Raw genomic sequence first — 60948 nt, 5'->3', positions numbered from 1 at the left:
CAGCTGTCAGGGCAGCTTGCTCAGTTGCCAGGGTAACGGAACAGGGTTAGCTGGCACGTGGTTTGAGGTCTTACCGGCAGCCATCGTTGTTCCGGGCACCCGGTTTTCTACCACAGCTATCGGTTTCCAGTTTTTCCTTACACGCTGATCTCACACTCGTAAAGCGCCTATAACCCACTCCCACTCTCTATCTACCCACAAAACAAGTACTTCGTGGCAGGAAAAAAAACTTCCCAAACAGTACCCGTTTCCCATTTTCAAAATGGCGATGGGCGCTTCCGTCGCTGACGTAGTCTGATGACGCACCCGGGAGAGCGCGGCGTGGATCAGTGACGCAGCTTGTTTTCAGACATGGAGGAGGAGAAGGAGGCTCTGTGGAGACAGATTCACATGTTACAGGGTAAGACGGAGCCCGATACCCTCAGAGGGGCCACATGGAGGCCGTACGCGGCTGCCGCCTAAGCCTGCTTTATTTCGGTTCCGTTAAACGTTGCTCCGTGCCCCTGGATGCGGGACAAATCGCCTCAAATACCGACATTATTCTGAGCCTGCAGTCAGTTAGGGACATTGGCAGCGGCCACAGGCGGCGTGTGGAGGGGCCCTTCAATAAACCCATAATACAAGCTTAAAACCATTGCCTCCTGAATAAACCAACTGCCAACCGCCTGACCGCAACAGTCTCCTTACTACTACTGATAAATAGAAAACCCGGAACCCGCCGGCAGATCGGCCCCATCCGGCCCCCGTACAGTCACCTGTTTATTAGGTTCAGGAGCCGTTTGTCTATCCCATGCGTGTTTAATACCCTCACAGTATTACCCTCTACCACCTCAGCTGGGAGGCGGCTCTACTTATCTATACCCCCTCAATGAAAATAAAAATTCCTTTCATTACATCTAAGCCTCAGACCCTGTCCTTTTAGATTTGAAGAAGTGACCTCTGAGGCCTTGCATCTTATTTCATGAATGTCAGTCCAATGAGACGTCCATCTTTTTACAGCGTTTTACCGTATATATTGGAGTATATTATAATCGTGTAATCTGCTGCGACAAAACGTGCGGGACGTGTATTTGGTTACGTGGGGTTTATTAAAAGCCGCCGGCTGGGCATTATGGGGGCCGATTACTCTGGACAGCCCCCTGACCCCCTGCCTGGACTTTAATAAACATTTTTCATTTAAAGGGGCCATACGGTTATCCTGTACGATAAATCATATGATGGCCGGAGGGTCCCTTTAAAGGAAGAGACCCCCCAAACATATAACAGGACGATGTCTTTAATGAACTGGCGGGTTAATGCTAAGCACCGTGAAGATGACGATCCCCCTTTAATGTAACTCTTATCAATCCGATCCGCAGATCTCATCAATAATCACAAGACTCTGCACGGCAACGCACCGGCCTCTTCGCGGTGGAGGAACCCAACGCAGCCCGAGCACAGAGCACAGGGGGTCTTCCGTGGTGGGTCTACCCAAAGAGGGGGCCGGTTTAATGCCCCCCAGCCACCTCAGCCCGGGAACACCTGGAGAAGGAAGTATTCTCTCGTGAATCGGACTTCCGAGGTAACAGAGCAGGCATGCTTGGATCCCGCAGCCACGTCTTCCGTGCCCCCGTGGGGCAGCAGTGAGACCCCAGCTCCGACGGGACCGGCGCGGACTTCTCAGGCGCCAACTAAGAACGCGGGGAGACAGAAGACCTCCAGGAATCCTTCGCTTCTGAGCACCGGCAGCGTTTCCGCCGTGTCTGCGACAAAAGCTCCGGCCGCCGGGTCCCAAAATAAAACGCAAACCGCGAAGGAGCCGGAAGATCGCGGGAGGACATGCGCAGAGCGGGCTGCCGGGCCGGTGACTGCTGCAAGTCCGCCATCGTCCTTGGAACCAAAGGTGTCATGGAAGCCGGCAGCTCAGGTACCGCGTTCTCTGTCCCTGAAAACCCCGACTCTTACAGCATCTGAGGCAGAGACCGCTTCACCGGACCCCCCCGCTGACCCCCCCACGGAATCCGCAAGCAGGCATCATGTGACATCCCGCACCGTGTTCAGTGCATCCAAAAGCACCTCAACTGCACAAGGACCCCCCAAAACCAGCAGAGCGGGAAAGGCAAAGTATACGTGGGTAGCAAATCCCGCTAAAACCCCCCCGGCTAGTAAGAAGAACGGCCCAAATACAAAGAGGGGACCGGAGCCGGAGCGAACCAAGTCCCCAGTGAAGGGGAAGAAGAGCAGCCCCCAAAAGCCCGCCGCTCCCAAAAACAGGTACAAGTGGAACGCAGAGCGGGCCGGCCAGGCAAACCCCAGCACCTTGTCGCTGGCCACTGACAAGCCTGCATCCGGCCCGGGGGCCGCACTGAAAAGCCCGGGGGCCGCGGGGCCAAAAACGCCATTCAGGGAGTCTCCACATTCCAGTTACAAAGTGAAAAGCAGGACCAAGATCATCAAGAGGAGAGGCAGCTCGAGGTACGGCGGGGGCCACGGGGGCCACTCGCTGCAGGGGGGTCATGTGGGTTGTGATGTCACTGTATACGATGAGTCTCGCTCCCCGGCACAGATGGGCCGAGGGGCAGAAATATGTATTTTAAGAATCGTTTTATTGATCATTTTAACTTTATTGTGTAACTTTTTTAAGAACTGCCCACTAAACGAATCCATCGAGTCCCCGAGGGCCACTTCACCCGCAATCAGATTTTTATTTGAATCCTTGTGGTTGGTGTTTCATCCTAATTCATGTGCGAGACCTTTCATCATACGTGTGCAGAGACGCAGGTCGCGTGTTACCCAACACGCCTGCTCAGTTACATGTATCCATCCCCCTCGGCGCTGCTTGATTGTTTTATGCTCGTCATTTTCTGTCTCTTGTGCTTTGAGCATTGTGCGCAGCGTTGCGCGGATTAGCTGCGTTCTGATTGGCTTCTCGTTTTGTGCCCTTTAGCAGTTTAGCGCAGAGGAGGTTCCGCCGTTCGGTTAAATGATTTCATGAACCCGGGATAGGCAGAATTATACGCTGTCGGGTGATTTGCCGGTGATGCTCATGCTGTCCACGTCTTCGCTTGCAGCTCTCCTACGGAGAAAAAGGCCTCCCCTTTGGCCCCTTTCACCATGAAGAGCCGCTACAGCCTAAGGAGGCGACACTCGCCGCGGATGAAATCCCCTCCGGCGCACAGGAGGAGCTCACCCAGGGCGCTGCTGCACATCTCCAAGCACAAGCTGACGAGGGTCCCCCCGTCCACGCAGCGGAGCCCCGCCAGAGAAGGTAGGGAGCTTAGGAAATGCCCCGTCTTATTGCCCAGGGTACTGGATCCGCATCCCTGCTCGTGTGGCACAGACTGGGCGACCCTGCAACATGCCCTCTCATGGTTAAAGGGGAGTCCTGCTGTTCTTTCCAATGTAGTTTGTTGTCGTATGTTGTAATGTGTATACAGACACACACGCTTTCAAAAGTTTGGGGTCACTCAGCTGTTTTCATGGAAAACCAGGAAATTTCTGGCTGTAACATAATTACAAAAGGGTTTTCTGACTGCCTTTTAAACTTAAACTTGGATCAGTGAACACAACGTGCCATTGAAACGCAGGAGTGATGGGAGTGATAAAGGGCCATTGGAACCAGGGAATGATAGGAGTGATAAAGGCATTTTCTCGTTTGCTCTCTCTCTCTCCTTTCTCTCTCCCTCTCCCCTTCTCTCTGTATTTCTACCTCCCCTTCGTGTCTGTATGTCTTCCTCTGTCTCTTCACCCTCTCTCTCTCTCTCTTTCTCCCGCCCCCCAGGTATATACATTTAGCTTTGGAATATTAAAGTATGTTGTGGCTCTCGGTGCTCGTGTTGATAAAGATACCTCCGTAAAGTAAATAATATATATAAAGGGTAAAGGTCGCGTTTAGTCGTTTCATGCGCAGACGTGACCGTCCGGTACTTGCACCTGTGTGAAGCTATTCGTCCAGCAGAGGGCAGCCTCGCTCCTCCATCGTCCGCCTCGCTCCTCCATCCCCGGCTCGTCGGCCGCCTCTCCTCAGTAATTGATTGCCTAATTTCCTCTTTATGGGAAAGAAAGCAGATATCAAGTAATTTGCAGCAATAACGCGCTAATGCAGCGCCCCGTATCAAAAAAAGAAAGCAGCGCACCCTGTGTTCGCTCCCCGCCGCAGATAAAACGCTAATATATAATTATCCGTGCAAATTGGATTGTTTTAAATAACCCAAGCGCTGTGCCGGGAGACGCCGGTCCCCCCCCCCCGAGTTACTATTACCGCGTAATTGCCGCGTTCAATCAATTTCCCCGGCATTAGGAATTCCATCACTATGAACATTAAACTTTATTCATCGCCGCGGCTAAAAGGCGGCCTATTTCTGTAGCTTTCTATTTATTTCATTATCCGAGCTCCCGTATAACGGGGGGGGGGGATTATTAATCAGCGGTGGGGGGGTTTAAAACATTTCCCTGCGCGGGGAGAGGTCAGGATGTCCGCTGCCGAGACGCGAGAATAAATGGACGGCTGATAAAAGAGAAAATGGGATTCCTGATGAAAGTGGCCTGAAGGGTTTATTAAGCCGGGCGCTTCTCTTGGCCAAATTAATGATCATATTGAGTGCTTGTGGCTGGGGCAGTTGGCGGGGTATCGGGGCAGTTGGCGGGGTATCGGAGCAGTTGGCGGGGTATCGGGGCAGTTGGCGGGGTATCGGGGCAGTTGGCGGGGTATCGGGGCAGTTGGCGGGGTATCGGGGCAGTTGGCGGGGTATCGGGGCAGTTGGCGGGGTATCGGGGCAGATGGCGGGGTATCGGGGCAGATGCCCGGGGAATGGGAAGGAACATCTGTATTTTATATCGCGTTTGTCCCAATTAGTGCCTATGGGCCGATCGCTGCTGTGAAGGGCCGCTCCACGGCCTGCTCTGTATGTCGGTTTTTAACCCCCCCCCGTCCTGCCTTATGTACCCTTATTTTGGCAACCGCAGCCAACCAGGGTTGGATCCGTGAAGGTTCTCTCCTCTCCTTTTCCTCTCCCTTCTCTCCTTTTCCTCTCCTTTTCCTCTCCCTTCTCTCCTTTTTCTCTCCCTTTTCTCCCTTTTTTCTCCCTTCTCTCCTCTCCTGTATCTCTTCTTTTCTCTCCCTTCTCTCCTCTTTTTTTCCCTCTTACCCCATAATGTTTGCAGTCGGCGTCTCTGCCTTTACTCTATCGCCATTCTATTTCAGAATGTTATGTCATCTTGTGCTATGCTTCGTTCATTCGTTTTTAGATCGGTCCCAGCTGAGATTTGGGGTCATTAAGCCCCTAAATTAGCGCCGGTTTTGTGGATGCGTTCTGGGACGGAAGGGGTGAAGGGGGTTATTTTGGGCCCCTGTCCTGTATGAGGTCAGAATTATAGAACAGTAAAAATAACCTCCAAGGGCAAAGCCGCGTGCGCGGGTTCATCTCGGGATACGGTAATTGACGGATTAGCGGCAGGAATCCGGGGGGGGGGGTCCTGCGATGCTCCGAGCCCCCCAATAAAACCGGGTCTTGTGAGATCAAATCAGGTTTCATTTCTTGGGAAGCGGTGATTAAAGTGCCAGGGCTTGTTATCCTGAGACACCCCCTGGGGGACCCTGGGTAGTTGCGTGTTAACCCTTTCATTCTCTCAGCATTGGGAAACGTGCCTCCCTGACGTGTGTGTGTGTGAATGTGTCTTTTGTGCGGTTTTGTATTAAGTAGTTGTGTAACACCTGGAACTCTGTGACCGTCTCATTGTACCGGGGGAAGCGGTTTCCCTTTGCGCTCTCGATTTCCTGCGACGTTGTTTCCTTGCAGAGTAAGCGCCCGAGGATGTGCAACGGAAAAAACAATCCCCCTCCCGGCGTTTTATGTCTCGGGATCGGAAGCTAGGCGTCTGAATGCTAACCCGCGCTCTGATAAAGACAACGTCATTTCGCGGCAACGCTCTCTCCAGATCTTAGTACGCCGTCCGGCTTTTATATGGCGAGAACGTCCGCTGACTCTGGTGCGGGCTCACTGAGGCCAACCAATCGCATGGAGGAATAAACCCGAGGGTACCGCTGCTCCGGCGTGGCCATGCCGCACTCCTGCCGGGTAGCGCATGTTCCGGTGGGGCTCCGTGGCCCTCTTCTTGCTCTCGTTTACGGGTTGCTATTCTGGCCCTTAAGGCTGTTGACAGGCCCGTTTCGGAGCAAACAGTTGTTGCCTTTCTCTTTTGCCTGTATTTGGCTCTCAGTCACCGATACCTCGGAGACCTCCCGGCTGCGGGGTGCGGATGGGAAGTCAGCGTGAGGCTGCCGCGGGGTTAATGGCATTACTAGCCAGGCTGTCTGGGGTGGGGGGGCAGCTCCTGACCCCGGCTATAAATCATTAAGTTCTCCGATCTCCTCTTCTCTCCGCACTCCCACCACCCGCTCCCAAGTGCAGAAGGAGCATCTCAGTAAGGAGCGGAGGCTTCGGTGAAAGTTCACATACTTGGCCCTGCGCCGGCCCCTGGCTTCGTCACTCTGTCAGTGTGACGGTGTTGGGTTTCCGTTGACATCTCCAGGGTTTACAGGTTTCTGGATCTTCTCTAGTGGCTTCTCCGAAAAAACAAGTCCGCTTTCCCACTTCCACTGGGTTTCCTGGGCTGGGGTTCATAGACTGGAACATGGACAAGCAATAAGGTGTTTTTTCACCCCAAAAAAAGAGGCCGGTGTCTCTTAAAACTCTTCTTCTGCCGAGGTGTCCTGCTTTGCTGAGCGGCTCCAGGGGGCCATTCTGTTCTTTCTCTCGCCCTTTTCTTTTAGGGTTCTGGCCGTTCTGTATTGACGTGGATGTTCTAAGTCCGTATCGTCTCCTTGCTCGCCGGGGTCCCTTCTGTGGGGGGGGGGGTAAACATGTATGCAGGAGGTGGGTGTCAGAAACAGGGCTTGCAGGGATGTTTAGGGGGCGTCCGTGCTCACCTGTAAGGTTCGCTACGGTGTACGTACCCCCAATCGATCCATTACCCGCGTCTCCTACCCCTCCGCTCATCTGCCCCCTGCCCTGACCTCTAAGCCCTGGCTTATCCGAGTCCCCGATCGCTGAGACACACTTGTACCGCGCTGCTGAATATGACGGCGCTCTGGGTTCTACCGATATTGGGTCAGCAGCGCTTTTCCGATGACATGGCGTCGTCCTATTGGACCTTTGCGCAGGGGAGGACACGCCGGCCGACGTTTATCCCACTTTTACAAATGCATCTGAATCGCCCGGGGCAACAGGGGAGCGGATGCCGGCAGGCAGCTGTCGGGAGGGGGGGGCATCTTCTGAAATGAGAGCCCGGGGTCAGAACATTAGGGCAATGAGCAGAAATTAACCCCGACTGTCACCCCTGCCCCGGACAACTGTGAGGAATCCGTCATTAGTATCGCGTTGCAGGAGGAGACAGGTGACGCTGCGGCTCCGAGGGGCCCGACGCGGAATTCAAACAAATGGATTTTTGGTTTAGAATTAAATAAATTGGCAAATCAGCTGCGTTCTCATTACATGCGGGATCGCCAATATGGCGGAGCGTACTAATGCGAGCATTGCAGTGCTATATGTGTAAGCCCCTCCCCATTGTATCTAAGCCCTCCCTTTTATGTCTAAGCCCCTCCCACACCCTGTCCTGTTGAGTCACCTGATGGCATTAATGGGGTTCCATTGGGTTCTATTGCAAGAGATGTGCTTCATACATGCGCAGACACCTGACGCCGCCGTGCCAGGAACATGTGAATGAGCAGCAGGCCTCCCAACTGTCCCGCTTTTTCCTCTCTGTCCTGCCGAGCGCTATCACTGTCCCGGTTTTCAGGACACGGAAGGAGACTGGCGGGGTTCGGGGCCGCAGCCCTGTGTCACGATTTCATCTCTCTTACTGACCGCGGCGTAGAAAGTGACCGACTGCCCCGTCTGGGAAATGCTTGTTACCCCCCCAGGCCAGACTTTTAACGCTTGGGAGGTAGTTGGGGCAGATTTACGTGGCTGCCAGCGGGAAGCGTGTCCAGCGCCGGTGCCGAATGGGCGCTCCCGTGTCTACTGGGAACATGGCTGTAAAATCCACACGCTTAGCAGGGCCTTATGCAGCGAGGGGGTTTATTATAAACCGTCTGTTATTCCACCCCAGGTCTTTATCATGCTGCCTCTTGACATGCAATGGGAGGACCCTCTGATTAATGAAAGGGTCATGTTTAATGAGCAGGTGTCTCCTGTCACATGACCCCCATATAGAATCATTACTGCATACAGCCCTGGAGTTAAAGGGACAGTCCTGCCATCGTATGTACTTTAATGCGTACGATAGCTGCGCGGTTCCTTTACATTTCCATGTTGTCTCTTTTGGGAATGTATCGGCCCCTCTCCCCACCCCCAGCTATTTTACCCTCATACTCGCCGGGGGGGGGGGGATCAGACCCCTGTGCAGACATGTGGGGGCCGCCCATTCATTTCAATCCTTTTCCTGCTCCTGCGGTGCCTGCCCCGCGCTTCAGCTTCAGTAATTCCCCGAGGTCAGTAGGGAAGCTGCATCCTGACCCGCTGTCACCACGGCCCCTTTACGAGCCGCCAGCGACAGCTCACCCTCCGGCCGCATGTCCATTTATCTTCCAGGGTAACATTCAGAACCGGGAGGCTGTTCCCCTTATCTACCATCAGAGATTACATTTGCTGTGGTAGATACATAGAACAGCCTCCTGGCAGCGGTGGTAGCAGGTAATACAGTGCGGGTATTAAACATGCATGGGATAGACATCCGGCTCCTGAATCTAAGACGAGTCCGACGAGTCAGCGGGTTGTAGGTTTCTATATAGTTTTAAAGATTGATTTGTTTTGCGGACGGTCAGCAAATCTCCAAACTTCTGTAATTTATTAAAAGGCCGGTAAATCCCAGGCGTAACTTCCTCTCGCAGGGCCGGCTCCCGGTTAGACTCTAACCTTAGGTGATGAACTAGATTATTATTTATATATCGCCGTCATACTCCGCAGCGCTGTACAATGTGTGTTATTATTATTTATATATCGCCGTCATACTCCGCAGCGCTGTACAATGTGTTATTATTATTATTTATATATCGCCGTCATACTCCGCAGCGCTGTACAATGTGTGTTATTATTATTTATATATCGCCGTCATACTCCGCAGCGCTGTACAATGTGTTATTATTATTATTTATATATCGCCGTCATACTCCGCAGCGCTGTACAATGTGTGTTATTATTATTTATATATCGCCGTCATACTCCGCAGCGCTGTACAATGTGTGTTATTATTATTATTTATATATCGCCGTCATACTCCGCAGCGCTGTACAATGTGTGTTATTATTATTTATATATCGCCGTCATACTCCGCAGCGCTGTACAATGTGTGTTATTATTATTTATATATCGCCGTCATACTCCGTAGCGCTGTACAATGTGTGTTATTATTATTTATATATCGCCGTCATACTCCACAGCGCTGTACAATGTGTGTTATTATTATTTATATATCGCCGTCATACTCCGCAGCGCTGTACAATGTGTGTTATTATTATTTATATATCGCCGTCATACTCCGCAGCGCTGTACAATGTGTGTTATTATTATTATTTATATATCGCCATCATACTCCGCAGCGCTGTACAATGTGTGTTATTATTATTTATATATCGCCGTCATACTCCGCAGCGCTGTACAATGTGTGTTATTATTATTATTTATATATCACCGTCATACTCCGCAGCGCTGTACAATGTGTGTTATTATTATTATTTATATATCGCTGTCATACTCCGCAGCGCTGTACAATGTGTGTTATTATTATTTATATATCGCCATCATACTCCGCAGCGCTGTACAATGTGTGTTATTATTTATATATCGCCGTCATACTCCGCAGTGCTGTACAATGTGTGTTATTATTATTTATATATCGCCGTCATACTCCGCAGCGCTGTACAATGTGTTATTATTATTTATATATCGCCGTCATATATAGCGGAATATAGCGACTCTCTCCATCGCCTGTAGTTGCAGGTTTTGGGAAATAAAACCTCCCAGCATCCCCTGCATTTTCATTAACCTGTTGTTGCCCGCTGGTGTTTTCGTTATAATGGTTTCTGGAATCGCCTGTTGGTTGCTAGGGCTGTCTTAACCCTTCATTGGGCGGTTTCCTTGTCGCTTTCCAGTTCAGGGCTGCTCTTACTGGTGTGGATGGCATAATCCCAGTTCGGTGCATTGAAGGGATGCTTGCTCTCTCTTTGCACAGTTGGTTGCTGGGGGGGTCCGGGCCCCCAGATCCCACTCATTCCTGGATGTTTTCCCGGGCCCCAGACTGTGACAGGTGGAACGTCTCGCCCAGGGAAGGGAACGACTCCAACCCAAATCATTCAGCACCTCCAGAGGGTACCGCATGCGCCCCATACCCCTGCCCATGGATAATGCATATATACATATCCACGAAAAGAACAGGGAGCCTGCGAGGGTCAAACTACTCGAGAACAACACTCCAGAAATATACTTAGAAATATAGTGCGCGCGTGTGTGTGTATATATATATATGTGTGTGTGTGTGTGTGTGTATATATATATATGTGTGTGTGTATATATATATATGTGTGTGTGCGTATAGATATATATATATGTGTGTATGTGTGTGTGTGTGTGTGTGTATATATATATGTGTATGTATATATATGTGTGTGTGTGTGTGTATAGATGTATATATATATGTGTATGTATATATATATATGTGTGTGTGTGTGTGTATATATATATGTGTATGTATATATATATGTGTGTGTGTGTGTATATATATATGTGTGTATGTATATGTGTGTGTGTGTGTGTGTGTATATATATATGTGTGTGTGTATATTATATATGTGTGTGTGTGTGTGTGTGTGTGTGTGTGTGTGTGTGTGTGTGTGTGTGTATATATATATATATATATATATATATATATATATATATATATATATATAATGTGTATATATATTGCGCGCGTGTGTGTATATATATACACATAATCTACGCACTACTGTTCAAACGTTTGGGGTCGCTGAGCTGTCTTAGAATATTAGAATTGCTAAGCGATCCGCGGCATCCGGTGCGTCTGCGATGTCTGAAATTATTTTACAATTTATTTTTATTTGAAAACTATTTTTTTCTATTAGGGAATGGATCATATATTTATACATGATTTTAAATATATTATATGACTATTATTATTATTATTATTATTATTATTATTATTATTATTTAAGAGAATTATTATATACTAGTATTATTACTATTACTATTATATATTGTATATAATTATATAGTAGTAGTATTAGTATTATTATGCATGTATTAGTATAATTATATGAGTATTATTATTATTATATAAGAGTATTATTTATTATTTATTATTTTTATTTGAGTATTAATATTATTATTGTTTTATATAGCGCCATCAAATTCCGTAGCGCTGTACAATGGGTAGACAGGACATAACAAGTAGTATATAACATAACAAATTGACTAACAGAGACAACAGGTGAGGAGGGCCCTGCGAGTATTAATATTTTCATATATTAGTAGTATTATTATAATATGAGTATTAAGATTTTTATTCGGTAAGATAAATTATCATCATTATTATTGAGTATTAGCGATATGGTTATTATATAATATTATATTATAGTATTATTAGTATATATAATAGTATTGTATTATTATTATTATTTATTATTATTATTAGATAAGATTTTTTTTCAGGAAGATATCATCATCGTTATTATTTTGAGTATTAGCGATGTGGTTATTATATAATATTGTATTATAGTATTATTAGTATATATAATAGTATTGTAGTATTATTATTATTATTATTATTTATTATTATTATTAATATTATTAGATAAGATTTTTTTTCGGGAAGATTTCATCATCATCATTATTATTTTTAGTATTATCGATCTGGTTATTATATAGATAGTGATGCCCTTCAGCATCCAAAACCTTGATAGGCATTACATTCCAAGACCACGGAGGTCCCTTCTTCAGCTGATAAATGTTTTATAATAAATCAGACGGGATGATGTGCGAAGCCTGTGAAGCTGATGTAACTTTACATCTCTGTCCCACCGACTGCCCCAGAAAGCGTCCCTCGAGCTTCTCCCGATGCCGCGCGTTATAAATGGAAGTGAATTTGATCCGTGGCTTATGTGTTACTGGATCAGGAGCCGCGGCCGCTCTAAGCCCGGGCTCTTCACCCAAGCCTGCTGAAAGTCCACATAGCAAAGGATCTTCGAGTGGGAGCTCGAGGCGGTCATAAATCCGCCAACCAGCCGCCGTATATCATGTCCCGCGCGGCCGCCGATGTGTACGGCTCTGCGCAGAGCACCCAGCTGGCAGCTCAGCCTTGGCCGGCGTTCAGCGCGGTAACCTTGTCGTCTTACGTTACGAGACGCTGAATCGAGAGAGAGGCCGAGGATTTCAGCAATGATCTGTCCGCGAGTGATCCACGGCCCTTATGGACTCAGGACTTAAATATATAGAGGCCCAGGCGGGTGCAGGCCGGCGCATGACCTGTCCGCGCTGAACCAAGAGTAACACCCCCTTCCCGCGGGAATACAGGAGCGCTGCAACGTACCGCTCGATGATGTCACTAAACACACAAATGATGTTTATTATTTAACGCTTTGTCTTCTAACGCACTTTTTGTCTATATGAAGGAAATACATAGTTATATAGTCACAGAGTTACAGAGTTACATAGGCTGATAAAAGACCGGCGTCCATCAAGTTCAGCCTTTCCTATATCGGTTCATTTGTTTGTTGATACAAAAGAAGGCAGAAAACCCCGGTTTCGCTCTTTCCAATTTTGCACTAACCAGGGAAAAAAATTCCTTCCTGACCCCAAAATGGCCGTCAGATTCCTCCTTGGATCAATAAACTGTTTCCCCCATAATTACAGATTATATCCCCGGATATTATATTTTTCCAGGTATCTTTTCCCCCTGATCCCCCCCCCTCCTCTGACCGCCCACTGCAGACCATGCTCTGGTGGTCCCCCCGTCCCACGTCAGCGCGGGCCCCGTTGCATGGAACGGGATGGACTGGGGGTTATAAAGCGTTAGTCCGCGAGTGGTGAAAAGGGTTAACCCCTGGGGCGAGCGATCGGTTTCTCTGTCCCCCGCCAGCCGCGATGACCGGTTTGTAACGTTCTAAGGGGTTAATCGCCCGGATCCTCTGTTAGGAGCCCCGGGGAAGGGATCTAAAGGTCTCTGGGTGTCCGCGGGGCCCTTTACACCCAACCAAAAGGGACTGAAGATCTCATAGGTGAGTTCCTGTCCTCCAGGGCGGAGCCTGTGGTATATAGCCCCGCCCCTACACAGATGGCTGTCCTGCTTTTCTATAGGTATGTATCTAGTGGCTCTGATGGTGGCCCCTGGAATCCAGGGGTAATTCACTCGCCCCTCCTCCGATGTGTTATTGGCGCGGGGACTCCTGTGGCTTCTGTTATCCTGGCCGGAATCCATGTATTAATCTGAGAATTGCCGGCCCGTCGGGAGCTTTATGTCACTTCATGCGAATAACATGTGACACGTCCCGCGTGCGTCATTCACAGCCACGTTATCTCTGCGCCACTTTCTCCTGTCTCTGGGACTTGTCAGTAGATTGAATGGCCGCCTGTCTTCACTCACATCTACTGGGAGACGGGGACGGCTGCGGACTACTGCGTAAGCACTTTCTGCATTGGGCAACAACTGCGTATTTGGTGTTGACTGAAATCATCTAATGTCCCGTTCATCCCTGGCGGGGTTAACCACCGCGCCGAGGGGCTTCGGTACAATCCGGGATGTGGTGGTCTGGGGGCTCGGTGGTTGGGGGGCGCTGTTGATTTCTGACCTTCGCCTGGATCACACCTAGATAGCCTCGAAAGCTTGCAATCTATTGTTATTATTATACGTCAGTCGGCCAATACAGGGATCCTCTTTACCAAACTCTCTCTATCCGGCGGGCGGTGCGACTCGGTAAAAGATTTACTCCGTGTCCTGCAGGGGGAGCTGTGTACTCACAGATTGCCACAGACCCGTGCGGTTATCAGCACAGCAGCGAACGAGGGGTTAATACGGAGGGGATTTAAACATACACGGCTCCTGAATCTAAAAAACCTCGAACCTGCCGGCAGGTCGGCCCTTGTCGGCCCCCGTCTAAACTTTAATCAGTCGTTGGTCTCGTCCCATGCATGTTTAATACCCTCACTGTATTACCCTCTACCGCTTCTGCTGGGAGGCTGTTCCACTTATCCACCACTCTCTCAGTAAAGTTACATCTAAGCCTCTGAGACAAGACCAAGGACAGAATAAGGCTTGAGCTGTTACAGCAGTTGGAAGAATCTGCGGATCGGCTGGGACCGGCGGCTCTCTCCTGCCGTCGCTTTATACAGAAAGCCCCCCATTGTGAACAGGTTAAGCCCCCACAGAAGGCATTTCTAGCCATAAACACTGGTGGCTTTAGTGAGTTTTGTCATCGTAACGCAGTGACTTGGCTGAGGGTGATGAGGATTAAGAGGCTTAGACCCCAGCCATGTGAATGAATCCGGACTGGCGGTATGGCCCCCGGTGTTACCGGCAGCCTGATCAGCGGTGGCCCCCGGGGTTTGGCATCGTCAAGGCATTCGTGGGTCATCGGTATTATTAGCTGCCCCCAATTAGGGGTATTTTTCCCCTCGTCCCGAGTTATCCGCTTCTCCTGTTTGTAGATGCACTTGGATTTCCGGGTAGTTGATACCCGGCCCCTTCCTGGAAAGCAGCGCATGCTGGAAAACAAGCAGGTTCTTGGCTCACCGAGTGGGAGCGTCTGATCAGCGTATGGACTGAGACCCCCCCCCTCGACTCTGTAACTAAAGGGACCACCAGTGCCCACTGGGGCTTCTAACAATGGGGAAGGGCACCCAAAATAAAGGGAGGGAATTTTATTTTAAAGGAGAAAAGTTACAGCTAGAGGGTCAGAGGCTGAAATGGAATGGAAGAAAGTTTTACTGAGAGGGTGGTAGATCCATGGATCAGCCTCCCAGCAGAAGTGGTAGAGGGTAATAGAGTGAGGGTATTAAACACGCATGGGATAGACATACGGCTCCTGAATCTAAGACGAGACCAACGACTGATTAAGGTTTGAGTCTTTACAGCAGGAGAAACGGGCGACTGGATGAATACCTCGCAAAAGTCCCAACTATCAGGTAACCATGGTTACCGTAGGGACCATGGGCCAGGGGGCGAGGAGGGCAGACTGCTCGGGGTATAGGAGGCGAGGAGGGCAGACTGCTTGGTGTGTAGGAAGCGAGGAGGGCAGGCTGCTTGGGGTATAGGAGGCGAGGAGGGCAGGCTGCTTGGGGTATAGGAGGCGAGGAGGGCAGACTGCTCGGGGTATAGGAGGGGTAAAGTCCTCTTGTGTGTCTCGCAGTGATGGGAGTGGGAAGCTGGGGGGGGGTCTGCTCTATAACAAGCTTCCTGTGAAAGTTGGTTCTCCGAATTGCGGCCGGCTGCTCTCGCGTCTCTGCAGCTGTGACTTCCCGGAAGGTCCTCTCACGGTCCTCCTGTCTGTCATGTCTTCAGTCTATTATTCCTCCTCGCCGGGACATCCTGGTCACCTCCAATCATTCATCGATGGCCACCTGCCACACACTGTCATGTTAATGCACGCCAGCCATGTGGCTTGTCTCAAGAGCTCACATTCAGGGGGTATTTGAAGCACTCTAGCTGTCTGGATATGATTCAACTTCAAAAGTTGTGAGAGGGCGTTGGTGGCTCCGTCGTCTCGCTCGTCCGCAGTTGTTGAATTTATTCTCAGGAAATGAGAACATGCGTGGGGAGATGGTTGGGGGGGTATCTGCTGTATGGGGAGATGGTTGGGGGGTATCTGCTGTATGGGGAGATGGTTGGGGGGTATCTGCTGTATGGGGAGATGGTTGGGGTATCTGCTGTATGGGGAGATGGTTGGGTGGGTATCTGCTGTATGGGGAGATGGTTGGGGGGTATCTGCTGTATGGGGATATGGTTGGGGGTATCTGCTGTATGGGGAGATGGTTGGGGGGGTATCTGCTGTATGGGGAGATGGTTGGGGGGGTATCTGCTGTATGGGGAGATGGTTGGGGGGGTATCTGCTGTATGGGCAGATGGTTGGGGGGGTATCTGCTGTATGGGGAGATGGTTGGGGGGTATCTGCTGTATGGGCAGATGGTTGGGGGGGTATCTGCTGTATGGGGAGATGGTTGGGGGGTATCTGCTGTATGGAGAGATGGTTGGGGGGGTATCTGCTCTATGGGGAGATGGTTGGGGGTATCTGCTGTATGGGGAGATGGTTGGGGTATCTGCTGTATGGGGAGATGGTTGGGGGTATCTGCTGTATGGGGAGATGGTTGGGGGGGTATCTGCTGTATGGGGAGATGGTTGGGGGGTATCTGCTGTATGGGGAGATGGTTGGGGGGTATCTGCTGTATGGGGAGATGGTTGGGGGGGTATCTGTTGTATGGGGAGATGGTTGGGGGGTATCTGCTGTATGGGGAGATGGTTGGGGGTATCTGCTGTATGGGGAGATGGTTGGGGGTATCTGCTGTATGGGGAGATGGTTGGGGGGGTATCTGCTGTATGGGGAGATGGTTGGGGGGGTATCTGCTATATGGAGAGATGGTTGGGGGGGTATCTGCTCTATGGGGAGATGGTTGGGGGTATCTGCTGTATGGGGAGATGGTTGGGGTATCTGCTGTATGGGGAGATGGTTGGGGGTATCTGCTGTATGGGGAGATGGTTGGGGGGTATCTGCTGTGTGGGGAGATGGTTGGGAGGGGTATCTGTTGTATGGGGAGATGGTTGGGGGGTATCTGCTGTATGGGGAGATGGTTGGGGGGGTATCTGCTGTATGGGGAGATGGTTGGGGGGGTATCTGCTGTATGGGGAGATGGTTGGGGGGGTATCTGCTGTATGGGGAGATGGTTGGGGGGGTATCTGCTGTATGGGGAGATGGTTGGGGGGGTATCTGCTGTATGGGGAGATGGTTGGGGGGTATCTGCTGTATGGGGAGATGGTTGGGGGGTATCTGCTGTATGGGGAGATGGTTGGGGGTATCAGGTGTTTGGGGAATGGGGGTGGCAGGCCGTGCCCGGTGTTTGGCGGATGGTTGGGTTATTTGATGTATTTGGCTCCACAGCTAATACACGCTGAAAACCTCTGACCACTCCATGTGTTTCCCATTGTGCAGCTCCCATCCCACCCATATTGTTTAGGGGGTGGTTGGGCATGTCGGGGGGAGGTTGTGGTTGGGTTTGTTGGGGTTGGTGGACAGACTTGGATAGACTGCTCAGGGTATAGGAGGCGAGGAGGGCAGACTGGTTGGATGTGTCTGGTGTGTCGGCATGTGGCTGGATGTGTGGTGGGTGGTTGGACGTGATTGGCGGGTGGTTTGCTGTGTCTTGTAGTTGGTGGGTGGTTGGGTTTGTTGTGGGGTTGGACAGACTTGGATAGGGTATAGGAGGCGAGGAGGGCAGACTGGTTGTGGATGTGTTGGCAGGTGGTTTGCCGTGGCTGACGTGGGTTGGCTTTGTCTGGTGGTTGGCCGTGTCTGGTGGTTGCTGGGTGGTTGGCTGTGTCTGGTGGTTGCTGGGTGGTTGGCCGCGTCTGGTGGATGCTGGGTGGTTGGCCACGTCTGGTGGATGCTGGGTGGTTGGCCGCGTCTGGTGGATGCTGGGTGGTTGGACGCGTCTGGTGGATGCTGGGTGGTTGGACGCATCTGGTGGATGCTGGGTGGTTGGCCGCGTCTGGTGGATGCTGGGTGGTTGGCCGCGTCTGGTGGATGCTGGGTGGTTGGACGCGTCTGGTGGATGCTGGGTGGTTGGACGCATCTGGTGGATGCTGGGTGGTTGGCCGCGTCTGGTGGATGCTGGGTGGTTGGCCGCGTCTGGTGGATGCTGGGTGGTTGGACGCGTCTGGTGGATGCTGGGTGGTTGGACGTGTCTGGTGATTGGTTGGACGTGATTGGCGGGTGTTTCGCTGTGTCTTGTAGTTGGTGGGTGGTTGGGTTTTTTGTGGGGTTGGACAGACTTGGATAGACTGCTCTGGGTATAGGAGACGAGGAGGGCAGACTGGTTGGATGTGTCTGGTGTGTCAGCAGGTGGTTGGACGTGGTTTGCCGTGGCTGACATGGGTTTGCTGTGTCTGGTGGTTGGCCGTGTCTGGTGGTTGGCCGTGTCTGGTGGTTGCTGGGTGGTTGGCCGTGATTGGCAGGTGGTTCGCTGTGTCTTGTAGTTGGTGGGTGGTTGGGTTTGTTGTGGGGGTGGACAGACTTGGATAGACTGCTCTGGGTATAGGAGACGAGGAGGGCAGACTGGTTGGATGTGTCTGGTGTGTCGGCGGGTGGTTGGCCGTGTCTGGTGGTTTGCCGTGGCTGACGTGGGTTGGCCGTGTCTGGTGGATGCCGGGTGGTTGGACTTGATTGGCGGGTGGTTCACTGTGTCTTGTAGTTGGTGGGTGGTTGGACGTGGTTGGCGGGTGGTTGGACGTGTCTGGTGGGTGGTAGGGCGTGTTTGACTGCGGGTGGTTGGCCATGTCTGGTAGTTGGTGGGTGGTTGGCCTTGTATGGTAGTTGGTGGGTGGTAGGGTGTGTTTGGTGGGTGGTTGGATGTGTCTGGTCGTTGGCGGGTGGTAGGGCGCGTTTGGCAGGTGGTTGGCCGTGGTTGGCCTTGTATGGTAGTTGGTGGGTGGTAAGGCGTGTTTGGTGGGTGGTTGGATGTGTCTGGTGTTTGGCGGGTGGTAGGGCGTATTTGGCAGGTGGTTGGCCATGTCTGGTAGTTGGTGGGTGGTTGGCCGTGTCTGGTGGTTGGCGGGTGGTTGGACATGTTTTCTCTCTTCTCTCTTCCAAGCTGTAACCCCTGGCATCATGGGGGGGGGGGGGTTAGTACCTTCAGCAGCCAAAAAGCGAGTGAGGCTTCTATAAAAAATCTCAAGTTACCTCTCTGGCCAGCGCGGACTTTTCTTAAGGTTTTCTCAGGTCGTGTATTTCCAATTCCTCCCTCGCTGGGAGGCAGAACGTTGCCTTCCATCCGTCACAATGAGAGACCTGCTCTATCATGAGCGCCGCGCGCAGGTTCAGGCAGCTCTCCCCGACTCCATAAACACCCCGCCATGCTGTCAGCGCGAAGATTTATTACCTGACCGCCGGCCAGACGGAACAAACCCGCGTCAAGCGCTGCCAGCCGGCCTCTGAATTACTTGTCAAACAGACGGGACGCTTTCGCCGCTCTCCCCTCCTCGCCGGTCATCCGGCGTTTAGTTAATGAGCCGGTCACCGGCGGCGGGTCGCTCCACGTCTCCGCCTGTCTCCAAGGCGATGTTTGTGCGAAATCCGCTTTCCGCATTTTGTTTTACTTTATATAAGACTTTTATGACTCCCGTTATGCGTTTAACCCACTGAGTCCACTCACCAGCGGGTGGAGGGGCCCTAAAGTCCACCGCTACCACCTTGGCCCAGCGAAGGAGCTTAGCGGGTCTCCCCTCGGGTCCTGGCGCTCTGCGTCTCCCCTCGGGTCCTGGCGCTCCGCGTCTCCCCTCGTTTGCTGGCGCTCCGCGTCTCCCCTCGTTTGCTGGCGCTCCGCGTCTCCCCTCGTTTGCTGGCGCTCCGCGTCTCCCCTCGTTTGCTGGCGCTCCGCGTCTCCCCTCGGCTAGTGGTGCTCCGCGTCTCCCCTCGGCTGCCGGCGCTTCGAGTCTCCCCTCGGCTGCCGGCGCTCCGAGTCTCCCCTCGGCTGCCGGCGCTCCGAGTCTCCCCTCGGCTGCCGGCGCTCCGAGTCTCCCCTCGGCTGCCGGCGCTCCGCGTCTCCCCTCGGCTGCCGGCGCTCCGCGTCTCCCCTCGGCTGCCGGCGCTCCGCGTCTCCCCTCGGGTCCTGGCGCTCCGCGTCTCCCCACGGCTCCTGGCGCTCCGCGTCTCCCCTCGGCTCCTGGCGCTCTGCGTCTCCCCTCTCTGTTTGAGACCCGGTCTCGAGTTACACACGCTCAGGCGTGTGCCCCGCTGCTAACATTAACCCCTAAGATATCCTGGCCATCAGTCATGATGTTTTTTTGGGGGAGGGGGGGATTGATATATTTTTTAATAATACCTGCTGAATTTCCTGTGTCCCAAACCAGCACAGCGGGCCGCGTCATGCAGTCCTTAGCATGTTATATGGAGGTGGACTCCGGCCCTTACGCCTGATACAGACCCCGTGCTGGGATGGCGGCCGGCGGTCGGCACACGCAGGACGCTTGATGCGACATAAAACCATTTGTTGTGACTGTTGGCAGCTATGCTTTCAGGCACCTTGTCGCGCATCACCTGTGCTTTGGGGTAAATTGTTGGCTTTTATGTGGCGAGGTTACTCCTGTTCATCCGGAGACGCGTCCCCCGAGTGCTGTGCCGTGAATAGGAGCAGCTCACTGGTGGGGGGGGGGGTGAACCGCCGGCCGGGGGGAGATGGCCCCGGTAGAGTGAGTCCGGCGGGCCGGGGATCTCAATCTTGTTTCTAATAGGTCTGTGACAGTCGGCGGGGGGCCCGGGGGCCTTTCCTGCAGCTGACAGCACCGTCATTAAATGGCAGGTAGCGGAGAACCTGCGCGACTCGAGCCCAGCGAGAACACGGCTTCTGACAGCGGTTATTAGTCATCTCCGGCCACCCAGACGCGTCGCTCTCCAATCCGGGACTTATTGCCCCTGTCCGGGGCGCCAGCGTGATATCATAATCGCTAAATGCTTGTCAAAGATGAATCCGCTCCCCGCGGGCCACCGGCTGGCCGACCCGAAGCCCACGCTCACTAAGCAGCGCTCTGCGGTGTCACCGAGCAGCACCATACTGTACTCAGACATACTCCGTGCCCCCCGTGGGGCTGGATGCGTGCGGTGCTCCCCTCCCCAGGGCTAGATGCATACGTGTGATGGGATTGGTCCGGTATTAGAAGTGCATCAGGGGCAGCCTCCCAGCAGAGGTGGTAGAGGTAATACAGTGAGGGTATTAACAATGCATGGGGGGGCCGGATATCTGCTGGCAGGTTGTGGGGTCCTGTGGTTTAGCCGGGGGCCGAGGTGTGGGCGCTCAGGTATTCTCAAGCTCTACATTAAGATGGCTCCCCGGGTCGTCGGTCACCCGCCTGTCTGTGGCCCCCTCTAATAACTCCTCTCTCTCCCACCAGGCTCTGCGTCGCCCACCATGAAGACCCCCGCCTCCAGCCGCCTTATAAAAACCCGCTACAGGATTGTGAAACGAAGCTCCCCTCCTTCACACTCGCCGTCAACACTCAGCACCCTCAGCCATTCTCTCACCTGGAGGAAACGGTGAGTGCCTGTCATGTACGACCAAAGCGGCGCGGGCTTCGCACGCCAGTCCCTGCATTATATATTATATATATTTATATATATATTAATATATTTAAGTCATTTCTCTGCGCGGCCAGGGGCTCGCAGTGTGCCTTTAAATTAACCCTTAGAGTGCAGGCTGGATTTGTAACACTTCACAGGAAGGGGTTAAATGATTTAAAGAGACAGGACAGGCTGTTTTTGTTAGGGGGGCGTGTTGGGGGGGTGTCGTGTTTCCCGGGAGTAATGAGCGTTTTGTTTAGCCGTGTGATTAGCGTGTTACGTGTGCCGCGGCTGAACATTGCATCTTCCTAGCACTTAAACAGCTGCGCATGCTGACATCCGCCGGCGGCGTCACCGGGGTCACCTCACACCCCGGGGGCCACAGAACCCGACCTGTGTTTATGGTAATAATACTGGGTGGTGGGAAGTGTTACTCGATAATAATACATGGGGCAATATGGCCGCAGAGCTTAACCCCTTCTAGACCGAGCCCGTGTTCTTCTGTGCCAAGCGACTCCGATCCACGAAAGCCAATCATGTTTCAACTAACTCTGCCCCTGAGCCTCTGCTGCTCAGTGACAGGTGGCCCTCGCTTGGGGCCGCATCTAATCTCTCCTGCTGTAACGACTCAAACCTTAATCAGTCGTTGGTCTCGTCTTAGATTCAGGAGCCATATGTCTATCCCATGCATGTTTAATACCCTCACTGTATTACCCGCTACCAATTCTGCTGGGAGGCTGTTCCACTTATCTACCGCTATGTAATGTCTCTCTCTGCCAATCTGCCGTCGCCTCTCTCTCTGTCGGCCCGTCGCCTCTCTCTCTCTCGCCTCTCTCTGTCGCCCCGTCGCCTCTCTCTGTCGCCCCGTCGCCTCTCTCTGTCGCCCCGTCGCCTCTCTCTGTCGCCCTGTCGCCCCGTCGCCTCTCTCTGTCTCTCTCTCTCCCCCCCCCCCCGTCGCCTCTCGCTGTCGCCCCGGCCACTCTCGCTGTCGCCCCGTCGCCACGGCCACTCTCGCTGTCGCCACCCCGCTGTCGCCTCTCTCTCTCTCTCTCTCTCTCTCTCTCTCTCTGTCGCCCCGCTGATCCTAACAGATCCCAAAAGCCACAGACCCCTCATCATCAGATAAAGCAAATATGTAACGAAATGGGATCCGCCGCACTTCAGGGTTGGGAGTGACGGGGGAGGCAGGGAGCGCGGGGTCCGTTACTCGCACTTCGACACGTTGGAAATGATGTTTCCATCCCGTGTGGCTGGCATAATATGATAAGGGCCGGGGCGGATTAAATCGCGCTGAATTCACCTCTCCGGAAGGGACTCCTAACCGGCCCGCTCCTCACATTTGGCACCTGCCCTTCAGCTTGTCAGTCGGGGACCGGTGTGACGCTCAGCACAACTCCCACAATGCTCAGCCCCACCACGTTTCACCAGCAGCTGCTCCGGCCAGTCTTGCTCTCTCTCTCCCTCGCGCTCTCTCTCCCTCGCGCTCTCTCTCCCTCCCTCTCTCTCTCTCTCCCTCGCGCTCGCTCTCTCTCTCTCCCCCTCGTGCTCTCTCTCTCTCCCTCGCGCTCTCTCTCTCTCCCTCGCGCTCTCTCTCCCTCTCTCTCTCTCTCTCTCTCCCTCGCGCTCGCTCTCTCTCTCTCCCCCTCGCGCTCTCTCTCTCTCTCCCCCTCGCGCTCTCTCCCTCACGCGCTCTCCTCTCTCTCTCTCTTGTGACAGCGAGCGGCTGTCGGGGGATTCTCTGGGTTTGGGGTAATAATCTCCGCACCGTGTGACTGGATAGAGATGTTTTAAGCGCTTCTCACCAGATGACATCTCATTAAACTCCGCCGGCAAACATCTCTCCGATCCGCCGCCCCGCCGCCTCTAAGTGCCGCGTTCTGATCTTTCTAATGAGGACGTAGTGAAGACACGGCATCGTCTCGGTGACGCCGCTCTCACCCGGCTCATCCGCCCCGGCAGACTGTCAGCGCTGTCCCCGGCCCGTCAGACAGCATGCGCGGCCCAGAAAGCTCGCAATCACTCCTTCGGTGCACACAAAGCCTTTCCCGAGCCGGTCCCGGATCTTATTGGGTAACTCGGCCCCCGGGGCCAGGACCTCGTCTTTGGCCCTCTTTACACGCGTCGCCCCATTCAGCGGGAGAATCTGTTACTATGGTGACAAGAACACTTTTCAAATGTTGCCTAAACCGCCCAAAATGAAATTACCATAAACAGGAGAGGGCACTGCTGCCAAGAGCTAACAATCTCTACGTGCCCCGTGTGTAACCCCCCCCACGCCCCCGTGCCCAACCGCCCCGCATTACCCCGGGGTCGGCCTCCGCGCCGGTGCCGGGCTACACGCCCCCCCCGCTCCACATCTGTAAGGTGACCTTCCGCGACCCGCTTGTGAAACATCTGCTGCAGGAAGAAGCGGGGCATTGTGTGGCCGTCTGCCGGCAGCTGGCTGCCGAGTCACCCTCGCCCAATCCGATGCCAATTCCCATCCGAGCGCAGCTGGACGGGGTCTCCAGCGGAGGGAATTAGGGTGCGATCGCTTACACGGGGAACGACAGGGGACGAGGACCACTTGGCTGGCCTGAGATGCCCCCCGTCCCCGGGCTGTTCCTGCGCGTTCACTCGGATGTGTGAGGAAGTTACTTAACCCTTTGAATGCCAGGCGGACGTGGCGGATGGTGGGGGGTCCACTCTCCCAGCTGTGCAGATGGACCCGGATGAGGTCCTCCTTGGTGGCGCAGGTTCATACACGACTTATTATTAGGGCGGGCGCCCGTCAGAAAGGGTTAAATATTGCAGCCGTTCCCCATTAACCTTCCTCCCCAGAGGGATTAAGACCAAGGCTTTCTATCGTTAGACGAGAGATTTATAGAAATAAATCAAGTTACAAAAAAGATATTAAAAAGAAAATGTTTTTCCTGGGGCCGGGCCGGGGCCGATGAGGCAGCAACTGGCGCTTTAAGGCCAACGGCCGACCTATTTTATGCAAATTTTCTTCAGTTTACCAAGATTCTGCGGAATATCAGCCGTGCGACGTTCTTATAGTAAGACTTGGCGAGCGGCGCGGGGCTCCCTGACCGATGAATATCCCCGCAGGACTCCAGCCGCCAAGTCCTGCCGGTCAGTTGGATCCGGCACACTTACCACGTGACCTTAATCTGAAGTGACGGGGTGGGGGTGTGCTTGTAGCGGAGGTGATACCGGGAACAGCCGCCCATGGGGGTCTGGGAAGTCCCGGCAGGCAGCGTGTTATAAGGACGTGACAGCAGGAAGGTGGTACTGCGTAATTGACCCGTAACCATGACAATGGACAGGCCCGCCGATGATTAGTGCATAATGTGCTGCGCTTAAGGAGAAGCTGCAGTGTATCGCACCGTCCACGGTCCTGTCAGTTTGCATGCTTTCTGCACGTGCAGTTGGGGTCTCAATGGAGTACAGTGTGCATGCGCGGTAGGAAGCATAGGAGATGGAGGCCATCAGGAACAGGATGCCACAACAAACATGGCCCTCTGTGTGTTGGCTGGTTATAATGTTATATATGCGAAAACATTCATGTTCCTGCGGTTATATTTTTAGATTACAGACCCTCAAAAATAATATAATAACGTATAATAAATGATATTGATTTTTATTTTATATAGCGCCATCCTATTCTGTAGCGCTGTACAACTGGTAAACATGACATGAGAAATAGTATATAACATTAATAATTAGACTTGCAGAAATGGGTGAAGAGGGCCCTGTATAATTACATATAATATACTATAATATATAATAAAATGTAATATCTAATATAATTAATATATAATATATAAGGTAATGTAATATATAATATAATGTGATATATAATGTAATATATAATGTAATATATAAGGTAATGTAATATATAATATATAATGTGATATATAATATAATGTAATATATAATGTAATATATAATATAATGTGATATATAATGTAATATATAATGTAATGTAATATAGAATATAATGTAATTAATATAATATAGGAAGGAGGCTCAATTTACAAATCAGAATGCAGTCCTAAAATACAATAATTTTGTGATATATTGTAAAGGCGATTTTGCCCCAGATATCTCTGAGACATGCAAGGGGTTTAACCCCAGACTCAGGGTGAAGGGGCAGATTCTCAGGGTTTTTGCCCCAGTCTCGGGGTGAAGGGGCAGATTCTCAGGGTTTTTGCCCCAGTCTCGGGGTGAAGGGGCAGATTCTCAGGGTTTTTGCCCCAGTCTGCAGCCGACTCCTTCATATTCTCTTCCGATTTAATGATATCTGAGCGTCCCGATTGGTGTTTTTTCCCTGCTTTATCACAGCTGGAATCCCTGCTTGAATGCAGGTGACCGTTATTAGAGCCATTGAAGGGTTGCTATTAGCAGAGAATTTAGAGCGTTCCCAGGTTTGTCTGCGTGGATAGTGGCCCCCGGGGTGTTCCCCCCGGCCCCTCTCCTTCCTGGTAAATATTTAGTATGTGGCACCTGCTGCCCCCGTCAGCCCCAGAGCCGCCCGCGGCGTGTAAATCGGCCCCCTAACCCCACGAGCGCATTCATCACACACAGTCCTCATTGTCCTTCACCAAGGAAAGAACATGTCATCGCCCGTCAGAGGCCTGCGCGACACGTGCTCCACACGCCTGCTCTAATTAAATGCCCCCGTGGGCTCCTCTCACGGACTCTGTTACCCCAGCCGGAGCAGATTATCGCGGGGTGCGCTGTCAGTGTGAGGAGAAGCACCTGCCGCCACGCCATCCGAGCCGGAGACCTCCGAGCCGCGGTGACTTCATGTATTTCTGCCGTATGTAAATATCTGGCATCCGCTCGCATGCCGGCCAGAAGGAGTGGTGGTTCCAAGGATCAGCCGCCCCTGGTCGCTGGGTTCTAGGACCCTTTGTACTGTGCAGTGCTGGTTAACCCTTTCAGCCCTGCGTTTAATGCTGCTTCTCGCAGGCAATCTGATTATTAACCTTATGAGAGGTGCCATTCATAGCTGCCAACAGTCTTGAGTTTTCCAGCCTCGCGTTCTGTGATCTCGTCGGGGTTAGTCTTGGGGCTGTGAGACCCCAGGGATGGCCCTCGGCCCCCGAATGGCCCCTCAGTAAGCCCCACAGTCCACCAGGAGTGTTAGGAGTATCCACGTGTGACTGTAAGCTGACGGTTCGGCTGTACGCGCTGCACGGACGAGGTGATGTGCGGTGCCTGCAGGTTACCCCGAGTGTGCACAGCGCTGTGTACATAAAAGCCCCCTCCCCGCCCCAGGTGTGCCCGGAGCTCGTCTGCCACGCGGAGAACAATCTCCCAGAGGAGGATCCCAGGACCCCAGTGGGGGGCCGCAAACGAACGGTGCCCGCCGGAGCGTGCAACTGGCATAGTGCATGGATTTAACCCCTTCTGTGCTGGGGGAAGCAGAGCCTGCGGGAGTGTGGTCCCTGCCTCGACTGGTCGGGAAGACACCCGTGACTCGCCCCGCAGACGCGTTTCATGACCGGGGGGCTCATTAACAGTGCAGGGTCCCAGCCAAAGTATAACTCCCATTAGGCGAAGCCAGCCCAGCAGCTCACGCTGCTCAGAAATATCATAATTTAGTAAAAATCTGCGTTTACACTCTTTCTGATCATTTCTGTCATTGAATGCTCTGGAGTTACGAGTGAAGCGCAGCCCGAGCTCATTACATCTGATGCTGCCCGGCTGTGACCTCCCCGAAATATATGAATCCTGTGTGGGAGAATAATGGATTGCCAAGGGGTTAAACCTCAACGATCCTGCGCAGGAGAGGCTTCTGGGGCCCGTAATCATTCACACGGCCCCCAGAGCGAATTCTCACCTCAATCAATATTTACAGCGCAATATTAAATGAACGGGACTGTAAGCAGCGCGTCCCCTATATAATTATATATTATACCCTGCCTGTAGCCAAATACCCCTTAACCCTCTGAGCGCCAGCAGCTGGAACGGATATTTATAAACTGTAACTTCCATCGTTTCCCTAAACCAATAAAATTGAAGCGTTAATCGCTCCCAATCATGATTTTGCCCCAAGATGGATTTAAAAAACCCACATAATATATACATTTATAATAAATAATATATATATTCCATATGATGTATACATTATAATAATATATATATTCCATATGATATATATATTATAATAAATTAAATGTATTCTATATAATAAATACATTATAAAAATAATATATATTCCATATGATATATATATTACAATAAATTAAATGTATTCTATATAATAAATACATTATAAAAAAATAATATATATTCCATATGATATATACATTATAATAAAATGTATTCTATATAATAAATACATTATAATAAATATATTCCATATGATATATACATTATAATAAATAATAAAATATGTAATCTATATACCGTAATATATTATAATATATATTCCATATGATATATACATTATAATTATATATATCCTATATAATAAATGCATTAAAATAAATATAAATACCGTATATTCCATATAATATACATTATAATATATTTTTCCATATAATATATACATTACAATAAAATATATTCCATATCATATATTCATTATAAATTATATATATTATGTATATATTCCATATAATATTTTTTTGTATTATAATTTTTTTTTTTTTAACCCCCTTTGTTGGATGTCTTCCAAAGGGGCATCATTTCCTGCCATATTATAAATTTGCCCCCTGCCCTGGGGTTTTATACAAGCAGCGAGGAGCGTGTTATTAACACCCCGTGTAGTGACCCCCTTTGTTTAACTTGCTGTTAGGTATGTGTTAAGATTTTATCATCCCCCCCCCACCTCCATTGGTATTTAATTGGAAAATCTTGTGATTTAACAGCGCGGAGCCGGCTCCGGAAAAATGGCCGCCATAAATCACAGCCGAAGCCACAAAATAGATATCATCCCACCATTAACGGCATTAATAGGGGGGGCGCCGGATTAAGGCAGCCATAAAGCGGAGACGGGGAGATATATATTACACCGCTCTCCCTCTCACTCCCTCGCTGTCCCTCCGCCGGCCCTCTGCCGGCCCTCTGCCGGCCCTCGCACCTCTGCCGGCCCTAACAAAAAGTATATATGTTGAGGAGTCACAGAATCCGAATAAAGGTGCAGCGCCCCGATCTGACAGCAAACCGAACACACAGAAAATGCAAAAGCACAAGAATTTACCCCAAAAAGCAAAAGAAATACCGGAAATGTTTTTCCACTTTATTTGCGTTTTTGTATGTATATTTTTTGCGTTTTTGGAAAGTTCTTGTACTTTTGGATTTTTGTGGTAGTGTGCACCTTATTTCATATGTTTAACCTTTTGCCTGCCAGATGGGGGCTGCTTTCTGCAGACGCGCAGGCAGAAATGGTTTGTACCTCCAGAGGGACTGGCCTAACTAAATAGGGACACTTGGCAGTTATGGAGTTCGTAGTACAGCGTCCGTTGAGGCTCTTTCACAGGTTGTGCCCGTGTTTATCCAGCCAGCTTCCCGGGACTTGCACCGCTGCGTCTTGAGGGTGTTGGTTGGAACGGTTAACCTTTTGTGTGCCGGGTGTCTGGGTCCCCGTCGCTCCGGGGTACGTCCGGATTGCGGGGTAGAGTCGAGGAGGTGAAGGACGCGCCCCGCGCTGGAGGATCCGGCCCCCGCTCTGCTCGCTAACACTTAAACGCAGCGAGGCAATTACTGTGAGATGGGCAGCGATGGATGGGGGTGAGAGGCCGCGCGCTTCTCATTTCATCCGCTTAACCCTTTGGAACGGCCCTTTAACGAGATCCGCCGTCAGAGCGCTGACCTCCCTGGCTCCGCGACCCCGCGGGGTCTCGCTGCTGTTTGGCTGGCCGCTGATTGGCTGTCTGTTGCCGGGTTGGACGGGGTTTATGTGATTATGGTTTTCTGTATCGGTGGAATATTCCGGATATTTCTCTCTCGGCCGCGGTTATTCCGACACACGGAACATAAACCTCTTTAACTACACCGAGGAACCTCTGCGCTCCTTCCACTTACTGTCCATCCGGGGGCCGCGATTAATTATTCCATGATCCCCTCCCCCGCCTATCCCAGGACATGACTATCCTATACAAGACCACTGATTTACATACACAGGATACAGGGCCCACGCACGCATTATACAGGGGGCCGGTCACTGATTTATCTATACATTATACAGGGGCCGGTCACTGATTTATCTATACATTATACAGGGGCCGGCTCGCTGATTTATCTATACATTATACAGGGGCCGGTCACTGATTTATCTATACATTATACAGGGGGCCGGTCACTGATTTATCTATACATTATACAGGACGCCGGTCACTGATTTATCTATACATTATACAGGGGCCGGTCACTGATTTATCTATACATTATACAGGGGGCCGGTCACTGATTTATCTATACATTATACAGGGGGCCGGTCGCTGATTTATCTATACATTACACAGGGGGCCGGCTCGCTGATTTATCTATACATTATACAGGGGGCCGGTCACTGATTTATCTATACATTATACAGGGGCCGGTCACTGATTTATCTATACATTATACAGGGGCCGGTCTCTGATTTATCTATACATTATACAGGGGCCGGTCACTGATTTATCTATACATTATACAGGGGGCCGGTCACTGATTTATCTATACATTATACAGGGGCCAGTCACTGATTTATCTATACATTATACAGGGGGCCGGTCACTGATTTATCTATACATTATACAGAGGCCGGCTCGCTGATTTATCTATACATTATACAGGGGGCCGGCTCGCTGATTTATCTATACATTATACAGGGGGCCGGTCACTGATTTATCTATACATTATACAGGGGCCGGTCTCTGATTTATCTATACATTATACAGGGGCCGGTCACTGATTTATCTATACATTATACAGGGGCCGGTCACTGATTTATCTATACGTTATACAGGGGGCCGGTCACTGATTTATCTATACATTATACAGGGGGCCGGTCACTGATTTATCTATACATTATACAGGGGGCCGGTCACTGATTTATCTATACATTATACAGGGGCCGGCTCACTGATAAAATAATATTAGCAAACTAATAAAATAATTATTTAACTGATAATCAGCGCGGGTGGTACAGGACCTTTACGATGAGACGTCTGTTACTGAGATAGAAAAGCAAGTCATCAAATGCAAAGCAGAGCCTCAGAAGGGGTGTCGGGAAGTATTCCTTCACTGGGGGTTATGGATACGTGGAACAGCCTTCCAGCAGAGGTGGTAGAGGGTAATACAGTGAGGGTATTAAACATGCATGAGATAGACATACGGCTCCTGAATCTAAGACGAGACCAACGACTGATTAAGGTTTGAGTCGTTACAGCAGGAGAAACGGGCGACTAGACGGGGGCCGGATGGGGCCGATTTGCCGGCAGGTTCTGGGTAATGTGGGCCAGTTGTTGATTTAAGGTTGGGATCGAATAGAGTGGCTCTCATCGGGCTGGATTTGATTATTTGCCCTGCGTTGGGTATGGGGGGGGGTCGCCCGGCTGGTTCCTGGGTAGAGGTCTCGGCGTTCTCTTATAATTTAAAGCTAATGGCGTATGAAATAAATGTGCCCCGCGGGGCCTCTACGGCCCAACATCATTACAGCAACGGGGGCCGCCATCGGGATACTGACCCCCCCCCGGGGAGCGCGTTCTATTCTGTGCGCTTATAGTCCATAAACCGCTGATCTCTCGCTCTGGTCCACGAGGGCCACAAACTCACTAGATTTCTGTATGACTTCTTTCAGTTTATTGATTAGGGAGACCTTGAGGTGGGAAGAGCAGCTCCCCCGTTCTACTTCCTCCCGCTGTCTCCGGAGAGCTTTATCGCCTTCTGAGGTTCCAGGAGCCCCCATTGGGTCAGAATCTGTTCTGTGGGTTCTCTTATTCTAGTGCTCAATGGAACGATTCAGTGTCTTCTCGTGGATATGATCAGGAACCATCTGCTCTCAACCTGTGGGAGAACATACAACTCATCGCCCTACTACCACCTGCCACCCCACTGCCACAGCTACACCCATCACTACCACCTGCCATCCCACTGCCACAGCTACACCATCAATACCACCTGCCACCGCTACACCCACAACTACCACCTGCCACAGCTACACCCACCACTACCACCTGCCATCCCACTGCCACAGCTACACCATCAATACCACCTGCCACAGCTACACCCACCACTACCACCTGCCACAGCTACACCCACCACTACCACCTGCCACAGCTACACCCATCACTACCACCTGCCACAGCTACACCCATCACTACCACCTGCCACAGCTACACCCATCACTACCACCTGCCACAGCTACACCCACCACTACCACCTGCCACAGCTACACCCATCACTACCACCTGCCACAGCTACACCCATCACTACCACCTGCCACAGCTACACCCACCACTACCACCTGCCACAGCTACACCCACCACTACCACCTGCCACAGCTACACCCATCACTACCACCTGCCACAGCTACACCCATCACTACCACCTGCCACAGCTACACCCATAACTACCACCTGCCACAGCTACACCCATCACTACCACCTGCCACAGCTACACCCACCACTACCACCTGCCATCCCACTGCCACAGCTACACCCATCACTACCACCTGCCACAGCTACACCCACCACTACCACCTGCCACAGCTACACCCATCACTACCACCTGCCATCCCACCTCTACAGCCTGGAGATTGTTGGTCTATTTGGTGTCGCCAGTTCCTCTGTTAAGGAGCAGAGTCAGCGGCACCGGATTCAGCCAGAACTGGAAACGTAAACTTAAAATACATCCAAATCTTGGCTTTCTTAGTAACAAATTTCCGAAAGCAAGAAATCGGGCGGCCAGTCCCGCTCATTTTTTTTGGCTCTCATGGGGGACAGACCCTTGACAGAGGGTGGTGGATGAGTGAAACAGCCTTCCAGCAGAAGTGGTAGAGGCCAATACAGGGAGGGAATAGGATGGGGAATTTGAACATAAAACATAAATATCGGCGAATCCTACATATACTCCGCTGCCGCTGATGTGAAATAATTGTCTGCTTTGTGACACCTCCTGTCCCGGCAGCGCGTTCGCCGTCCCCGGCGCCCATAATTTGTCTCTTTGCACATGAAAGCGGGCGCGGCGAGCGCAGAGCCATCTCGGGTGCAGCGGGAAATGTCAGCAGCGATTAGCCGGCAGCTTTGGAGATGACGGCGAGTACTTAGCGCAGATCCTCGCCTAACGAGGAGAACTTCTGTGTGACGGCCGCTCCACGGAGACGTCTCGGTGATCTCGCAGATTCACACATAAAAGAGAGAACCAAAATATCCGCTTCTCGGCCCAAAAAATCCGTGTGAATAACGAGAGCTGGGGGAGCGAGAGAACGGCAGAAATAACTGATATTTACACAAAATCACATTCACATACCCCAAATGTAATATAACCCCCGGCGCTGTATACAGTAATATAACCCCCGGCGCTGTATACAGTAATATAACCCCCAGCACTGTATACAGTAATATAACCCCCCGGCGCTGTATACAGTAATATAACCCCCGGCGCTGTATACAGTAATATAACCCCAGCGCTGTATACAGTAATATAACCCCCGGCGCTGTATACAGTAATATAACCCCCAGCGCTGTATACAGTAATATAACCCCCCGCGCTGTATACAGTAATATAACCCCCCAGCGTTATATACAGTGATATAACCCCCAGCACTGTATACAGTAATATAACCCCCCAGCGCTGTATACAGTAATATAACCCCCAGCACTGTATACAGTAATATAACCCCCCAGCGCTGTATACAGTAATATAACCCTCAGTGCTGTATACAGTAATATAACCCCCCAGCGCTGTATACAATAATATAACCCTCAGCGCTGTATACAGTAATATAACCCCCCAGCGCTGTATACAGTAATATAACCCCCCAGCGCTGTATACAGTAATATAACCCCCCAGCGCTGTATACAGTAATATAACCCCCCAGCGCTGTATACAGTAATATAACCCCCAGCGCTGTATACAGTAAAATAACCCCCAGCACTGTATACAGTAATATAACCCCCCAGTGCTGTATACAGTAATATAACCCCCAGCGCTGTATACAGTAATAACCCCCAGCGCTGTATACAGTAATATAACCCCCCAGCGCTGTATACAGTAATATAACCCCCGCGCTGTATACAGTAATATAACCCCCCAGCGCTGTATACAGTAATATAACCCCCAGCGCTGTATACAGTAATATAACCCCCAGCACTGTATACAGTAAAATAATCCCCCAGCGCTGTATACAGTAATATAACCCCCAGCGCTGTATACAGTAATATAACCCCCAGCACTGTATACAGTAATATACCCCCCAGCGCTGTATACAGTAATATAACCCCCCAGCGCTGTATACAATAATATAACCCCCCAGCGCTGTATACAGTAATATAACCCCCAGCACTGTATACAGTAATATAACCCCCCAGCACTGTATACAGTAATATAACCGCCCCAGCGCTGTATACAGTAATATAACCCCCAGCGCTGTATACAGTAATATAACCCCCAGCGCTGTATACAGTAATATAACCCCCAGTACTGTATACAGTAATATAGCCCCCCAGCACTGTATACAGTAATATAACCCCCAGCGCTGTATACAGTAATATAACCCCCCAGCGCTGTATACAGTAATATAACCCCCCCAGCGCTGTATACAGTAATATAACCCCCCAGCACTGTATACAGTAATATAACCCCCAGCGCTGTATACAGTAATATAACCCCCAGCGCTGTATACAGTAATATAACCCCCAGCGCTGTATACAGTAATATAACCCCCGGCACTGTATATAGTAATATAACCCCCCAGCGCTCTATACAGTAATATAACCCCCAGCGCTGTATACAGTAATATAACCCCCAGCGCTGTATACAGTAATATAACCCCCGGCACTGTATACAGTAATCTAACCCCCAGCGCTGTATACAGTAATATAACCCCAGCGCTGTATACAGTAATATAACCCCCAGCACTGTATACAGTAATATAACCCCCAGTGCTGTATACAGTAATATAACCCCCAGTGCTGTATACAGTAATATAACCCCCAGCACTGTATACAGTAATATAACCCCCAGTGCTGTATACAGTAATATAACCCCCAGTGCTGTATACAGTAATATAACCCCCAGCACTGTATACAGTAATATAACCCCCAGCACTGTATACAGTAATATAACCCCCAGCACTGTATACAGTAATATAACCCCCAGCGCTGTATACAGTAATATAACCCCCAGCGCTGTATACAGTAATATAACCCCCCAGCGCTGTATACAGTAATATAACCCCCAGCGCTGTATACAGTAATATAACCCCCAGCGCTGTATACAGTAATATAACCCCCCCGCACGCTGTATACAGTAATATAACCCCCCAGCGCTGTATACAGTAATATAACCCCCAGCGCTGTATACAGTAATATAACCCCCAGCGCTGTATACAGTAATATAACCCCCCCAGCGCTGTATACAGTAATATAACCCCCCAGTGCTGTATAATATAACCCCCCAGCGCTGTATACAGTAATATAACCCCCCAGCGCTGTATACAGTAATATAACCCCCCAGTCCTGTATAATATAACCCCCCAGCGCTGTATACAGTAATATAACCCCCAGCGCTCTATACAATAAAATAACCCCCCAGCGCTGTATACAGTAATATAACCCCCCAGCGCTGTATACAGTAATATAACCCCCAGCGCTGTATACAGTAATATAACCCACAGCACTGTATATAGTAATATAACCCCCAGCACTGTATAGAGTAATATAACCCCCAGCACTGTATACAATAATATAACCCCAGCACTGTATACAGTAATATAACCCCCCAGCGCTGTATACAGTAATATAACCCCCCGCGCTGTATACAGTGATATAACCCCCAGCGCTGTATACAGTAATATAACCCCAGCGCTGTATACAATAATATAACCCCCCAGCGCTGTATACAGTAATATAACCCCCAGCGCTGTATACAGTAATATAACACCCAGCACTGTATACAGTAATATAACCCCCAGCGCTGTATACAGTAATATAACCCCCAACGCTGTATACAGTAATATAACCCCCCAGCGCTGTATACAGTAATATAACCCCCAGCGCTGTATACAGTAATATAACCCCCAGCGCTGTATACAGTATTATAACCCCCAGCGCTGTATACAGTAATATAACCCCCCCGGCGCTGTATACAGTAATATAACCCCCCAGCGCTGTATACAGTAATATAACCCCCAGCGCTGTATACAGTAATATAACCCCCCCGCACGCTGTATACAGTAATATAACCCCCCAGCGCTGTATACAGTAATATAACCCCCAGCGCTGTATACAGTAATATAACCCCCAGCGCTGTATACAGTAATATAACCCCCCCAGCGCTGTATACAGTAATATAACCCCCCAGTGCTGTATAATATAACCCCCCAGCGCTGTATACAGTAATATAACCCCCCAGCGCTGTATACAGTAATATAACCCCCCAGTCCTGTATAATATAACCCCCCAGCGCTGTATACAGTAATATAACCCCCAGCGCTCTATACAATAAAATAACCCCCCAGCGCTGTATACAGTAATATAACCCCCCAGCGCTGTATACAGTAATATAACCCCCAGCGCTGTATACAGTAATATAACCCACAGCACTGTATATAGTAATATAACCCCCAGCACTGTATAGAGTAATATAACCCCCAGCACTGTATACAATAATATAACCCCAGCACTGTATACAGTAATATAACCCCCCAGCGCTGTATACAGTAATATAACCCCCCGCGCTGTATACAGTGATATAACCCCCAGCGCTGTATACAGTAATATAACCCCAGCGCTGTATACAATAATATAACCCCCCAGCGCTGTATACAGTAATATAACCCCCAGCGCTGTATACAGTAATATAACACCCAGCACTGTATACAGTAATATAACCCCCAGCGCTGTATACAGTAATATAACCCCCAACGCTGTATACAGTAATATAACCCCCCAGCGCTGTATACAGTAATATAACCCCCAGCGCTGTATACAGTAATATAACCCCCAGCGCTGTATACAGTATTATAACCCCCAGCGCTGTATACAGTAATATAACCCCCCCGGCGCTGTATACAGTAATATAACCCCCCAGCGCTGTATACAGTAATATAACCCCCAGCGCTGTATACAGTAATATAACCCCCAGGCCTCCAATAAACCCCCTTTATCTGCAGGCTTGGAGCCGCCGTTGCTGTCAGTCATGTGATATTTTGGGTGACTTTCCCGGCTCAAACCCCACACTGAGCTGATGCTTTATGGCGATGCTGATGAAGTCCGTTCCTTCATAGACTTTCATTAGTCAGACTGGGTGATTGAGACCGAGCCATTCTATTGCTCCCCACAGTCAGTATGATAAGGATTTGGGTGTTTAGTAGATTGGGCTCAGATAACAGAGCGAGAACTCCAAGTGTACGGGAGCCTGCAGAGGCCAGAAGCGATGTCTGTGCGGATCGGGTTTGTTATTCGCTGTTATTCTTGTCCTCTGATTACCAACCGGCAAATGCCCCAAGCCGTGCGCCGAGAGGCGATAATTATCCGCTCTTTCCGTGGCGTAAACGCTTTTTCCGATCAATCCCAAAACTTGTTGTTGTGGGAAAGCTCGTAAGTTCCCTGCAACTTCATCAAAAACTTTAATGCCCCCCCGACCAGCAGAATAATTAGTGCGGGGACGGCGCATAATAGCCGAGCCGTTTACATCGGCGGCCGGAAATTTGTAACGACAGCGAAAGCAGGGAATCTATCGACCGTCCCGACAACAGAAGGAAAATATTATCTCAGCGTTTCAGAAACATTCCTTTTTATTACTTTCGACTGATTGCTTAGTGATTTTTGAGTATGAATGTGCTGGGGAGGAAAAAATACCGCAGCGGGAGCTCAAGAAACCTACGGTCGCCTCGGCCGAAAAAAGTGCGCGTTTCTGGGGTATTTATCGCAAAATAAGGTATTTAAAAATAAAAATTGGGGTTTGATACTGGGGGCAGCTGGTGGCAGAGCCAACGTTATCCGACCTTCTCTCCCCTTACATACGCTGGCTAAACCAATCAGCACCTTAATAATAGGTGAGAGATAACGTAATGGGGAGGAATAACCCTGCAGATATCCCGAGCTCCCATGGCATGCCATAACGCAGGATTCTCATATAATATAATGTAATAAATCGTGCGGACGTTAGTCTGGAAACACCATTTAGTAGATAAAGACCATAAGATTGGCTCTGAGGAAGGTAGGAAATGTGCCGGTCCAGGAATGCACCAAACAAGATTTTTTTCATTTAGTTTTTTTTTTGGTCGGGGGGATTCATTGCCGCTCTCCCCCCCATTCATTCGCACTCTCGACGTCTCTGCCGGCCGCTTTTTGTTGTTCTGTCTCACACAGTTTTCCGTCTGCGTTCATTCCGGCCTCTCGGAGCTCTGCCGCCCGCAAAAAGGTGGAGCCGCAGCAGGGCTTCTCTCCCGTTCCTCCATTCAGGTGTGTGTGCCCGCAGGCTCCGCCCTTTTGCGGATTCGGGCGGGGGGAGCCAGGTTAATGGAGAAGCTGAGACCGGGACGCGGCTTTAATGCCGTTAATGGAACTCTTGCTGGAGAGATCTGTTAAGGGCAAAGTGTTTTCAGGGGTCCTTGGCCCCCGCGGCAGAGGGTTCTCAGGGGGTCCTTGGCCCCCGCGGCAGAGGGTTCTCAGGGGGTCCTTGTCCCCCGCGGCAGAGGGTTCTCAGGGGGTCCCTGGCCCCCGCGGCAGAGTGTTTTGTTTCCAGAAGTCCTTGGTCCTGCTGTAAGCTCATTGGCAGCTCTTCCCAAAGTTTCCTAGATTGCAAGCTCCCGTGTCCTCCTCTCTTGTATTTGTGATGTTACCCTCTGTATTTAGATTGTACAGCGCCGCGGAATATGTTGGCGCTTAATACAGACTAATAATAATAATTGTTTCCCGGGTCTGTCTTTTGAGGCATCCGGATATTAGTAATCTGTCGGGGGGGGGGGGGGGTTCTGTCTCTAGTGTTTAACCCCTTTGCCTGTCTCCCCAGGTTGCTGCTGCTCAGCCGGATGCGCCAGCTGTCGCCGGGGGGTCGATTCCAGTCAAACCAGCAGAGATGGCGCAGTGGGGGGCTCTGCGTGATCGGGGGCGCCATGTACCGAGTGTCCGCCAACAAGCTGTCCAAGGCATGGAGCCCGGGCACGGCCGGCAAACCAGCAGCGAGAGCCGGTGAGTGGGGGGCCGGGACCTGAAGCTGTCGTGTTTAACCGTTTAAAGGATGCTTCAATGCGTATGATAGCTGAGACGGCCCGTTGAGTGTCAGCGTGGCCCCCGTCCACTAGGGCGTCTGATTGTCAGCTCTTTGGGTTTAAAAGCCCGTGCGCCGCGCTGCTGGTTCCCGTGGCTGACGCGGCACTTTGGGGTATCCGCCTGCCGTGTAGCTGTCATTAGCCGTGACATGCCCGTCGGTCACGCAGCGTCGGTCACGCAGCGTCGGTCACGCAGCTGGCACGTGTACCCCCCCGGCACACCTCGCCGCTCCCCTCCAGATGCCGCCGTTTGACAGACAGACAGGCGACGGCCGCCCCTCCGCCTTTAGCGCGTTTAACCCGAGCAGCCAACAGATGGGGCGGCCTCGTCACCAGCCGGGCGAGTGACAGCTCCTGGGACCGGGGAGCCCCGACACGCCATCAAATACGACTCACTCATCGTACAACACGTGCCGGCTGGCAGGTGACTGACGGGGACATCCTCGCCACCTGGAGCCTCGTCAGTTCACCCCAAATCTTCTCCCACCGCCCTCCTGATGGATTTGTAATGTTTTCTTGTCTACAGAGCTTACATTTTGCTTAGCGTTTCAGAAAAATGAAGCCGGGGGGGGGGGGTTTGATGGGGAGACACTTAAATACATTGAGGGATAAAATACATGGGGGAGAAAAGTAACAACGAGAGACCGGAATCTAACACTAGAGGATCAGAGACTGAGATGGAACGGAAAGGAGTCTTACTTTTTCTGAGAGGGTGGTGGATCAGAGGAGCAGCCTCCCAGCAGAAGTGGTAGAGGGTAATACAGTGAGGGGATTAAACATGCATGGGATAGACATACGGCTCCTGAATCTAAGACGAGACCAACGACTGATTAAGGTTTGAGTCTTTACAGCAGGAGAAACGGGCGACTAGACGGGGGCCGGATGGGGCCGATCAGCCGGCGGGTTCCTGGGGTTGGCCCCTCACGGCGCAGGCAGGGGGAGGAATGTGTATATAATGTATGTAGCGTATATAAGGCTGCCCTCTCCGGCCGCGTCTCACCGGCACTCTCTCTTCTCCCAGGGAGGATAGACCTCGGCGGCTCCAGCCCCCCCAGTAAACCCGCCACCCCGAGCCGGTACATTGCGAGGTATGTAACGTGTAACAGCGGAGCGAAAGGAGAGCAGCGGAAAGGGTTAAATACCCCACCTGGTGGGGTCCGTGGGGTTCCTCACAGGTGGATCTCCCCGGGGGGGGTTCGGTTACTATAGTTGGTACATAGAGCTCGTGATCCCGGGGCGCTGCGGCGCATGCACGTTAGCGTAACCGCTGTCCGTTGTGCTCCGCAGCCGTGCCGTCCAGCGCAGTTTGGCGATCATCCGCCAGGCGCAGCAGAAGAAGCCGCGCAAGGAGTACTGCATGTACTACAACCGCTTCGGGAGGTGCAACCGCGGAGACCGCTGCCCCTACATCCACGACCCGGAGAAGGTGGCCGTGTGCACCAGGTACGCGCTGTGCGCCGGTAGAAGCTGCCGGCCCCTGTAGCCCCCCCGTTTCTCCTGCCGTGAGGATGCGTGATCCGTGAACATGTTTTGTCGCGCAGGTTCCTCCGCGGCACGTGTAAGAAGACGGACGGCTGCCCCTTTTCCCATAAAGTCTCCAAAGAGAAGGTCAGTATTTTTTTGGGGGGGGTAGTTATTATTGCTCTGGGGTCCGTGGCGCCCCCTGTGGGTGCGAGTATTACTGGGCAGCAGTTCCTGGACGCATGCCGGGGGTCCTGTCTTTTCCCGGGGGGGGGTACGAGCGCCTCGTATGGGAAGAGGGGGCAGCAGGTTAAACGGTTTTAGATTGGACAATTCATGGGGGGGGGTCAGGACACCCCTTCTCTTTCTGAATTGGCAGTGCTTGGTAGGTTTTAACCCTTTAGTCACCACTTGGGGCATCTGCTGGATCTCACATGACCCGTTTAACCCCCCTGCTGCTGCGTGTCTGGGAGTGATCTATAAATTGCTAGCTCTTGGGGTCAGGTCCCCCCGCAGTGTTCTGTTCATGTTCCGTGACACAGGAATAAAGTATTGTTATTAGGGCTCCTTTTTCCCCCCCAGGAGATAATTTGATGTAATAGAGACATCCTTTACAGCTGGGGAATAGATAAGGCTCATTTGCCCCGGCAGCCACTTCAGCCGCCGCCGTTAATTTTAATGCGTAAAGCCGGCCCGGCGCGCCCAGATTTACGGCGCTCGCTAAATGCGAATGAATGGTTAGAATGAGGGGCCGTCCCGGGGCCGCCGCCGCTGCAGCTTTTACCCTTCAGGGACTTCCAGGGAATCAGCGTTTCCTCCGTGATAAAAATAAGCAAAATAGAGAGGTCTGCGGCTTCGGGTTCATCAGCCGGCCGCCTGCGCATCCCGACCGGCCGCCGAGCGGCAGCTAATGCCTGGCATGAGTCACGCGCCAAGCCCCGCAGCCTCGCCCCCCAGCCTCGCCCCCCAGCCTCGCCCCCCAGCCTCACCCCCCCGCAGCCTCACCCCCCCTCGCAGCGCGACTCCGTCCCCATTAATCCCGCCGGTGCCCCCCCCCAGAGCCCCCCGGCCTCTGATTTACAAATCCCACTTTTATAAGTCATTCATCCCAAACTCGCCTTTTCCGGACCCAAAAGACGAGTTGCCGTGACAGCCGGTGATTTTGGCTCAAAATGTGGATTGTGAGTTCCTGCCGTGTTCTGTGCAGCGCTGCGGTATATGAAGGCGCTATACGCAGGAATAAATCATAGCTGAAAGGCTCGCTGTGGGGGGGATGTGGCGCCCGGCGTGGCCCGCGCATGCCCGTAGTTCTCACTCTCTGTTCTGCAGATGCCCGTCTGCTCGTACTTCCTGAAGGGGAGATGTCACAACAACGACTGTCTCTACAGCCACGTCTACGTCTCCAGGAAGGCCGCCGTCTGCCAGGACTTCCTGCGCGGATACTGCCCCCTGGGAGAGAAGGTGAGCGGGGGGGGGTCTCCGTACGCAACGTAAAGCCCCCTGCAACTCGGCTGTCTAAAAAGGGGCACTTTCGTTCTGGGGGTGTGGCTGGGATGGGGTTATTTGCATAAATGGGTGGGACATAATTAGTTTTATTAACCCATTCCCTGCTGTTTCTATACACATTATCGGGGCTTTTAGGGCTGTAGAACCCTGCGATCCCCTCGTACCCAGCAAAAATGTGGGACACTTGGCAGATATTATTTAAATAACCCGTACCCCTCGTGGTGGGATTGGTTCTGATCGACGTGCTTTTGGAAGTAAGATTGTGTGCAGTAGTTATGAGGTGGGGAGGCACAGGTACAGGTGGGCCTGGTGTGTAGAACGAACACATGGATATCGAGGGGCGTTTTGCGGCATCCGGACCAGCGCAGCCGTTCTGTAGTTACAGGAATAATTCTCTCATTTAACTCCTCCCACAACTTCCTCTACTGGAAGCAGGAAGTGTACCTCAGTATGCTTCCTGCACATGCTCAGTGGGGCCATTCTACTACTGGAAGCATATACTGATTCAACTATACATTATCCAGGGGGCCGGTCACTGATTTATCTATACATTATACAGGGGGGCCGGCTCGCTGATTTATCTATACATTATACAGGGGGGCCGGCTCGCTGATTTATCTATACATTATACAGGGGCCGGTCACTGATTTATCTATACATTATACAGGGGCCGGTCACTGATTTATCTATACATTATACAGGGGGCCGGTCACTGATTTATCTATACATTATACAGGGGCCGGCTCGCTGATTTATCTATACATTATACAGGGGCCGGTCACTGATTTATCTATACATTATACAGGGGCCGGTCACTGATTTATCTATACATTATACAGGGGCCGGTGACTGATTTATCTATACATTATACAGGGGCCGGTCACTGATTTATCTATACATTATACAGGGGGCCGCTCGCTGATTTATCTATACATTATACAGGGGGGCGGCTCGCTGATTTATCTATACATTATACAGGGGGCCGGTCACTGATTTATCCATACATTATACAGGGGGCCGGTCACTGATTTATCCATACATTATACAGGGGGCCGGTCACTGATTTATCCATACATTATACAGGGGGCCGGTCACTGATTTATCCATACATTATACAGGGGGCCGGTCACTGATTTATCTATACATTATACAGGGGGCCGGTCACTGATTTATCTATACATTATACAGGGGCCGGTCACCGATTTATTTTTACATTATACAGGGGCCGGTCACCGATTTATCTTTACATTATACAGGGGCCGGTCACTGATTTATCTATACATTATACAGGGGCCGCCTCGCTGATTTATCTATACATTATACAGGGGCCGGCTCGCTGATTTATCTATACATTATACAGGGGCCGGCTCGCTGATTTATCTATACATTATACAGGGGGCCGGCTCGCTGATTTATCTATACATTATACAGGGGGCCGGTCACTGATTTATCTATACATTATACAGGGGCCGGTCACTGATTTATCTATACATTATACAGGGGCCGGTCACTGATTTATCTATACATTATACAGGGGGCCGGCTCGCTGATTTATCTATACATTATACATGTTATGTTGCACGTTGGAGGCAGGGAGGGGAAGCCCCGGGGTTAGTGAATAACCCCCTCTGTTTGCGCTGCGCAGGCTGCTCCCCCCCCCAGCGGACACACAATTACTTTTTCAAATATTCCGATTTAAATGAGACTGCAGCGAGAGATGCGGGGATGTTTATTCTATTAGTGGAAGTGCTTGGCGCGTCTCTTTTGCGAGCGTCAGGGACGGCGAGCGCGGGATGATGGATAGCGGCCAGTAATTGTCTGCCGACAGACTGCTGACGGAGACACAAACGGCGTAGCCGGCCCGGGAAGGGGTTAACTTTATCCTCCCGAATAATAAGCGAAAGTGCTGAGGTCGGCCCTTCGCGCCGGCGGGTTTTGTTTTTGTCGTTTATTTTTTATTTTATGCGTCCGAAGCGGCCCTCAAATAGACCCAGGAGAGCCGGTAACATCGCGCAGGATCGAGCATTAACGCCAGCCTCGCTCCATAAAGCAGCGGCTTGTTAGACGTCCCGCTTCTGCTGAATTATTTAGGGACCTGCGGGGGGGGGGGGTTATTGCCCTCGCTCTGGGGGTATTTCCCCCCCTTGTCAGTGCCCCTGGGACCCCAGATTAGTACTTTCCATCCGTGTGCGGGTTACGTGTGACGTGTTATAAATTCCTTGGCTCCAAGCATGCTAATTGTTATGAGATTCACATACTTGCCAAGACTCCCAATCCAGCCTGGACAGTCCCAACAGATGACTTATATCCAGTTCTCTGGGGCAGTTGGCGAGCATTGCGCATGTGCGGAGATGTGGAGCTGCGGGAGTGTTGCATGCGTGACCCGCATTCTGTGTAAGAAATATATCTCAGGAGACAAGGAGTTAACGTCACGTCTGCTCTTGGGTACTCGTTTAGTGGCATCCATCATCGTGGAGATGGTTAACCCTTTGTAATATTGCTTTGGCAGTCTGAGCATGTTCCCGCCGACCAGTGAATGCTTTCGTTGAATCATCAGCGCTGCCGTTATCGCTCTTTGGTTGGGGCTAAAAAGGGGTATTTTTTTTTGTACACTTTATTTTTTATTATTTTATTTTTTTTAATCTGTGCAGCAAAGGGTTAATACCCCCTTCCTGCCAATCTCCCTCTCCCAGCACTAAACGGTTAATGCCTGCACTCCTCCCTCTCGCTTGTGGCCATTGAAGGGTTAATTTTGGCTTGTGCCCGGTCCGCGGGGCGGATTCCATGCAAGCCCGTCTCCTTTTTTATAGCCCGGCCTGCCGATTGGCCGGGGGCCCTCTGCGTGTATAATTAGTTGCCCCCGACAGGTGGGAGGCATCGGGTGACCCTGAGGAATGACACCCTGATCGCTTACAGAGCCCCCCACAACTAAGTGCCCCCCACCCCCCCGGGGCCTTCACCTTATGTGACACATGCAGGTTCACCGAAACATTAACCCTTTCCTCGCCAGCTGCCGCGGAGCAAGCAGCCTCCTCTCGCCCTCCAGGCTCACGGCGGCTCCCATTAACCCCTTGACCGCATGCGCCGCTAGCAATTGGCTTTAACCCTTCGATCGCCGAGTTATTTACCCGCGGGCCCCTTCCTGATTGGCCGCTCGCTTGGTGTTTTTACAATGTTTACGAGTTGCGTTGTAACAGGTGCAGGACTCGAGATAATTCCCGAGAAGCAGGGATTCATTTGATACGTTCCACCAATCAGCGCATCAATCATTGTCACTTGGCTTATAAAAACTGACCCCCCCCCGCCAGCTGTAACCCAAGTTCTAGAAGCAGACGGGGGGGGGCAGAGGGCCGGTGATCTGGCCCGGCCCGCAGCTGACGTAACCACATTACAGAGAGAGAGGGTTCTAGATAAGGGGAACACCATCCCAGCAGAAGAGGTAGAGGTGGTTATTTTAACCCAGTTACCCTCTGGTGCAAATTAACCCTTTGATTGGTTTAAGCAGCCAGGCTGGTGTAAAGGGCCGCTTTAACCCTTGACGGCGAGCCTGTTGTGCGCGGTATCTGCATGTAGCCGCACGGCGCTCTCTCCCAGCCGCGTTATTCCAGGAACCGGCAGAAGCCCCCGGCCACCTCGCCCCGAGCCCAGCTTACCTCTTAGCGAATAACACCCAATGCCATTGAACTCACTTGTAATTGTGTTAACCCCGTGTGTGTGAGATTTGCCCCAATTACATGGAAACCCCTACTGATCAATCCACGCGGGGGGGGATCTCAGAGCCGACAACCCCCTCCTGATGCCCTGCGGTCCCTTTCTGCCGCCTCGGATTAAAGCGCGTCTTATTCGTTTTACCTTGGAGCTGCCAAGTGTCCCACTTTAGTTTGACCAGTCCCTCTCTCCTCCCCTGATGCCCCTCTCCCCTCCCCCGATGCCCCTCTTTTCTAGGAGGTGAGAATGTTTGCTGGGTATGAGGGGATCGCAGGGTTCTACAGCCCTAAAAGCCCCGATAATGTGTATAGAAACAGCCGTAAGTGTGCCAACTGGCAGAGATTTACGATAGCAGTCATGTCTTCTTCGTGAATCTGAAGTCTTTTCCCTCCCGGCTCTCTCTGTCTCGCAGAGCGTTACTCTCAGCCGCTCTCTCTGGTGTTGCATGCGCGGGGGCCGCTGGGCGCAGCATCTTTTCTGAACGAGGGGCTCTTTAGCCGCCTTTAAACAAGTTATATAGTAGAACGGTTGCCCAGGCATGTCTGAGGGTAGTAGTAGTTGTTTTGCACCACCTCCCATTGTATGTGGTACAAGTTAATCCAGGGAGGAACACAGAGATTAAATGTGTCCTAATACCAAGCGATCCGTCACCCCGCCGCTGGTGGCTTCGCCCGCAGTGACGTCACGAGACACGGCAGCCATGTGCAGAAGCCATTAGGAAGCGTGTTTACCTTGCGTTACACGCTTATTAAGACCCCCGGGGGGGGGGTCTGTAGAAATGGCCGGTCCTGACAGCCGGGACTCCTTTTTGTGTCTCCGCAGTGTAAGAAGAAGCACACCCTGCTCTGTCCGGACTACTCCAGGGACGGCAACTGCCCGAAGGGCAACAAATGCAAGCTCCAGCATCGGCAGAGAAAAAAGCGCGTGGATAACGCGGCCCCCCAAGAACAGACCCCCACCACCCCCAAGAAAAGCCGACTTTCACCGGGGTAAGACCGCCGGCCTTAGCGTTAAACCCGTCGGGATCCACTTCCCCGGATGCTAAAACTGTCCTGTAAATGCTGTTGGTTACTATGGCGATTGCTCCCAAGGTGCTGTCTCCCGCGGCGCTGCGCGTGTGCAGAGATAACCGTCTCACGGCTTTTATCCGCAGGGCCGACGCGGACGGGTCGGGAACGAGCACCGGGGACGAGGAGCCCCCCGGCCGCCGTGGCTTACAGAACCTCCCGGCCTTCATCTCGCTGAATTCCTCTCTGACGCCCACCAGCCACCAGACCCCCGAGTCCAAGACGTCCAAGACAGCAGAGGACGCAGGTAACCTGGCCACAGCAGGGGTTAATAAGTGCTTCTGAGGGCCAAGCGTGGCGTCTCCGTGACGTTGGGTCGGAGTCTCCTGTGACCCCCCCCGGCGCTCGGATTCTCGGGGGTCGCCGGTTTCTCCAGGGGCTCTGGACGCCTTCACACCCCCGGCAGCGGCATCGATAAGAAGTCGGGGCCGAGCCGGCAGACGTCTTCAGGGTCACCTCTACGCTTAACTCCCTCCCGTTACCTCCTGCGCTGGGAGTCCGCTGGAGCAGCCATATGTCTGCCTTATAAATAATTGACGCCAACGCTCAGTAACTTCCAGCAACGGACCCCCCGACCCTGAGGAAGGTCGACCGACGCCGTCTCTCCACCTGGCAGAGCATCCCGCGCGGAAGAGAACAAGGAAGGGAGCGTCTCGGAGGAGACATCCCGCGGCGTCTCGCGTACCTTTTCTTTACGTGTTTGATGTGGGCTGACAGATGCCGCCCCCCCCCAGCCGGGGAGGAATAACGTCTCGTCAAACTTTGCCTGGTTTACCCACAATCCTCCGAGCCACAGAGGGATGCGTAGTCCATGCGCAGCAACATAATCTACCTGTACACGTTCCTGTACCTGCGCAACATATATATATATATATATATATATATATATATACATTATACATATAGCGGGGGGGGGCACTTAGCCAATTATATTGCCTTATGAGCTCCTCCCCTTTGCTGATGTCACCGAGTCCTTCACCAGTCTCCCTGCTTTAAGATCGCTTTTAAAGCGACACTCACCTTAACTCTGAATAGAAGGGGGGGGCTGCTAGTGTTTGGGGTAGAAGGATAAGAATATTCTCGGCCCGGTGTTAACCCCCGAGTGTCCAGGTTCCATAGGGCCTCCTGCGGGTTTTACGCCGAGCTGTGCCTGGGAATTAAAAGCCAATAAACGGGATGCATTTCTCAGCGTTCCTGCGATCGCATTAAATCCCGCCGCGCTAATAGAATTCACTCATAGCTCATGCAAATGGGGCCATTAGACGGAGAGCGATGCCCGTCTATGTCCATGTGATGCCCTCCCTCGCCCCCCCGATCACCGCCCTCCCTCGCCCCCGCGATCCCCGCCCTCCCTCGCCCCCGCGATCCCCGGCATCCCCGCCCTCCCTGGCCCCCGGGATCCCCGCCCTCCCTGGCCCACGGGATCCCCGCCCTCCCTGGCCCCCGGGATCCCCGCCCTCCTTCGCCCCCCGGAACTCCCGCCCTCCCTCGCCCCCCGGAACTCCCGCCCTCCCTCGCCCCCGGGATCTCTCGCCCTCCCTCGTTTCTTGTGTCTTGTCACATGGGTTCATTACGTGTAACGTGTATAATTCCACGGCTAACCCACGCCCTTCCCCCGCGCTGTTACCCCCGACCTGTTACCCTCGTGCCGTTTCCCCCTCAAGCAGTTACCCTCGCACGTTCCCCCAGGCCTCAAAGTGTTAAATCAGATTATTACTCCTGCTTTCTCCCTTTTTTCCCGCTTTGTTTTCCTCTTTAACCGCCGGGCGTATTCACCGACATCTTAACCCTTAAAGGGCCAGATAAAGCCGCGCATGAGCCGCCCCCGTGCGTTCTCGCTGCTCTAATCGTAACCAAGAGCACCGATGCAGAGCATCTCATCCGGGCGCTAATTTAATTAGAAAGCACCCATTTCAGTTAATTTGCTGCGGAAGGCGGCTGCCGGCTCCCGGCGAGAACAGCTGTTCCCGGCTCCCCCGATGGGCGTCCAGGGCCCGCCAAACCACTCCACGCAGCCTTGTTTGGGAGAAAGAAGAGGTTTTTATAGCCGCAAACGATCCTCTCAGCGAGCGCTTTACAGCTCTCCGCACGCCGGAGCGAGGATTAAAGCCCTGGCAACGCGGAGAGCTGCAAATCAGCCGCCATACGGCCGCCATATTTCACAGCCGCGGCGTTAATGGAACCGCGTCTTTTACGGCCCTGCTGAGGCTTCCGGGGGCCGCGCCGGATTGTGCGAATCGCACTTCAGCAAAGGATAAAGTATCTAACTTCCAGCTGAATCCGGGGGCATCGCCGGAGAGCGGGAGAGGGCTGTATGCGGGGGCCGCCATCTCTCTGCCCCGTCACGGGGTATAAATCGTCCCGAGATATCTGTGATAATAGCGTTACGGAGGGACCTGCGCGGCCGGAAACAATCTCTAGCGCTAGAGCCCCCCAGGCCACCCGCTAAAACAACGCGGGGAGACGAGTCCCGCCATAAAAGAGAAAAAGAGCCACCAAGTGGAACTTCCTCGTTAAATGACTTTGAATGTCTTCAGCCGTTTTGAATGAACTCCCGATCTACTAACCCCCCCGACTCCTTATCATACTGCCTGTGGGACACAATAGAATGGCTCAGTCTCAATCACCCAGTCAGACTATAGTTACGAAGAAAGGTTAACTCATTTAAATCTGTTTAGTTTAGAGAAACGGCGCCTCAGAGGGGATATGATAACGTTATATAAATATATTCGGGGGGCCGCTATACATTATATAAATATATTCGGGGCCGATACAAACCATTGTGTGGAAATCTGTTCATAAACAGGACTATGCATAGGACGCCGGGTCAGGCGTTCAGACCGGAAGAAAGGAGATTTAGTCTAAGGCAGAGGAAAGGGGTTTTTACAGTGAGGGCAGTAAGGATGTGGAATTCTCTGCCTGCAGAGGTCGTTTTATCGGAGTCTCTACAGACGTTTAAACTGCAACTGGATGGAAAAACATAATATTCGGGGATATAATCTGTAATTATGGGGGAAACGGCTTATTGATCCAAGGAGGAATCTAACGGCCATTTTGGGGTCAAGAAGGAATTTTTCCCTGGTTTGTGCAAAATTGGAAAGAGCGAAACCGGGGGGGGGGGGGTGGCGGGGGGTTTGCCTTCTTTTGGATCAACAGCAACAAATGAACCGATATAGGAAAGGCTGAACTTGATGGACGCCGGTCTTTTATCAGCCTATGTAACACTGTGACTCTGTGACTAATGAAAGTCTATGGAGGAAGGACTTCATTAGCATTGCCATAAAGCATCGGCTGCGGGGAAGGTGTTGCGTGTCGCACGGTCGCTGCTGAGCGGCTCCCAGGAAGGTTTTCAGAGATTGTGAAGAAGTTGCGAGAAGTCTGAGGGTCGTCTGACGGGTGAAAACAGACCCGCGGGGGGGGGGGGGGATCGGGGGGTCACGCTGGGGCTTTAACAGCAATTAACCCATTATTCACTCTGAAATGCATCCAAAGCACGAGTACTGGGCCCCCGTCAGCATTCGTACATTATACAGGGGCCGGCTCACTGATTTATCTATACATTATACAGGGCCGGTCACTGATTTATCTATACATTATACAGGGGGCCGGCTCGCTGATTTATCTATACATTATACAGGGGGCCGGCTCGCTGATTTATCTATACATTATACAGGGGGCCGGTCACTGATTTATCTATACATTATACAGGGGGCCGGTCACTGATTTATCTATACATTATACAGGGGCCGGCTCACTGATTTATCTATACATTATACAGGGGCCGGCTCACTGATTTATCTATACATTATACAGGGGCCGGCTCACTGATTTATCTATACATTATACAGGGGCCGGCTCACTGATTTATCTATACATTATACAGGGGGGCGGCTCACTGATTTATCTATACATTATACAGGGGGCCGGCTCACTGATTTATCTATACATTATACAGGGGGGCCGGTCACTGATTTATCTATACATTATACAGGGGGCCGGCTCGCTGATTTATCTATACATTATACAGGGGGCCGGCTCGCTGATTTATCTATACATTATACAGGGGGCCGGTCACTGATTTATCTATACATTATACAGGGGGCCGGTCACTGATTTATCTATACATTATACAGGGGCCGGTCACTGATTTATCTATACATTATACAGGGGGCCGGATCACTGATTTATCTATACATTATACAGGGGGCCGGTCACTGATTTATCTATACATTATACAGGGGGCCGGTCACTGGTTTATCTATACATTATACAGGGGCCGGCAGCCCTTCCTGCAGGAGGAGCCCCGGGCTGGGATTTTTTTACTCTTTTGGTTTATTAAATATTCCGTATTTTGTTTCTCTTTTTGTTTTTCAGGGAAACGTCTCCAGATTAAGCCGCGGCTCTGACGTCACTCACAGAGAATCCGATAAATCTCAGGATCCACAGCCCAGGGCTGCGTGTGCACTAGTGAACGGGCGGGGTTATCAGGGGGAGTGTGTGCACTAGTGAATGGGGGGGCGTGTGTGCACTAGTGAATGGGGGGGCGTGTGTGCACTAGTGAAGCAGAAGTGTGTGTTTACTATATGTGCAGCTTATATTGTGCCGGTTGCTCCTGGCAGGGAAGAGGTTAAAGCAGCCGTCCGGGGCAGTTTTTAATGTAGTTTGGATAAGGCATTTTGTGACTTGCCTCCCACTGCCAGACCTCACCTGCCGGGGACTGAATGGGCATGATGGGAGTGGTAGTCACGACACACAGCTGCCAGCTGATCCTCCCCATTTCAATAAAGAGGGGGAGGAATAACATGGAGACGGTTGCCGAGCGGCCATTTTTACCAGAGCCAAGTCATGGCCGTCATTAAAGGGTCGTACAGGGCAACCGTCACGTGCACTGGGAGATGTTGCCCCATTAACCCCCTTATTACCCCTCCCCACCCGTGTCGGTACCCTGTGCCTTGTTAGAAGCTCTTGTGACGGGGCGGTGCAATAAATACCCCGAGAGCGGAGAAATCTACAGAGAAATCCTTTCTACGTGTATTTCCCGGCAAGGAGAGGGTTAAACGAGACCCTTCTGTGATGTCATCAGGATTTTTTGCAGTTTTTATAATTGTTTTATTTAACTCTCGCTCTCCTGTTATGTTTTTAGCGTTTTAATAAAAATCTGTTATTTTCTGGAAAGGCGTCTCGTGGCGTTTTTTTCCCTCCCGTTGGATTTTTTTACCTCACAGCCGGGACTCGGAAAAATCTAAACGTTACGTGGATAGCAGGGGCAGAAATCAACCAACTGCCTCCTCCGGTCACCGCTTACCGAATGTTTTGCTTATTGTTTACAACGCCTTATTGAATTGCTTTGTTTGCCTACATTACCTCCACTGGAAGGCTGTTCAATGTATCCACTACCCTTTCAGTAAAGTAAAACTTCCTTTCAGTCCATAGATCCGGTGGATCCCCAGCGGTTCGGGTTTTGTTTGCTGGTTCCTTTGCTCTTCGCTCCGTTCTGCTCGGGTTCCTTTAGGTTCTCTGGTGGCAGCCAATCAGATTTGGCCGTTCAGGGGTTTTATTTAGGACATTATGTAAAGGCGTCCCTGGAGGCGGAATGTGCCACTTATGGGGAGGGTGGGGGGATATCAGAGAGAGGCAGAAGTGTTTATGGTCCGTTCCATTGGATCGCTCCGGAATCTGCTGGCGCTCAATAAACAGAACCTTCGAATAATTCTTCCCGGTCCTCGGAAACGCGTCGGGGTTAATAACATCTTATTCGCTATTATTCATTATTATTTTTATTTATTATTCATTATTATTATTTGTTATTATTATTATTCGTTGTTATTATTAATTTATTATTTTCTGTTAATTTTAATTATTATTTTTATTTATTATTCATTATTATTTTTTATTATTATCATTATTCATTATTATTATTTGTTATTATTAGTTATTATTATTATTCGTTGTTACTATTCGTTATTATTAATTTATTATTTTCCGTTCATTTTAATTATTATTTTTATTATTCATTATTATTATTTGTTATTATTATTATTCATTATTATTATTCATTATTATTATTTTTATTATTAGTTATTATTATTATTCGTTGTTATTTTTAATTTATTATTTTCCGTTAATTTTAATTATTATTTTTATTATTTATTATTTATTATTATTTCACGTTTCCTTCCAAAGCCGGAAAACCGAACCGAAAGAGAGGAAATCTATGAATTCCCCCCCCGGTTTTGCTGTTATGGGGTCCTAACCGAACACCCCAGATCCACGTACCTGGGAGCGCGCCGGGTGCACTGTGCAGAGTGTCCCTGTTTATATTGGCCAGTCCCTCTTTGTACCCCAAATTCCCTGGGTATGAGGGGATCACCGTGTTCTACATCCCTAAAAGCCCCGATAATGTGTATAGAAACAGCAGGGAATGGGTTAATAAATTAAACGGGGTAAATAAACCCCATTATTATTCTTCTAAATGCCCCCCTCAGTCACACAAATACCCCGCAATGGGGCATAAAGCTCCCTCTGTGCTCATTTTGTCTGTTGAGTCATATGCAGCGGCGTTGTACAAAATTCCGGGTCTCCTGGACGCGTTTGTCTCTGAGCGGCGCTCGCGCATGTTTACGATTCGTTCAGAATTATATGATGGAGAAAATAAATGCTGTAAATACCCGTCCAGCCAAAAAACTAAAACAGCCGTAATAACGAACACGGATCCACTTCTGCCCCCTCTCACCCCCCAGGCAATGAACCAAGGGGGGGTTTAAGACAAACACCCCAGGTGTGAAATCAGGTGTATTAATAATAATTTGTTGTCTGTGGCATTTTCTGGGGTATAGCCAAAAAATTAGGGGGTCTTGCAGTAGGAGGAGCTACAACAAGTCATGGCCACGCCTCCCTGTGGCACCCCTGCTAGGTTTGGGGTCACTACACTGAATGAATTAATGAATGAGTCCCCTGCTCAGGGCATCAGAGGTTCAAATGGCATATGAGGAAGATTTTCTTTACTGAGTGGTGGTAGTAAGGTGGAATAGACTCCTGGTAGATGTGGTAGAGTATTAAACATGCATGGGATAGACAAATACAGCTCCAGAATCTAAGACGAGACCAACGACTGATTAAGGTTTGAGTTGTTACAGCAGGGGAAACGGGCAGACTAGACGGGGGCCGAATAGGGCCGACCTGCCGGCAGGTTCCTGGGTGTCACTGGGGACTCCATCACTCTCCGCAGAGTTCAGCTGCCAAGTCACCCGAGGCCGGGGCGATCATTCCCGGGATGTGTCTCGTATGAGTTGGTTATCAGATCTTTATCTTTTAATCAGGGATCTAAATTTAAACTCCAGCGGCTGCCAAAAATCTCAACAAGTGCTTTCATAATAAAAGGCGCCGGCCGGCGGCCAGCATTACGGGGCAACAGCGGTCCCAGCGGCGAGGCTCTCGGTCATGGAGCTGCCCGGGGGGGGGCTACTTCGTCACTTTTCACTTCCAAGTTCTCGAGTTGCCCCTGGGCCTCCTTCGCCCGCCCACCCCTGTCCTGCCCCCTCTGGGCCTCCTTTGCCCCCCCTGTCCTGCCCCCTCTGGTTATGTCACCGGACCCCTCCTTCCTGCTGCCCCTGGCCGTTCCCAGAATGGCACCCAAATAATGCAGGCTAAATATACCCCGCGCCCGGCCCTCCAATCCCCTCGTGTACAGAAAGCCCCCTGGAAGGTGTCATGTCCTTCTAATCCCTTAATGTCTCATTTCCATTCCCAGAGGGGCAGCTGTCGGGGACGCTCAGGGAATGTTGTTGACATTGAGGCCCCTCTCTTGGGCATCGGTGTCCGGGAAGGGGGCACTTATCCCGCCCCACGGGGTGTGTTTGTTCCATACGAGCCGATACCAGGGCATTTTGTGTTAATCCACCCAATTAAACCTTATTGACCGACGGTCCCTAAATAGCCGCAGACTCTCCCCGCACGGCCCCGGGGCCAGGTGGCTACTGCTTAACCCTTTGGGAGCCAGGCACATCAGTCTAGTTACCCAGCGCCAAACTCACCGGGTTTTTAAAACCAGTTTAAGATCAAAGCAGGGAATCCCAATTTTTTGGAGGGGGGGTTAGTACCCCCGCATGGGGCAATTTAACCCGCATTCACAATATAAACCTTTTTTCATTTGAGAACGAGGCACAATTTGAGTGCCAGACGGTGCCCACATCTACGTCTGATGGAAGGTTTCAGGATGTTGGGCTGCCGGCAGCCCGTGATGGAGCAGAGGTGTCTGGCTGAGTGTCATGGGAGTTACAGAACTCCCGGTCTGTTCACCTGGTGGTCTAGCGAGGAGTCAGGGTCAGGGCGGACCTCTAAGGAGACCACAAGCCACCTTCTCGATGGAAGCTTCTGCCCCCAAAACGTTGGAAAACTATTTGGTGTTTTGCTTTATTAAAGTTTTTGAGTTCCCGCCATAAATCCTACAAACTCCTAAGTGCCGTTTCTCCAGGAATTACATTCCTTGAGGGGCCGGGGGCCGGACAGTAATGTTAGGTTAAATAAAGTCGGTCATGGAACCCCCACATTGCACCCCCCAAAAAAAGATGCAAATTCCTTCCTGACTCCAAAGTGGCCTCTGATTTCCCTGCGACTCAGAAGACCCGGGAACGGAGCCGGAAGGTCCTCGGCAGGGCTGCCTGGCGGTGAGGAAACGGCTCTGGCATGTTAAGGCCGGAGGCTGCCAGGTGATGTAAGCGTGTGCCGACAGCTGTATCATGTGACGGGTCACATGTTATCTTTCTACATATCCTGCGGTCCACCTGACATTTTCCCCAGGGGGGGGTGCAAGATGGCCGGTCTGGTCCTCCGGGATCCTTTTGTGCTCCTTACAAACTCCAACACATTGTCATGGAGAGGGGGACCCGATTTAACCCAATCTTTACGGTGCACGATGATGGGCTCGCTGGTGTAGTTGGAGGGGAGTGGGGCTCGTACTGTGTGGCAGAACTGGCCAGTAACCCAATGGGCCGCCGGCGGACAGCCCATCTGCTGCTCCAGCATGCGAAAGCACATATCCAGCGTCATCAGGTGGCTGTTGGCCTTAAAGCGCCAGTCCGGCCTTAACAATATGAAAAGCCCAGCTATGAAGTAATGAGCGCCTGGAGATGCGTAACGGAGCATCGCGAGCGCGCGGTCGGGTAGAGATTCGCTCTCTCATTGGCTGAACGCATTTTATACAGATTACCGGGCCGCTCCCGCCCCTGAGTCTGCGCCGGTACATAATGATTATATGGGAAGGGCAGCCGCTGCTCACCGCTCTGTTAGCAAGTGGCTGAGTCTCTTGTTAACGTGGCCCCTAATCCCAGCACACCGGCCCTGTTCACACCAGCGCAGCTGCCGGTGATATATCAAGTTAAATCCATAATTCATAACAATTCGCCCGGCCAAGGTTTAGACTCGAGGGATTATCGCAAAGCGGGAGCCAAAGCCGCCGGATTCCCGCAGAGCTCCGAAACATTCCCAAATTAGCCGTTCTTTTCCGGAAACCTCGGTTAATGAACGTTCTTCCGCCCCGCGTCTCCCCACCGCCTCTACCCCCCAACCACCCCACTTCCTCCCCGCGTCTCCCCACCGCCTCTACCCCCCAACCACCCCACTTCCTCCCCGCGTCTCCCCACCGCCTCTACCCCCCAACCACCCCACTTCCTCCCCGCCTCCTCTCCGTGTCCTCCCCACCTCTATCCCACAACCACCCCACTTCCTCCACGTGTCCTCCCCACCTCTACCCCACAACCACCCCACTTCCTCCTCGCCACCCCTCCGCGTCTTCCCCACCTTTACCCCCAACCATCCCGCGTCTTCCCTACCTCCTCTCCAAGTCCTCACCACCCCTTGTCCTCCCCACCTTCTCTTTGCGTCCTCACCACCTCTACCCCCCAACCACCCCGCGTCCTGCCAGCCCACCTCCACCCTGTGTCCTCCCACCACCTCTACCCCCAAACGCTCCCCCTCCTCACCGCGCCCACCTTGCGTCCTCCTCCTCTCCTCATCCCCATGTCACCCCTCATCCATCATACTCCGCAGCGCTGTACAATGTGTTATTATTTATATATCGCCGTCATACTCCGCAGCGCAGTACAATGTGTTATTATTATTTATATATCGCCATCATACTCCGCAGCGCTGTACAATGTGTGTTATTATTATTTATATATCGCCGTCATACTCCGCAGCGCTGTACAATGTGTGTTATTATTATTTATATATCGCCGTCATACTCCGCAGCGCTGTACAATGTGTGTTATTATTATTTATATATCGCCGTCATACTCCGCAGCGCTGTACAATGTGTGTTATTATTATTTATATATCGCCGTCATACTCCGCAGCGCTGTACAATGTGTGTTATTATTATTATTTATATATCGCCGTCATACTCCGCAGCGCTGTACAATGTGTGTTATTATTATTATTTATATATCGCCGTCATACTCCGCAGCGCTGTACAATGTGTGTTATTATTATTATTTATATATCACCGTCATACTCCGCAGCGCTGTACAATGTGTGTTATTATTATTTATATATCGCCGTCATACTCCGCAGCGCTGTACAATGTGTTATTATTATTATTTATATATCGCCGTCATACTCCGCAGCGCTGTACAATGTGTGTTATTATTATTATTTATATATCGCCGTCATACTCCGCAGCGCTGTACAATGTGTGTTATTATTATTATTTATATATCACCGTCATACTCCGCAGCGCTGTACAATGTGTGTTATTATTATTTATATATCGCCGTCATACTCCGCAGCGCTGTACAATGTGTGTTATTATTATTTATATATCGCCGTCATACTCCGCAGCGCTGTACAATGTGTTATTATTATTATTTATATATCGCCGTCATACTCCGCAGCGCTGTACAATGTGTTATTATTATTTATATATCGCCATCATACTCCGCAGCGCTGTACAATGTGTTATTATTATTTATATATCGCCGTCATACTCCGCAGCGCTGTACAATGTGTGTTATTATTATTTATATATCGCCGTCATACTCCGCAGTGCTGTACAATGTGTGTTATTATTATTATTTATATATCGCCGTCATACTCCGCAGCGCTGTACAATGTGTTATTATTATTTATATATCGCCGTCATACTCCGCAGCGCTGTACAATGTGTGTTATTATTATTTATATATCGCTGTCATACTCCGCAGCGCTGTACAATGTGTTATTATTATTATTTATATATCGCTGTCATACTCCGCAGCGCTGTACAATGTGTTATTATTATTATTTATATATCGCTGTCATACTCCGCAGCGCTGTACAATGTGTTATTATTATTTATATATCGCCGTCATACTCCGCAGCGCTGTACAATGTGTGTTATTATTATTATTTATATATCGCCACCATACTCCGCAGCGCTGTACAATGTGTTATTATTATTTATATATCGCCGTCATACTCCGCAGCGCTGTACAATGTGTGTTATTATTTATATATCGCCGTCATACTCCGCAGCGCTGTACAATGTGTGTTATTATTATTTATATATCGCCGTCATACTCCGCAGCGCTGTACAATGTGTGTTAATATTATTTATATATCGCCGTCATACTCCGCAGCGCTGTACAATGTGTGTTATTATTAGTTATATATCGCCGTCATACTCCGCAGCGCTGTACAATGTGTGTTATTATTATTTATATATCGCCGTCATACTCCGCAGCGCTGTACAATGTGTGTTATTATTATTTATATATCGCTGTCATACTCCGCAGCGCTGTACAATGTGTGTTATTATTATTTATATATCGCCGTCATACTCCGCAGCGCTGTACAATGTGTGTTATTATTATTTATATATCGCCGTCATACTCCGCAGCGCTGTACAATGTGTGTTATTATTATTTATATATCGCCATCATACTCCGCAGCGCTGTACAATGTGTGTTATTATTATTTATATATCGCCGTCATACTCCGCAGCGCTGTACAATGTGTTATTATTATTTATATATCGCCGACATACTCCGCAGCGCTGTACAATGTGTGTTATTATTATTTATATATCGCCGTCATACTCCGCAGCGCTGTACAATGTGTGTTATTATTATTTATATATCGCCGTCATACTCCACAGCGCTGTACAATGTGTGTTATTATTATTTATATATCGCCGTCATACTCCGCAGCGCTGTACAATGTGTGTTATTATTATTTATATATCGCCGTCATACTCCGCAGCGCTGTACAATGTGTGTTATTATTTATATATCGCCATCATACTCCGCAGCGCTGTACAATGTGTGTTATTATTATTTATATATCGCCATCATACTCCGCAGCGCTGTACAATGTGTGTTATTATTTATATATCGCCATCATACTCCGCAGCGCTGTACAATGTGTTATTATTATTTATATATCGCCGTCATACTCCGCAGCGCTGTACAATGTGTTATTATTATTATTTATATATCGCCGTCATACTCCGCAGCGCAGTACAATGTGTTATTATTATTTATATATCGCCGTCATACTCCGCAGCGCTGTACAATGTGTTATTATTATTTATATATCGCCGTCATACTCCGCAGCGCTGTACAATGTGTTATTATTATTTATATATCGCCGTCATACTCCGCAGCGCTGTACAATGTGTTATTATTATTATTTATATATCGCCACCATATTCCGCAGCGCTGTACAATGTGTGTTATTATTATTTATATATCGCCGTCATACTCCGCAGCGCTGTACAATGTGTGTTATTATTATTATTTATATATCGCCGTCATACTCCGCAGTGCTGTACAATGTGTGTTATTATTATTTATATATCGCCGTCATACTCCGCAGCGCTGTACAATGTGTGTTATTATTATTTATATATCGCCGTCATACTCCGCAGCGCTGTACAATGTGTGTTATTATTATTATTTATATATCGCCGTCATACTCCGCAGCGCTGTACAATGTGTGTTATTATTATTTATATATCGCCATCATACTCCGCAGCGCTGTACAATGTGTGTTATTATTATTATTTATATATCGCCACCATATTCCGCAGCGCTGTACAATGTGTGTTATTATTATTATTTATATCGCCACCATACTCCGCAGCGCTGTACAATGTGTGTTATTATTATTATTTATATATCGCCATCATACTCCGCAGCGCTGTACAATGTGTGTTATTATTATTATTTATATATCGCCACCATACTCCGCAGCGCTGTACAATGTGTGTTATTATTATTTATATATCGCCGTCATACTCCGCAGCGCTGTACAATGTGTTATTATTATTATTTATATATCGCCGTCATACTCCGCAGCGCTGTACAATGTGTGTTATTATTATTTATATATCGCCGTCATACTCCGCAGCGCTGTACAATGTGTGTTATTATTATTATTTATATATCGCCGTCATACTCCGCAGCGCTGTACAATGTGTGTTATTATTATTTATATATCGCCGTCATACTCCGCAGCGCTGTACAATGTGTTATTATTATTATTTATATATCGCCGTCATACTCCGCAGCGCTGTACAATGTGTGTTATTATTATTTATATATCGCCGTCATACTCCGCAGCGCTGCACAATGTGTTATTATTATTTATATATCGCCGTCATACTCCGCAGCGCTGTACAATGTGTGTTATTATTATTTATATATCGCCGTCATACTCCGCAGCGCTGTACAATGTGTGTCATTATTATTTATATATCGCCGTCATACTCCGCAGCGCTGTACAATGTGTGTTATTATTATTTATATATCGCCGTCATACTCCGCAGCGCTGTACAATGTGTGTTATTATTATTTATATATCACCGTCATACTCCGCAGCGCTGTACAATGTGTTATTATTATTTATATATCGCCGTCATACTCCGCAGCGCTGTACAATGTGTGTTATTATTATTATTTATATATCACCGTCATACTCCGCAGCGCTGTACAATGTGTTATTATTATTATTTATATATCGCCGTCATACTCCGCAGCGCTGTACAATGTGTGTTATTATTATTATTTATATATCGCCGTCATACTCCGCAGCGCTGTGCAATGTGTGTCATTATTATTTATATATCGCCGTCATACTCCGCAGCGCTGTACAATGTGTTATTATTATTTATATATCGCCGTCATACTCCGCAGCGCTGTACAATGTGTTATTATTATTATTTATATATCGCCGTCATACTCCGCAGCGCTGTACAATGTGTGTTATTATTATTTATATATCGCCGTCATACTCCGCAGCGCTGTACAATGTGTGTTATTATTATTTATATATCGCCGTCATACTCCGCAGTGCTGTACAATGTGTTATTATTATTATTTATATATCGCCGTCATACTCCGCAGCGCTGTACAATGTGTTATTATTATTTATATATCGCTGTCATACTCCGCAGCGCTGTACAATGTGTGTTATTATTATTTATATATCGCCGTCATACTCCGCAGCGC

At 50.3% G+C, this 60948-nt stretch overlaps 1 protein-coding gene across 1 annotated transcript; it reads left to right on the top strand.

Moving 5' to 3' along the window:
• Positions 1-344: 344 nt before the first annotated feature.
• On the top strand, positions 345-50941 carry ZC3H3 (zinc finger CCCH-type containing 3). The gene is made up of 12 exons (XM_053466034.1): positions 345-400; positions 1359-2454; positions 3051-3247; positions 21142-21283; positions 38465-38643; positions 39745-39811; positions 40011-40166; positions 40265-40331; positions 41514-41645; positions 46221-46387; positions 46552-46712; positions 50840-50941. Exons 1-12 carry the CDS (start codon positions 352-354, stop codon positions 50869-50871), a joined length of 2445 nt encoding a protein of 814 aa, XP_053322009.1. The 5' UTR covers positions 345-351; the 3' UTR covers positions 50872-50941.
• Positions 50942-60948: the final 10007 nt, after the last annotated feature.

Source organism: Spea bombifrons, chromosome 5 (assembly GCF_027358695.1).
Source record: "Spea bombifrons isolate aSpeBom1 chromosome 5, aSpeBom1.2.pri, whole genome shotgun sequence".
NCBI lineage: Eukaryota > Metazoa > Chordata > Amphibia > Anura > Pelobatidae > Spea > Spea bombifrons.
This window is presented reverse-complemented; position numbering and strand designations above follow the sequence as displayed.

What these genes read in the sequence shown, in the direction of transcription:
- ZC3H3 (XM_053466034.1), top strand. Translation starts at nt 352, where the DNA reads ATGGAGGAGGAGAAGGAGGCTCTGTGGAGACAGATTCACATGTTACAG. An exon ending in GCGGAGCCCCGCCAGAGAAG is followed by an intron (nt 3,248 to 21,141) that starts GTAGGGAGCTTA and finishes CTCTCCCACCAG; the next exon opens with GCTCTGCGTCGCCCACCATG. An exon ending in CAAACCAGCAGCGAGAGCCG is followed by an intron (nt 38,644 to 39,744) that starts GTGAGTGGGGGG and finishes CTCTTCTCCCAG; the next exon opens with GGAGGATAGACCTCGGCGGC.